Below are 72,089 nucleotides of genomic sequence, written 5' to 3' on the forward strand. Positions count from 1 at the left end.
CGTTAAGCAGCCATAGTGTGTTTTCTAAACGTGTTACCCTGCTCTGATTTGTAATTCAGTTCAAGGGTAGCGGTTTTTATATTCCCTCTATAAGTGATATCTTATGATAAGTATCTTTTTCTGTGTGACTTATTTCACTTAGAATCGTCCTACCTAAATCCACTCATCTTGCTGCTACTAGCCTTATGACGTTGATTTCATGGCTGAGTGATATTCCATTGTACATAAGGACCACAACTTCTTTATCCATTTTTCTCTTTCCTGGGATATTTAAGGTGTAACGAAGTGGAGGTTCTTGTCAACAGAGCAGCCCTAAACTTTGGGGTGCCTGTGTCTTGCTGATTTTTAGTTTTCCCAATTTATACGCCCATGAGTGGAAGTGCCCTATGCTCCCTAAGCTGATTTTTTTCGATGTTTCAGGACACACCGTGCACTTCTCCAGAGTGGCTGTTGGCAATTTACATCCCGCCCATCAGCGTAGCCAGGCTCCCGTTTCTCCATGGCCTGTTTTGCATTTCTGGTTTTGACACTTTATTCAGCATGGCCCTTTTGACCGATGGGAAGCGAGACTTCTTTGTAGCGCTGATTTGCCTTTCCAGGTTGCTTGGTTGGCCAAAAAGGGCGTATGCGTTTTTTCCTGAATATATTCAGGAAAAAACGCATACGTCCTTTTTGGCCAAGGTCATCATTGTCGAGGTTTTTGCCACTTTTGCTGTGCTTTAAAGGCGATTCGAATCTCCCTCCTGAAATCTGTTTCCTGCAATTCTGCCTTGCTTTCAAATCCTCTTCGTTGCCTTCCCTCAATATATTTGTGGACGAGAGTCATCATTTATAAGTCTGCAGGTTTGTGAATTGCAGTGCCCCTGAGCTCCATTTTTCAACTCGCTTTCTTGGGAGCTGGCCGCAAAAGCGCAGGATTGCTTCAGGCCCTATTCTGGTCCCGGGCGGCCGGCTGAGCCTGTGGTTAATACTTCTTCCTGATGGGAAAATAGAGTGACCTGTGCCTGTCCCAACACCTAGACCTAGTCTCTCATTGGTTCTCCCTCTTCCCGTTCATCCTCAGGACAAATTGCAACCTGTACGGAACAGGACGTTAAAGGTGCTGATTCTCCAAGGAGGGAAATTGCTAGTAAAGCGGCTGGAATAGCGAACCCGAGCACAAGGAGATGAGAAATGAGGTGCGTTTTAGAAACCTTTCCCGATCACACGGTGTACCATCTTCTGGATTTCTCATGCATGTTTTCGATGTAGGAAGATGCCCTTGAACCTGGAGATTTGGGACCCATGGGATGGGTACCACGCAGTATTACTTCAAAGGGTCTGCGTTTGCTCACCCAACCTCACCAAACCTCTCAGCCCCAAGAGTGTCCACCCTTATGTCTCAATCAGCTGTGGGTCTAGATATGGTCAATCCACGTGGCATCACAGCCCCTGAACGAATTTTGTAAGAATTTCTCTCTCTTTCACTGTCTTTGTTTCACGGGTTTTTAAAAGTAATTGATTTTTATAATGGGGTTTACCTGCTTTTCACTGCTGTGTTTTTGCCGCTTTACACCCACTTGACTCACTTACAGAGAGATATCAATGCATAGGTTTTAAGATTCTTACTAGTCAGATATATTCTTGGGCGGTGAATAGGGGGTGTTGAGTCCAATTCACTGAGCAAGGAGTAGGTCTTGTCTATTACCTATTGGGTTTATGGAACGGTATCTGAGCTAATTTGAAACCCTTGTTTTATGCATCACCCCACCTCACCTTTCCCTTTAAGCAGCCATAGTGTGTTTTCTAAACGTGTGACCCTGCTCTGATTTGTAATTCAGTTCAAGGGTAGCGGTTTTTATATTCCCTCTATAAGTGATATCTTATGATAAGTATCTTTTTCTGTGTGACTTATTTCACTTAGAATCGTCCTACCTAAATCCACTCATCTTGCTGCTACTAGCCTTATGACGTTGATTTCATGGCTGAGTGATATTCCATTGTACATAAGGACCACAACTTCTTTATCCATTTTTCTCTTTCCTGGGATATTTAAGGTGTAACGAAGTGGAGGTTCTTGTCAACAGAGCAGCCCTAAACTTTGGGGTGCCTCTGTCTTGCTGATTTTTAGTTTTCCCAATTTATACGCCCATGAGTGGAAGTGCCCTATGCTCCCTAAGCTGAGTTTTTTCGATGTTTCAGGACACACCGTGCACTTCTCCAGAGTGGCTGTTGGCAATTTACATGCCGCCCATCAGCGTAGCCAGGCTCCCGTTTCTCCATGGCCTGTCTTGCATTTCTGGTTTTGACCCTTTATTCAGCATGGCCCTTTTGACCGATGGGAAGCGAGACTTCTTTGTAGCGCTGATTTGCCTTTCCAGGTTGCTTGGTTGGCCAAAAAGGGCGTATGCGTTTTTTCCTGAATATATTCAGCAAAAAACGCATACGCCCTTTTTGGCCAAGGGCATCATTGTCGAGGTTTTGCCGCTTTTCCTGTGCTTTAAGGCGATTCGAATCTCCCTCCTGAAATCAGTTTCCTGCAATTCTGCCTTGCTTTCAAATCCTCTTCGTTGCCTTCCCTCAACATATTTGTGGACGAGAGTCATCATTTATAAATCTGCAGGTTTTTGAATTGCAGTGCCCCTGAGCTCCATTTTTCAACTCGCTTTCTTGGGAGCTGGCCGCAAAAGCGCAGGATTGCTTCAGGCCCTATTCTGGTCCCGGGCGGCAGGCTGAGCCTGTGGTTAATTCTTCTTCCTGATGGGAAAATAGAGTGACCTGTGCCTGTCCCAACACCTAGAGCTAGTCTCTCATTGGTTCCCCCTCTTCCCGTTCATCCTCAGGACAAATTGCAACCTGTACGGAACAGGAGGTTAAAGGTGCTGATTCTCCAAGGAGGGAGATTGCTAGTAAAGCGGCTGGAATGGCAAACACGAGCACAAGGAGATGAGAAATGAGGTGCGTTTTGAAAACCTTTCCGGATCACACGGTGTACCATCTTCTGGGTTTCTCATGCATGCTTTCGATGTAGGAAGATTCCCTTGAACCTGGAGATTTGGGACCCATGGGATGGGTACCACGCAGTATTACTTTAAAGGGTCTGCGTTTGCTCACCCAACCTCACCAAACCTCTCAGCCCCAAGAGTGTCCACCCTTATGTCTCAATCAGCTGTGGGTCTAGATATGGTCAATCCACGTGGCATCACAGCCCCTGAACGAATTTTGTAAGAATTTCTCTCTCTTTCACTGTCTTTGTTTCACGGGTTTTTAAAAGTAATTGATTTTTATAATGGGGTTTACCTGCTTTTCACTGCTGTGTTTTTGCCGCTTTACACCCACTTGACTCACTTACAGAGAGATATCAATGCATAGGTTTTAAGATTCTTACTAGTCAGATATATTCTTGGGTGGTGAATAGGGGGTGTTGAGTCCAATTCACTGAGCAAGGAGTAGGTCTTCTCTATTACCCATTGGGTTTATGGAACGGTATCTGAGCTAATTTGAAACCCTTGTTTTATGCATCACCCCACCTCACCTTTCCCGTTAAGCAGCCATAGTGTGTTTTCTAAACGTGTTACCCTGCTCTGATTTGTAATTCAGTTCAAGGGTAGCGGTTTTTATATTCCCTCTATAAGTGATATCTTATGATAAGTATCTTTTTCTGTGTGACTTATTTCACTTAGAATCGTCCTACCTAAATCCACTCATCTTGCTGCTACTAGCCTTATGACGTTGATTTCATGGCTGAGTGATATTCCATTGTACATAAGGACCACAACTTCTTTATCCATTTTTCTCTTTCCTGGGATATTTAAGGTGTAACGAAGTGGAGGTTCTTGTCAACAGAGCAGCCCTAAACTTTGGGGTGCCTGTGTCTTGCTGATTTTTAGTTTTCCCAATTTATACGCCCATGAGTGGAAGTGCCCTATGCTCCCTAAGCTGAGTTTTTTCGATGTTTCAGGACACACCGTGCACTTCTCCAGAGTGGCTGTTGGCAATTTACATGCCGCCCATCAGCGTAGCCAGGCTCCCGTTTCTCCATGGCCTGTTTTGCATTTCTGGTTTTGACACTTTATTCAGCATGGCCCTTTTGACCGATGGGAAGTGAGACTTCTTTGTAGCGCTGATTTGCCTTTCCAGGTTGCTTGGTTGGCCAAAAAGGGCGTATGCGTTTTTTCCTGAATATATTCAGGAAAAAACGCATACGCCCTTTTTGGCCAAGGGCATCATTGTCGAGGTTTTGCCGCTTTTCCTGTGCTTTAAAGGCGATTCGAATCTCCCTCCTGAAATCTGTTTCCTGCAATTCTGCCTTGCTTTCCAATCCTCTTCGTTGCCTTCCCTCAATATATTTGTGGACGAGAGTCATCATTTATAAGTCTGCAGGTTTGTGAATTGCAGTGCCCCTGAGCTCCATTTTTCAACTCGCTTTCTTGGGAGCTGGCCGCAAAAGCGCAGGATTGCTTCAGGCCCTATTCTGGTCCCGGGCGGCAGGCTGAGCCTGTGGTTAATTCTTCTTCCTGATGGGAAAATAGAGTGACCTGTGCCTGTCCCAACACCTAGAGCTAGTCTCTCATTGGTTCCCCCTCTTCCCGTTCATCCTCAGGACAAATTGCAACCTGTACGGAACAGGAGGTTAAAGGTGCTGATTCTCCAAGAAGGGAGATTGCTAGTAAAGCAGCTGGAATGGCGAACTCGAGCACAAGGAGATGAGAAATGAGGTGCGTTTTGGAAACCTTTCCCGATCACACGGTGTACCATCTTCTGGGTTTCTCATGCATGTTTTCGATGGAGGAAGATGCCCTTGAACCTGGAGATTTGGGACAAATGGGATGGGTACACGCAGTATTACTTTAAAGGGTCTGCGTTTGCTCACCCAACCTCACCAAACCTCTCAGCCCCAAGAGTATCCACCCTTATGACTCAATCAGCTGTGGGTCTAGATATCGTAAATCCAGGTGGCATCACAGCCCCTGAACGAATTTTGTAAGAATTTCTCTCTCTTTCACTGTCTTTGTTTCACGGGTTTTTAAAAGTAATTGATTTTTATAATGGGGTTTAGCAGCTTTTCACTGCTGTGTTTCTGCCGCTTTACACCCACTTGACTCACTTACAGAGAGTTATCAATACATAGGTTTTAAGATTCTTACTAGTCAGATATATTCTTGGGCGGTGAATAGGGGGTGTTGAGTCCAATTCATTGAACAAGGAGTAGGTCTTGTCTATTACCTATTGGGTTTATGGAACGGTATCTGAGCTAATTTTAATCCCTTGTTTTAGCATCACCCCGCCTCACCTTTCCCGTTAAGCAGCCATAGTGTGTTTTCTAAACGTGTGATTCTATTCTGTTTTGTAATTCAGTTCAAGGGTAGCGGTTTTTACATTCCCTCTGTAAGTGATATCTTATGATAAGTATCTTTTTCTGTGTGACTTATTTCACTTAGAATCGTCCTACCTAAATCCACTCATCTTGCTGCTACTAGCCTTATGACGTTGATTTCATGGCTGAGTGATATTCCATTGTACATAAGGACCACAACTTCTTTATCCATTTTTCTCTTTCCTGGGATATTTAAGGTGTAACGAAGTGGAGGGTCTTGTCAACAGAGCAGCCCTAAACTTTGGGGTGCCTGTGTCTTGCTGATTTTTAGTTTTCCCAATTTATACGCCCATGAGTGGAAGTGCCCTATGCTCCCTAAGCTGAGTTTTTTAGATGTTTCAGGACACACCGTGGACTTCTCCAGAGTGGCTGTTGGCAATTTACATCCAGCCCATCAGCGTATCCAGGCTCCCGTTTCTCCATGGGCTGTCTTGCATTTCTGGTTTTGACACTTTATTCAGCATGGCCCTTTTGACCGATGGGAAGCGAGACTTCTTTGTAGCGCTGATTTGCCTTTCCAGGTTGCTTGGTTGGCCAAAAAGGGCGTATGCGTTTTTTCCTGAATATATTCAGGAAAAAACGCATACGTCCTTTTTGGCCAAGGTCATCATTGTCGAGGTTTTTGCCACTTTTGCTGTGCTTTAAAGGCGATTCGAATCTCCCTCCTGAAATCTGTTTCCTGCAATTCTGCCTTGCTTTCAAATCCTCTTCGTTGCCTTCCCTCAATATATTTGTGGACGAGAGTCATCATTTATAAGTCTGCAGGTTTGTGAATTGCAGTGCCCCTGAGCTCCATTTTTCAACTCGCTTTCTTGGGAGCTGGCCGCAAAAGCGCAGGATTGCTTCAGGCCCTATTCTGGTCCCGGGCGGCCGGCTGAGCCTGTGGTTAATACTTCTTCCTGATGGGAAAATAGAGTGACCTGTGCCTGTCCCAACACCTAGACCTAGTCTCTCATTGGTTCTCCCTCTTCCCGTTCATCCTCAGGACAAATTGCAACCTGTACGGAACAGGAGGTTAAAGGTGCTGATTCTCCAAGGAGGGAAATTGCTAGTAAAGCGGCTGGAATAGCGAACCCGAGCACAAGGAGATGAGAAATGAGGTGCGTTTTAGAAACCTTTCCCGATCACACGGTGTACCATCTTCTGGATTTCTCATGCATGTTTTCGATGTAGGAAGATGCCCTTGAACCTGGAGATTTGGGACCCATGGGATGGGTACCACGCAGTATTACTTCAAAGGGTCTGCGTTTGCTCACCCAACCTCACCAAACCTCTCAGCCCCAAGAGTGTCCACCCTTATGTCTCAATCATCTGTGGGTCTAGATATGGTCAATCCACGTGGCATCACAGCCCCTGAACGAATTTTGTAAGAATTTCTCTCTCTTTCACTGTCTTTGTTTCACGGGTTTTTAAAAGTAATTGATTTTTATAATGGGGTTTACCTGCTTTTCACTGCTGTGTTTTTGCCGCTTTACACCCACTGGACTCACTTACAGAGAGATATCAATGCATAGGTTTTAAGATTCTTACTTGTCAGATATATTCTTGGGCGGTGAATAGGGTGTGTTGAGTCCAATTCACTGAGCAAGGAGTAGGTCTTGTCTATTACCTATTGGGTTTATGGAACGGTATCTGAGCTAATTTGAAACCCTTGTTTTATGCATCACCCCACCTCACCTTTCCCGTTAAGCAGCCATAGTGTGTTTTCTAAACGTGTGACCCTGCTCTGATTTGTAATTCAGTTCAAGGGTAGCGGTTTTTATATTCCCTCTATAAGTGATATCTTATGATAAGTATCTTTTTCTGTGTGACTTATTTCACTTAGAATCGTCCTACCTAAATCCACTCATCTTGCTGCTACTAGCCTTATGACGTTGATTTCATGGCTGAGTGATATTCCATTGTACATAAGGACCACAACTTCTTTATCCATTTTTCTCTTTCCTGGGATATTTAAGGTGTAACGAAGTGGAGGTTCTTGTCAACAGAGCAGCCCTAAACTTTGGGGTGCCTGTGTCTTGCTGATTTTTAGTTTTCCCAATTTATACGCCCATGAGTGGAAGTGCCCTATGCTCCCTAAGCTGATTTTTTTCGATGTTTCAGGACACACCGTGCACTTCTCCAGAGTGGCTGTTGGCAATTTACATCCCGCCCATCAGCGTAGCCAGGCTCCCGTTTCTCCATGGTCTGTCTTGCATTTCTGGTTTTGACACTTTATTCAGCATGGCCCTTTTGACCGATGGGAAGCGAGACTTCTTTGTAGCGCTGATTTGCCTTTCCAGGTTGCTTGGTTGGCCAAAAAGGGCGTATGCGTTTTTTCCTGAATATATTCAGGAAAAAACGCATACGCCCCTTTTGGCCAAGGGCATCATTGTCGAGGTTTTGCCGCTTTTCCTGTGCTTTAAGGCGATTCGAATCTCCCTCCTGAAATCAGTTTCCTGCAATTCTGCCTTGCTTTCAAATCCTCTTCGTTGCCTTCCCTCAACATATTTGTGGACGAGAGTCATCATTTATAAATCTGCAGGTTTTGAATTGCAGTGCCCCTGAGCTCCATTTTTCAACTCGCTTTCTTGGGAGCTGGCCGCAAAAGCGCAGGATTGCTTCAGGCCCTATTCTGGTCCCGGGCGGCAGGCTGAGCCTGTGGTTAATTCTTCTTCCTGATGGGAAAATAGAGTGACCTGTGCCTGTCCCAACACCTAGAGCTAGTCTCTCATTGGTTCCCCCTCTTCCCGTTCATCCTCAGGACAAATTGCAACCTGTACGGAACAGGAGGTTAAAGGTGCTGATTCTCCAAGGAGGGAGATTGCTAGTAAAGCGGCTGGAATGGCAAACACGAGCACAAGGAGATGAGAAATGAGGTGCGTTTTGAAAACCTTTCCGGATCACACGGTGTACCATCTTCTGGGTTTCTCATGCATGCTTTCGATGTAGGAAGATTCCCTTGAACCTGGAGATTTGGGACCCATGGGATGGGTACCACGCAGTATTACTTTAAAGGGTCTGCGTTTGCTCACCCAACCTCACCAAACCTCTCAGCCCCAAGAGTGTCCACCCTTATGTCTCAATCAGCTGTGGGTCTAGATATGGTCAATCCACGTGGCATCACAGCCCCTGAACGAATTTTGTAAGAATTTCTCTCTCTTTCACTGTCTTTGTTTCACGGGTTTTTAAAAGTAATTGATTTTTATAATGGGGTTTACCTGCTTTTCACTGCTGTGTTTTTGCCGCTTTACACCCACTGGACTCACTTACAGAGAGATATCAATGCATAGGTTTTAAGATTCTTACTAGTCAGATATATTCTTGGGCGGTGAATAGGGTGTGTTGAGTCCAATTCACTGAGCAAGGAGTAGGTCTTGTCTATTACCTATTGGGTTTATGGAACGGTATCTGAGCTAATTTGAAACCCTTGTTTTATGCATCACCCCACCTCACCTTTCCCTTTAAGCAGCCATAGTGTGTTTTCTAAACGTGTGACCCTGCTCTGATTTGTAATTCAGTTCAAGGGTAGCGGTTTTTATATTCCCTCTATAAGTGATATCTTATGATAAGTATCTTTTTCTGTGTGACTTATTTCACTTAGAATCGTCCTACCTAAATCCACTCATCTTGCTGCTACTAGCCTTATGACGTTGATTTCATGGCTGAGTGATATTCCATTGTACATAAGGACCACAACTTCTTTATCCATTTTTCTCTTTCCTGGGATATTTAAGGTGTAACGAAGTGGAGGTTCTTGTCAACAGAGCAGCCCTAAACTTTGGGGTGCCTGTGTCTTGCTGATTTTTAGTTTTCCCAATTTATACGCCCATGAGTGGAAGTGCCCTATGCTCCCTAAGCTGAGTTTTTTCGATGTTTCAGGACACACCGTGCACTTCTCCAGAGTGGCTGTTGGCAATTTACATCCCGCCCATCAGCGTAGCCAGGCTCCCGTTTCTCCATGGGCTGTCTTGCATTTCTGGTTTTGACACTTTATTCAGCATGGCCCTTTTGACCGATGGGAAGCGAGACTTCTTTGTAGCGCTGATTTGCCTTTCCAGGTTGCTTGGTTGGCCAAAAAGGACGTATGCGTTTTTTCCTGAATATATTCAGGAAAAAACGCATACGTCCTTTTTGGCCAAGGTCATCATTGTCGAGGTTTTTGCCACTTTTGCTGTGCTTTAAAGGCGATTCGAATCTCCCTCCTGAAATCTGTTTCCTGCAATTCTGCCTTGCTTTCAAATCCTCTTCGTTGCCTTCCCTCAATATATTTGTGGACGAGAGTCATCATTTATAAGTCTGCAGGTTTGTGAATTGCAGTGCCCCTGAGCTCCATTTTTCAACTCGCTTTCTTGGGAGCTGGCCGCAAAAGCGCAGGATTGCTTCAGGCCCTATTCTGGTCCCGGGCGGCCGGCTGAGCCTGTGGTTAATACTTCTTCCTGATGGGAAAATAGAGTGACCTGTGCCTGTCCCAACACCTAGACCTAGTCTCTCATTGGTTCTCCCTCTTCCCGTTCATCCTCAGGACAAATTGCAACCTGTACGGAACAGGAGGTTAAAGGTGCTGATTCTCCAAGGAGGGAAATTGCTAGTAAAGCGGCTGGAATAGCGAACCCGAGCACAAGGAGATGAGAAATGAGGTGCGTTTTAGAAACCTTTCCCGATCACACGGTGTACCATCTTCTGGATTTCTCATGCATGTTTTCGATGTAGGAAGATGCCCTTGAACCTGGAGATTTGGGACCCATGGGATGGGTACCACGCAGTATTACTTCAAAGGGTCTGCGTTTGCTCACCCAACCTCACCAAACCTCTCAGCCCCAAGAGTGTCCACCCTTATGTCTCAATCAGCTGTGGGTCTAGATATGGTCAATCCACGTGGCATCACAGCCCCTGAACGAATTTTGTAAGAATTTCTCTCTCTTTCACTGTCTTTGTTTCACGGGTTTTTAAAAGTAATTGATTTTTATAATGGGGTTTACCTGCTTTTCACTGCTGTGTTTTTGCCGCTTTACACCCACTTGACTCACTTACAGAGAGATATCAATGCATAGGTTTTAAGATTCTTACTAGTCAGATATATTCTTGGGCGGTGAATAGGGTGTGTTGAGTCCAATTCACTGAGCAAGGAGTAGGTCTTGTCTATTACCTATTGGGTTTATGGAACGGTATCTGAGCTAATTTGAAACCCTTGTTTTATGCATCACCCCACCTCACCTTTCCCTTTAAGCAGCCATAGTGTGTTTTCTAAACGTGTGACCCTGCTCTGATTTGTAATTCAGTTCAAGGGTAGCGGTTTTTATATTCCCTCTATAAGTGATATCTTATGATAAGTATCTTTTTCTGTGTGACTTATTTCACTTAGAATCGTCCTACCTAAATCCACTCATCTTGCTGCTACTAGCCTTATGACGTTGATTTCATGGCTGAGTGATATTCCATTGTACATAAGGACCACAACTTCTTTATCCATTTTTCTCTTTCCTGGGATATTTAAGGTGTAACGAAGTGGAGGTTCTTGTCAACAGAGCAGCCCTAAACTTTGGGGTGCCTGTGTGTTGCTGATTTTTAGTTTTCCCAATTTATACGCCCATGAGTGGAAGTGCCCTATGCTCCCTAAGCTGATTTTTTTCGATGTTTCAGGACACACCGTGCACTTCTCCAGAGTGGCTGTTGGCAATTTACCTCCCGCCCATCAGCGTAGCCAGGCTCCCGTTTCTCCATGGTCTGTCTTGCATTTCTGGTTTCGACACTTCATTCAGCATGGCCCTTTTGACCGATGGGAAGCGAGACTTCTTTGTAGCGCTGATTTGCCTTTCCAGGTTGCTTGGTTGGCCAAAAAGGGCGTATGCGTTTTTTCCTGAATATATTCAGGAAAAAACGCATACGCCCTTTTTGGCCAAGGGCATCATTGTCGAGGTTTTGCCGCTTTTCCTGTGCTTTAAGGCGATTCGAATCTCCCTCCTGAAATCAGTTTCCTGCAATTCTGCCTTGCTTTCAAATCCTCTTCGTTGCCTTCCCTCAACATATTTGTGGACGAGAGTCATCATTTATAAATCTGCAGGTTTTTGAATTGCAGTGCCCCTGAGCTCCATTTTTCAACTCGCTTTCTTGGGAGCTGGCCGCAAAAGCGCAGGATTGCTTCAGGCCCTATTCTGGTCCCGGGCGGCAGGCTGAGCCTGTGGTTAATTCTTCTTCCTGATGGGAAAATAGAGTGACCTGTGCCTGTCCCAACACCTAGAGCTAGTCTCTCATTGGTTCCCCCTCTTCCCGTTCATCCTCAGGACAAATTGCAACCTGTACGGAACAGGAGGTTAAAGGTGCTGATTCTCCAAGGAGGGAGATTGCTAGTAAAGCGGCTGGAATGGCAAACACGAGCACAAGGAGATGAGAAATGAGGTGCGTTTTGAAAACCTTTCCGGATCACACGGTGTACCATCTTCTGGGTTTCTCATGCATGCTTTCGATGTAGGAAGATTCCCTTGAACCTGGAGATTTGGGACCCATGGGATGGGAACCACGCAGTATTACTTTAAAGGGTCTGCGTTTGCTCACCCAACCTCACCAAACCTCTCAGCCCCAAGAGTGTCCACCCTTATGTCTCAATCAGCTGTGGGTCTAGATACGGTCAATCCACGTGGCATCACAGCCCCTGAACGAATTTTGTAAGAATTTCTCTCTCTTTCACTGTCTTTGTTTCACGGGTTTTTAAAAGTAATTGATTTTTATAATGGGGTTTACCTGCTTTTCACTGCTGTGTTTTTGCCGCTTTACACCCACTTGACTCACTTACAGAGAGATATCAATGCATAGGTTTTAAGATTCTTACTAGTCAGATATATTCTTGGGTGGTGAATAGGGGGTGTTGAGTCCAATTCATTGAACAAGGAGTAGGTCTTGTCTATTACATATTGGGTTTATGGAACGGTATCTGAGCTAATTTTAATCCCTTGTTTTAGCATCACCCCGCCTCACCTTTCCCGTTAAGCAGCCATAGTGTGTTTTCTAAACGTGTGATTCTCTTCTGTTTTGTAATTCAGTTCAAGGGTAGCGGTTTTTACATTCCCTCTATAAGTGATATCTTATGATAAGTATCTTTTTCTGTGTGACTTATTTCACTTAGAATCGTCCTACCTAAATCCACTCATCTTGCTGCTACTAGCCTTATGACGTTGATTTCATGGCTGAGTGATATTCCATTGTACATAAGGACCACAACTTCTTTATCCATTTTTCTCTTTCCTGGGATATTTAAGGTGTAACGAAGTGGAGGGTCTTGTCAACAGAGCAGCCCTAAACTTTGGGGTGCCTGTGTCTTGCTGATTTTTAGTTTTCCCAATTTATACGCCCATGAGTGGAAGTGCCCTATGCTCCCTAAGCTGAGTTTTTTAGATGTTTCAGGACACACCGTGGACTTCTCCAGAGTGGCTGTTGGCAATTTACATCCCGCCCATCAGCGTATCCAGGCTCTCGTTTCTCCATGGGCTGTCTTGCATTTCTGGTTTTCACACTTTATTCAGCATGGCCCTTTTGACCGATGGGAAGCGAGACTTCTTTGTAGCGCTGATTTGCCTTTCCAGGTTGCTTGGTTGGCCAAAAAGGGCGTATGCGTTTTTTCCTGAATATATTCAGGAAAAAACGCATACGTCCTTTTTGGCCAAGGTCATCATTGTCGAGGTTTTTGCCACTTTTGCTGTGCTTTAAAGGCGATTCGAATCTCCCTCCTGAAATCTGTTTCCTGCAATTCTGCCTTGCTTTCAAATCCTCTTCGTTGCCTTCCCTCAATATATTTGTGGACGAGAGTCATCATTTATAAGTCTGCAGGTTTGTGAATTGCAGTGCCCCTGAGCTCCATTTTTCAACTCGCTTTCTTGGGAGCTGGCCGCAAAAGCGCAGGATTGCTTCAGGCCCTATTCTGGTCCCGGGCGGCCGGCTGAGCCTGTGGTTAATACTTCTTCCTGATGGGAAAATAGAGTGACCTGTGCCTGTCCCAACACCTAGAGCTAGTCTCTCATTGGTTCTCCCTCTTCCCGTTCATCCTCAGGACAAATTGCAACCTGTACGGAACAGGAGGTTAAAGGTGCTGATTCTCCAAGGAGGGAAATTGCTAGTAAAGCGGCTGGAATAGCGAACCCGAGCACAAGGAGATGAGAAATGAGGTGCGTTTTAGAAATCTTTCCCGATCACACGGTGTACCATCTTCTGGATTTCTCATGCATGTTTTCGATGTAGGAAGATGCCCTTGAACCTGGAGATTTGGGACCCATGGGATGGGTACCACGCAGTATTACTTCAAAGGGTCTGCGTTTGCTCACCCAACCTCACCAAACCTCTCAGTCCCAAGAGTGTCCACCCTTATGTCTCAATCAGCTTTGGGTCTAGATATGGTCAATCCAGGTGGCATCAGAGCCCATGAAAGAATTTTGTAAGAATTTCTCTCTCTTTCACTGTCTTTGTTTCACGGGTTTTTAAAAGTAATTGATTTTTATAATGGGGTTTACCTGCTTTTCACTGCTGTGTTTTTGCCGCTTTACACCCACTTGACTCACTTACAGAGAGATATCAATGCATAGGTTTTAAGATTCTTACTAGTCAGATATATTCTTGGGCGGTGAATAGGGGGTGTTGAGTCCAATTCACTGAGCAAGGAGTAGGTCTTGTCTATTACCTATTGGGTTTATGGAACGATATCTGAGCTAATTTGAAACCCTTGTTTTATGCATCACCCCACCGCACCTTTCCCGTTAAGCAGCCATACTGTGTTTTCTAAACGTGTGACCCTGCTCTGATTTGTAATTCAGTTCAAGTGTAGCGGTTTTTATATTCCCTCTATAAGTGATATCTTATGATAAGTATCTTTTTCTGTGTGACTTATTTCACTTAGAATCGTCCTGCCTAAATCCACTCATCTTGCTGCTACTAGCCTTATGACGTTGATTTCATGGCTGAGTGATATTCCATTGTACATAAGGACCACAACTTCTTTATCCATTTTTCTCTTTTCTGGGACATTTAAGGTGTAACGAAGTGGAGGTTCTTGTCAACAGAGCAGCCCTAAATTTTGGGGTGCCTGTGTCTTGCTGATTTTTAGTTTTCCCAATTTATACGCCCATGAGTGGAAGTGCCCTATGCTCCCTAAGCTGATTTTTTTAGATGTTTCAGGACACACCGTGTACTTCTCCAGAGTGGCTGTTGGCAATTTACATCCCGCCCATCAGCGTATCCAGGCTCTCGTTTCTCCATGGGCTGTCTTGCATTTCTGGTTTTGACACTTTATTCAGCATGGCCCTTTTGACCGATGGGAAGCGAGACTTCTTTGTAGCGCTGATTTGCCTTTCCAGGTTGCTTGGTTGGCCAAAAAGTGTGTATGCGTTTTTTCCTGAATATATTCAGGAAAAAACGCATACGCCCATTTTGGCCAAGGGCATCATTGTCGAGGTTTTGCCGCTTTTCCTGTGCTTTAAAGGCGATTCGAATCTCCCTCCTGAAATCTGTTTCCTGCAATTCTGCCTTGCTTTCAAATCCTCTTCGTTGCCTTCCCTCAATATATTTGTGGACGAGAGTCATCATTTATAAGTCTGCAGGTTTGTGAATTGCAGTGCCCCTGAGCTCCATTTTTCAACTCGCTTTCTTGGGAGCTGGCCGCAAAAGCGCAGGATTGCTTCAGGCCCTATTCTTGTCCCGGGCGGCAGGCTGAGCCTGTGGTTAATTCTTCTTCCTGATGGGAAAATAGAGTGACCTGTGCCTGTCCCAACACCTAGAGCTAGTCTCTCATTGGTTCCCCCTCTTCCCGTTCATCCTCAGGACAAATTGCAACCTGTACGGAACAGGAGGTTAAAGGTGCTGATTCCTCAAGGAGGGAGATTGCTAGTAAAGCATCTGGAATGGCGAAACCGAGCACAAGGAGATGAGAAATGAGGTGCGTTTTGGAAACCTTTCCCGATCACACGGTGTACCATCTTCTGGGTTTCTCATGCATGTTTTCGATGGAGGAAGATGCCCTTGAACCTGGAGATTTGGGACCCATGGGATGGGTACCACGCAGTATTACTTTAAAGGGTCTGCGTTTGCTCACCCAACCTCACCAAACCTCTCAGCCCCAAGAGTATCCACCCTTATGTCTCAATCAGCTGTGGGTCTAGATATCGTCAATCCAGGTGGCATCACAGCCCCTGAGCGAACTTTGTAAGAATTTCTCTCTCTTTCACTGTCTTTGTTTCACGGGTTTTTAAAAGTAATTGATTTTTATAATGGGGTTTACCTGCTTTTCACTGCTGTGTTTTTGCCGCTTTACACCCACTTGACTCACTTAGAGAGAGATATCAATGTATAGGTTTTAGGATTCTTACTAGTCAGATATATTCTTGGGCGGTGAATAGGGTGTGTTGAGTCCAATTCACTGAGCAAGGAGTAGGTCTTGTCTATTACCTATTGGGTTTATGGAACGGTATCTGAGCTAATTTGAAACCCTTGTTTTATGCATCACCCCACCTCACCTTTCCCTTTAAGCAGCCATAGTGTGTTTTCTAAACGTGTGACCCTGCTCTGATTTGTAATTCAGTTCAAGGGTAGCGGTTTTTATATTCCCTCTATAAGTGATATCTTATGATAAGTATCTTTTTCTGTGTGACTTATTTCACTTAGAATCGTCCTACCTAAATCCACTCATCTTGCTGCTACTAGCCTTATGACGTTGATTTCATGGCTGAGTGATATTCCATTGTACATAAGGACCACAACTTCTTTATCCATTTTTCTCTTTCCTGGGATATTTAAGGTGTAACGAAGTGGAGGTTCTTGTCAACAGAGCAGCCCTAAACTTTGGGGTGCCTGTGTCTTGCTGATTTTTAGTTTTCCCAATTTATACGCCCATGAGTGGAAGTGCCCTATGCTCCCTAAGCTGAGTTTTTTAGATGTTTCAGGACACACCGTGCACTTCTCCAGAGTGGCTGTTGGCAATTTACATCCCGCCCATCAGCGTAGCCAGGCTCCCGTTTCTCCATGGCCTGTCTTGCATTTCTGGTTTTGACACTTTATTCAGCATGGCCCTTTTGACCGATGGGAAGTGAGACTTCTTTGTAGCGCTGATTTGCCTTTCCAGGTTGCTTGGTTGGCCAAAAAGGGCGTATGCGTTTTTTCCTGAATATATTCAGGAAAAAACGCATACGCCCTTTTTGGCCAAGGGCATCATTGTCGAGGTTTTGCCGCTTTTCCTGTGCTTTAAGGCGATTCGAATCTCCCTCCTGAAATCAGTTTCCTGCAATTCTGCCTTGCTTTCAAATCCTCTTCGTTGCCTTCCCTCAACATATTTGTGGACGAGAGTCATCATTTATAAATCTGCAGGTTTTTGAATTGCAGTGCCCCTGAGCTCCATTTTTCAACTCGCTTTCTTGGGAGCTGGCCGCAAAAGCGCAGGATTGCTTCAGGCCCTATTCTGGTCCCGGGCGGCAGGCTGAGCCTGTGGTTAATTCTTCTTCCTGATGGGAAAATAGAGTGACCTGTGCCTGTCCCAACACCTAGAGCTAGTCTCTCATTGGTTCCCCCTCTTCCCGTTCATCCTCAGGACAAATTGCAACCTGTACGGAACAGGAGGTTAAAGGTGCTGATTCTCCAAGGAGGGAGATTGCTAGTAAAGCGGCTGGAATGGCAAACACGAGCACAAGGAGATGAGAAATGAGGTGCGTTTTGAAAACCTTTCCGGATCACACGGTGTACCATCTTCTGGGTTTCTCATGCATGCTTTCGATGTAGGAAGATTCCCTTGAACCTGGAGATTTGGGACCCATGGGATGGGTACCACGCAGTATTACTTTAAAGGGTCTGCGTTTGCTCACCCAACCTCACCAAACCTCTCAGCCCCAAGAGTGTCCACCCTTATGTCTCAATCAGCTGTGGGTCTAGATATGGTCAATCCACGTGGCATCACAGCCCCTGAACGAATTTTGTAAGAATTTCTGTCTCTTTCACTGTCTTTGTTTCACGGGTTTTTAAAAGTAATTGATTTTTATAATGGGGTTTACCTGCTTTTCACTGCTGTGTTTTTGCCGCTTTACACCCACTTGACTCACTTACAGAGAGATATCAATGCATAGGTTTTAAGATTCTTACTAGTCAGATATATTCTTGGGTGGTGAATAGGGGGTGTTGAGTCCAATTCACTGAGCAAGGAGTAGGTCTTGTCTATTACCCATTGGGTTTATGGAACGGTATCTGAGCTAATTTGAAACCCTTGTTTTATGCATCACCCCACCTCACCTTTCCCGTTAAGCAGCCATAGTGTGTTTTCTAAACGTGTGACCCAGCTGTGATTTGTAATTCAGTTCAAGGGTAGCGGTTTTTATATTCCCTCTATAAGTGATATCTTATGATAAGTATCTTTTTCTGTGTGACTTATTTCACTTAGAATCGTCCTACCTAAATCCACTCATCTTGCTGCTACTAGCCTTATGACGTTGATTTCATGGCTGAGTGATATTCCATTGTACATAAGGACCACAACTTCTTTATCCATTTTTCTCTTTTCTGGGACATTTAAGGTGTAACGAAGTGGAGGTTCTTGTCAACAGAGCAGCCCTAAACTTTGGGGTGCCTGTGTCTTGCTGATTTTTAGTTTTCCCAATTTATACGCCCATGAGTGGAAGTGCCCTATGCTCCCTAAGCTGAGTTTTTTAGATGTTTCAGGACACACCGTGCACTTCTCCAGAGTGGCTGTTGGCAATTTACATGCCGCCCATCAGCGTAGCCAGGCTCCCGTTTCTCCATGGCCTGTCTTGCATTTCTGGATTTGACACTTTATTCAGCATGGCCCTTTTGACCGATGGGAAGCGAGACTTCTTTGTAGCGCTGATTTGCCTTTCCAGGTTGCTTGGTTGGCCAAAAAGGGCGTATGCGTTTTTTCCTGAATATATTCAGGAAAAAACGCATACGCGCTTTTTGGCCAAGGGCATCATAGTCAAGATTTTGCCGCTTTGCCTGTGCGTTAAAGGCGATTCGCATCTCCCTCCTGAAATCTGTTTCCTGCAATTCTGCCTTGCTTTCAAATCCTCTTCGTTGCCTTCCCTCAATATACTTGTGGACGAGAGTTATCATTTATAAGTCTGCAGGTTTGTGAATTGCAGTGCCCCTGAGCTCCATTTTTCAACTCGCTTTCTTGGGAGCTGGCCGCAAAAGCGCAGGAATGCTTCAGGCCCTATTCTGGTTCTGGGCGGCAGGCTGAGCCTGTGGTTAATTCTTCTTACTGATGGGAAAATAGAGTGACCTGTGCCTGTCCCAACACCTAGAGCTAGTCTCTCATTGGTTCCCCCTCTTCCCGTTCATCCTCAGGACAAATTGCAACCTGTACGGAACAGGAGGTTAAAGGTGCTGATTCTCCAAGGAGGGAGATTGCTAGTAAAGCGGCTGGAATGGCGAACCCGAGCACAAGGAGAAGAGAAATGAGTTGCGTTTTAGAAACCTTTCCCGATCACACGGTGTTCCATCTTCTGGGTTTCTCATGCATGTTTTCGATGTAGGAAGATGCCCTTGAACCTGGAGATTTGGGACCCGTGGGATGGGTACCACGCAGTATTACTTTAAAGGGTCTGCGTCTGCTCACCCAACCTCACCAATCCTCTCTGCCCCAAGAGTGTCCAGCCTTATGTGTAACCCAGCCGTGGGTCTAGATATGGTCAATCCAGGTTGCTTCACTGCTCCTGAACGAAATTTTTACTAATTTCTCTCTATTTCATTTTATTTGTTGGGGTTTTTTTTGTAATTTATTTTTAGATTGGGGTTTAGCTGATTTTCACTGCTGTGTTTATGCTGCTTTACACCCACTTGACTCACTTAGAGAGAGATATCAATACATAGGTTTTAAGATTCTTACTAGTCAGATATATTTTTGTGCCGTGAATAGGGAGTGTTGAGTCCAGTTCTCTGAGCAAGGGGTAGGTCTTGTCTATTACATATTGGGTATATGGAACCGTGTCTGAGCTAATTTGAAACCCTTGTTTTATGCATCACCCCACCTCACCTTTCCCGTTAAGCAGCCATAGTGTGTTTTCTAAACATGTGACTCTGTTCTGTTTTGTAATTCAGTTCAAGTGTAGCTGTTTTTACATTCCCTGTATAAGTGATATCTTATGATAAGTATCTTTTTCTGTGTGACTTATTTCACTTAGAAACATTGTACTTGAATCCACTCATCATGCTGCTATTAGCCATATGACATTGATTTCATGGCTGAGTGGTATTCCATTGTACATATTAGCACAACTTCTTTATCCATTTTTCTCTATCCTGGCATATTAATGGTGTACTGAAGTGGAGGTTCTTGAAAACAGAGCAGCCCTAAACTTTGGGGTACCTGTGTCTTTTTGATTTTTATTTTTCCCAGTTTATACGCCCATGAGTGGAAGTGCCCTATGCTCTCTAGCTGTGTTTTTTAGATGTTTTAGGAAACACCATACACTTCTCCAGAGTGGCCGTTGGCAAATTACATCCCGCCCATCAGCCTAACAAGGCTCCCTTTTCTCCCTGGCCTTTCCTGCATTTCTGGGTTTTACACTCTTTTAGAATGGCCCTTTTGACCCCTGGGAAATGAGACTTCTTTGTAGTGCTCATTTGCATTTCTGGCTTGCTTGGTTGGTGAAAAAAGGCGTATGCCTTTTTTCCTGAATATATTCAGGAAAAAAGGTGTTCGCCCTCTTTGGCCAAGGGCATCATTGTCGACGTTTTACCGCTTTTCATGTGCTTTAAAGGCGATTCGAATCTACCTCCTGAAATTTGTTTCCTGCAATTCTGCCTTGCTTTCAAATCGTCTTTGTTGCCTTCCCTCAATATATTTTTGGACGAGAGTGATCATTTATAATTCTGCATGTTTGTGAATTGCAGTGCCCCTGAGCTCCATTTTTAAACTCGCTTTTTTGTGAGCTGGCTGCAAAACCGCAGGATTCCTTTAGGCCTTATACTGGTTCCGTGGGGCAGGCTGAGCCTGTGGTTAATTCTTCTTTTTGATTTGAAATTAGAGTGACCTGTGCCTGTCTGAACATCTAGGGCTTGTCTCTCATTGTTTCTCCTCCTTCCCCTTCATCCTCTGGACAAATTCCAAAGTCTGTGCAACAGGATGTTGAAGGTGCTGACATCCTCAAGTGTGGAGAATGTTAGGAAAGAGGCTGGAGGGGTTAACCCGACAACCAGGGGATTAGGAGATGAGGTGCCTTTTCCAAAATCTTCCTGATCCAACCGTGTACCATCTTCTGGGTGTCACAGTCATGTTTTAGCTGTAGGAAAGCTCCCATGTATGTAAGGAGAACACCAGGGATTTTTTCAAATCAGTGTCTCCCCGAACCCCAATCTTGGGAATTTTTAAGCTACTGGTACATGTATGTTCATTAAGGGACTGGGCTGTAGGCAGAGTCCGAACTTTAGAGGATTGAAGTCTTCATGGTCAGAAACGCTCACCATCGGCCTCCTTTAGTTTCCATTTTATCTGTAGTTGATAGATGATGTCGATATAGATATCTATTGTTTTTCAGATTATTTCCCCTTAGGGGTTATTACAAAATATTGAGTATAGTACCCTGTGCTATACAGCAGTTCCTTGTTGATGATATATTTTATACATAGCAGTGTGTATATGTTAATCCGAAACTGTTAATTTATCCCTCCTCCCACCTTTCCCCTTTGGTAATAAAAAAATACAAGATTTTATACTTCTCAGAAATCTAGGAGCTGAAAGAGAGGTATCATTTTCAATGGAAAATCATTCAAAACAAGATTGAAACTTCAGCCAAGATTAGTAGATCCACATCCTTGGAAAGAAATCACTGCATTTCTCTAATGTTGACCTGACAAATACGACAAACCCCTCCACTGAACTTGCTTATAATAAAGTGATGGAAATATCAAATGGAAGTGTTAGAAATACCTTATTTTACACGAGCCTTATACACTGCTCTATGTTAACTACAGTTTGGCTCACACATCTGTTCATTGAAGTTACAATATTTGGCTCACACATATGTTCATTGAAGTTACAGTATTTGGCTCACACATCTGTTCATTGAAGTTACAATGTTCTCAAATTCTGTTACTGATCCTGCAGAGTCGGCCCCAACAAGGGTCCCCCTGCCCAGTGTCATTGGAGCCAACAGATCGAGACTGAGTTTGGTTCAGAAGCAAAGGAAAACTTTATATTTTGATCAGAGAATGGAGAGGTGAGAGCGTGCGCTCCCCCGCGGGCTGTGGGCCGGGCTGCTGTGTAGGGATCCCGTCAGCGTCAGCAGGAGGGATGGGGCGGAGCTCTCGAGGTCTGGGTTGGCTGGAGCTCAGGCTCTATGTGGCGGAGTCTGCACAGGGCCCCGAGAGCTGAGGTGTCGGCCCAGCCATTTTGCACTAGGAAATCGGGTCAGAAGTGCCAGGTGTGGGACCTCTGCCTGTGGAAACCTAGGAACAAGTGAAATTAGAAAAAGCACAAAGGAAAAAAAGGTTAGACTTTATTTTATTGCCCAGATTCTATTTTTATCTCCCAGGAATTTTTAATGGGCTTTGCCGGTGACAAACCCCTCCTCTGCCTCTTGTCCCATTCCACATTCTTGGGGCGCTGAGGGTGCAGACACCTCTTCTGTAAATGCTTCGTGCTGAGTTGGGTATCCTCATACCCGGGGGGAGGGTCAGGACTTCTCCCCAGCAGCCTCCAGGTGAGGTTGATTGTCCCGAGGCCTCCTCCCTCACTGCTCGTCTGCCTGAGCACCAGCGTTGGAAGTTTTATAGATTCTAATGACCTTTAAGGGTCCAGGAAAGAGATGCACAGGGACGCTGGGGGGGCCGGTTTTACCCTGCTCCACATTGGTTCGGCCCCCTTAGGCTGACGGTTTCTGCCAGCCTAGATGCTCTGACCAGTAGTCTGTGCTTTCTTCAGTTAGGCCACTGAATTAACGTACAAACAGCACCAGGTTTCAGAGCCCTGCCTGCTCAACTCCCAGACAGTCCAGGGCCGGTGGTAATCCAGGACCATGATGGCCACTCAGTCACCGCCCTTTTGAAGTAACCAGGAGTACATCTGGTCTCATTGGCCGCCGTCACCGTGGTGTCTGTAGGCTTTTCTATGGTGGCAGCGTTATTTACGGGTCCCCTGCCAGGTTTATTAGCTCCGCTCTGGGTGCAGTAAGTCCTGCAAGCAATAGTCTGTTCCTTTGGGGCACACTCTTGTGGTTTTCTGAGAGAAGCTCCAGGTCAAGTGATGGTCACATGAGTCGTCATGGGGGCCTTTTGTCCCAGGTTGTCTCTCTGGAGGTTGGAGTTGGAGGGCCTCCTCACTCGAGGTCATTGTGCCCACGGAGCGATCCCTGCAACTTCAGGGCATGGTGGGTGTTTAGGATCACCAAGTGGCGTCCTTTACCCTTAGGAGGGAGCTGGCCTTGCGGGCTGCTCATTTCCAGGTTTTTAGATACCCCCAGTATCCTGGTCGGATGGGGTGGCTGGCCAATGCCTGGAGGGCATTCTTGCGTTGTTCCATTTCAAGTGGTCCCAGTTTTGACACTAAAACTCCAAGGGCGATTCGCCTTCGACCAGGAATGTAAAGGTCAAAGGGTTTAGCTAAATTAGGGAGGTCCAGGGCAAGGGTCTGAATTGACTGCTCTTTCCATTTTTGAAAGGCCGCTTCTGGATTCTATTCAAAAGGATCATCATCTTTTCCTTTCAGTGTTTCATATAGAGACCCAGGTATTAGACTGTAGTTAGGGATCCAGATGCAGCAAACCCCAGTCTCCCCAGGAACCCCTAAGCTGTCTTCTAGTTTTAGGAAGGGTGAGGCTGCAAATGGCTTCTTCCCTTTCCTGGGATGGGCTTCTCCGATCTTCTGTGAGAATGAAGCCCAGGCAGGTCACCTTAGTCTGTGATATTTGAGCCTTTTTCTTGGACACCTTCTATCTTTTATTGGCTAGGTAGTCCAGAGGCCTCCTTAGTAGGGCTGGCGATCAGAATGTCGTCTGCATATTTTTTTAAAAGTTATTTATTTATTATTTATGGCTGTGTTGTGTCTTCGTTTCTGTGCGAGGGCTTTCTCTAGTTGCGGCAAGCGGGGGCCACTCTTCATCGCGGTGCGCGGGCCTCTCACTATCGCAGCCTCTCTTATTGTGGAGCACAGGCTCCAGAAGCGCAGGCTCAGTAATTGTGGCTCATGGGCCTAGTTGCTCCGCGGCATATGGGATCTTCTCAGACCAGGGCTCGAACCTGTGTCCCCTGCATTGGCAGGCAGATTCTCAACCACTGCGCCACCAGGGAAGCCCAGAATGTCGTCTGCATATTGAAGGGGGGTTCACTTCTCCAGAGGTAGATCTTTTAGGGTTTTAGCTAACGTTCCCCCAAAGATGGTGTGGGAATTTTTGAACCCCTGGGGCAGGACGGCCAAGCAGTATTGTTTTTGTTGTATGTTGAGTCCTGCCACTCACAGCCAAAATTTCTTGTGACTCTGGGACTAATGGAATACAGAAAAAGGCATCATTGAAGTCTAATACAGAATACCATGTCCTGGTGGATGGTAGAATGGCCAGCAGGGTGTAGGAATTAGGAACTACTGGATGTATATCCTCTGTGGCTTCACTGACTGTCCTGGCGTCCTTTACCAGGTCCCCAGCAGCCCACGGGGCTCTCATGGTCAGGCCCCTCCCAGGATATGGAGCTCACCTGTGCAGGTAGCCAGCAGCCCACGGGGCTCTCGTGGTTAGGCCCCTCCCAGGATATGGAGCTCACCTGTGCAGGTACCCAGCAGCCCATGGGGCTCTCATTGTCAGGCCCCTCCCAGGATATGGAGCTCACCTGGGCAGGTACCCAGCAGCCCACGGGGCTCTCGTGGTTAGGCCCCTCCCAGGATATGGAGCTCACCTGTGCAGGTACCCAGCAGCCCATGGGGCTCTCATTGTCAGGCCCCTCCCAGGATATGGAGCTCACCTGGGCAGGTACCCAGCAGCTCACGGGGCTCTCGTGGGCAGGCCCCTACCAGGATATGGAGCTCCCTTGGACAGGTACCCCGGCAGAGCTGGGCACACAGGAACCGTGCACATAGCCCTCATTGCAGAGCACCGCCAGCACACCTGTCGCTCAGAGCTGACACAGAGCACCTCAGAGCAGGGCTTGAACTAACAAACAGCAGCTCCGACATGTCTGTGACCCTAGGCTTCACTCTGTGCAGCCTCCCTCCACCTGGTCTTCCAGGGGCTTCCACTGCAGCCGGGGCACCAGGCATCTGTCTCCACCCACCAACCCTCCTCTCCCTGACTCCTGGGTGCCTCTCATTAGGAGAGGGTCTTCTTGAAGTTGTCTTCCACTCATGGACCAGATAAAATGATTAGAAAACAAGCCAGGGCTGCCACCCCTTGTCTATCCTGACTCTCGGGACCCTACACCTGTTCCTTGGATCTGGCCGGTGCAGCAAGGCCCATTATCTGCAACTCTGAGCCCCTGAGGGGCGAGGATTGGCTGACCTGGGCAGCCTGACCTGGCCGGCCAGCCCTTCCCAGGTGTGCCTGGGTTGAGGTCAATATAAACACCCCTCCAGGCAGCAAAAGCCTCTGCAGCTGTGCCTGACGCCATATTATCTGCCCCGTCAGCAGTCTCGGGGTTGTGCTGGTGGGAGGGAGTAGGGCCCAGGGCTCTATGAGTGGCCCCGTGTGAGTGGGGCTCTGCTGGACTTTCTGCAGGAGTTGCCGGGCTGCCACCTGCTAAAGAAGACGATGTGTCACCCATACCTGCTGCTGGAATTTCTCCCCGGGCAGAGGTGAGGAAGGAAAAAAGCAGTGGGGACCGGGACAGGAGGGGTACCTCAGTCAGGGAAATGGAAATCTTCCAGAAGAGCGCCCGGGGCCAGGACCATCCTGGCTGGCCTGCAGGCACCAAGTCGGCCTGCGTGCTGTCGCTGGTGTGACTCCAAGCCCTTTCCTCTAGGCTTTAAAGTCTTTGCACACATTCAGGTGTTTTACCTGGGAAGGGTGGGAAAAGTTCAGCAGCAGCTGCCCTGAGGCTCAGCTCAGGTTTACTCAGAGACGCCTCCTCACGGTCCCCCAGCTTTGCAATGAGGACGCTCCTTGCGGGGGAGCTGCTGGCTGCATGGGAGACGATTCCCCACCTCTGACCAACTTCAGAATTGTTTACCACTGGAGCAAGTGCCCTGATAGGGTTTTCCTCTGTATGACCAGTGGGTTCTGTTTTTTTTTTTCTTTTTTGGTTCAAGGTAGGTTTTATTCCTCTTTTTGTATTTATAGATATAAGCATGGGAATAATTCATTCATATAAATACGTCTATGGGAAGGACAGAACTTTTTTTTGTGTTTTATGTTTTTAAATATTATTTTTTAACTTTTAAATTTTATTTTATTCATTTTTTTATACAGCAGGCTCTTATTGGTTATCTATTTTATACATATAAGTGTATATATGTCAATCCCAGGCTCGCAATTCATCCCACCACCTCCACCCTGCCACTTTCCCCCCTTGGTGACCATACATTTGTTCTCTACATCTGTGTCTCTATTTCTGCCTTGCAAACCGGTTCATCTGTACCATTTTTCTAGGTTCCACATGTATGCGTTAATATACGATATTTGTTTTTCTTTTTCTGACTTACTTCACTCTGTATGACAGTCTCTAGATCTATCCATGTCTTTACAAGTGACCCAATTTCATTCCTTTTTATGACTGAGTAATATTCCATTTTATATATGTACCACATATTTTCCATTTGTCTATCTATGGGCATTTAGGTTGCTTCCATTACCTGGCTATTGTAAATAGTACTGCAATGAACATTGTGGTGAATGTGTCTTTTTGAATTATGGTTTTCTCTGGGTATATGCCCAGTAGTGGGATTGCTGAGTCATATGGTAATTCTATTTTTAGTTTTTTAAGGAACCTCCATACTGTTCTCCATAGTGACTGTATCAATTTACATTCCCACAAATAGTGTAAGAGGGTTCCCTTTTCTCCACACCCTCTCCAGCATTTGTTGTTTGTAGATTTTCTGATGATGCCCATTCTAACTTGTGTGAGGTGATACCTCATTGTAGTTTTGGTTTATATTTCTCTAATAATTAGTGATGTTGAGCAGCTTTTCATGGGCTTCTTGGCCATCTGTATGTCTTCTCGGGACAAATGTCTATTTACCTCATTTGCCCATTTTTGGATTGGGTTGTTTGTTTTTTTACTGTTGAGCTGCATGTGCTGTTTATATATATTGGAGATTAATCCTTTGTCCATTGATTCGTTTGCAAATATTTTCTCCCATTCTGAGGTTGTCTTTTCGTCTTGTTTGTAGTTTCCTTTGCTTTGCAAAAGCTTTTAGGTTTCATTTGCTCCCATTTGTTTATTTTTGTTTTTTATTCCATTACTCTAGTAGGTGGATCAAAAAAGATCTTGTTGTGATTTTTGTCAAAGAGTATTCTTCCTATGTTTTCCTCTAAGAGTTTTATAGTGTCCGGTCTTACATTTTGGTCTCTAATCCATTTTGAGTTTATTTTTTGTGTATGGTGTTAGGGAGTGTTCTAATTTCATTCTTTTACATGTAGTTGTCCATTTTTCCCAGCACCACTTATGGAAGAGACTGTCTTTTCTCCATTGTATATCCTTGCCTCCTTTGTCATAGATTAGTGGACCATAGGTGTGTAGGTTTATCTCTGGGCTTTCTTTTTTTTTTCCTTTTACATCTTTATTGGAGTATCATTACTTTACAATTGTGTGTTAGTTTCTGCTGTATAAAAAAGTGAATCAGCTATATGTATACATATAACAACATATCCACTCCCTCTTGCACCTCCCTCTCACTCCCTTATCCCACCCCTTTAGGTGGTCACAAAGCACCGAGCTGATCTCCCTGTGCTATGTGGCTGCTTCCCAGTAGCTATCAATTTTACATTTGGTAGTGTATATATGTCCATACCACTCTCTCACTTTGTCCCAGCTTACACTTCCCCCTCCCCGTGTCCTCAAGTCCTTTCTCTACGTCGGTGTCCTTAATCCTTTCCTGCCCCTAGGTTTTTCATAAACTTTTTTTCTTTTAGATTCCATATATATGTGTTAGCATACGGTATTTGTTTTTCTCTTTCTGACTTACTTCACTCTGTAGGACAGACTCTAGATCCATCCACCTCACTACAAATAACTCAGTTTTGTTTCTTTTTATGGCTGAATAATGTTCCATTGTATATATGTGCCACATCTTCTTTATCCAGTTATCTGTTGATGGACACTTAGGTTGCTTCCATGTCCTGGCTATTGTAAATAGAGCTACAATGAACATTGTGGTACATGACTCTTTTTGAATTATGGTTTTCTCAGGGTAAATGTCCAGTAGTGGGATTGCTGGGTTGTACGGTTGTTCTATTTTTAGTTTTCAAGGAACCCCCATACCGTTCTCCCTAGTGGCTATATCAATTTACATTCCCACCAACAGTGCAAGAGGGTTCCCTTTTCTCCAATAAATGCCTCTCCAGCATTTATTGTTTGTAGATTTTTTGATGATGGCCATTCTGACTGGTGTGAGGTGATACCTCATTGTAGTTTTGATTTGCATTTCTCTAATAATTAGTGATGTTCAACATCCTTTCATGTGTTTGTTGGCAACCTGTATATCTTCTTTGGAGAAATGTCTATTTAGGTCTTCTGCCCATTTTTGGATTGGGTTGTTTGGTTTTGTGATATTGAGCTACAGGAGCTGCTTTTTGGAGGTTAATCCTTTGCCATTTGCTTCATTTGAAAATATTTTCTCCCATTCTGATGGTTGTCTTTTCATCTTGCTTTTGTTTTCCTTTGCTGTGCAAAAGATTTTAAATTTCATTAAGTCCCATTTTTTTTATTTCTGTTTATATTTCCATTTCTCTAGGAGGTGGGTCAAAAAGGATCTTGCTGTGATTTATGTCATAGACTGTTCTGCTTATGTTTTCCTCTAAGAGTTTTATAGTGGCTGGTCTTACATTTAGGTCTCTAATCCATTTTGAGTTTATTTTTGTCTATGGTGTTAGGGAGTGTTCTAATTTCATTCTTTTACATGTAGTTGTCCAGTTTTCCCAGCACCACTTACTGAAGACACTGTCTTTTCTCCATTGTATACCCTTGCCTCCTTTGTCATAGATTAGTGGACCATAGGTACGTGGGTTTATCTCTGTGCTTTCTATCCTGTTCTATTGATCTATATTTCTGTTTTTGTGCCACTACCATATTATCTTGATTACTGTAGCTTTGTAATATAGTCTGAAGTCTGGAAGTCTGATTCCTCCAGCTCTTTTTTTTTCCCCTCAAGACTGCTTTGGCTATCCGGGGTCTTTTGTGTCTCCCTACAAATTTTAAGATTTTTTTTTCTAGTTCTGTAGAAAATACCATTGGTAATTTGATAGGGATTGCATTGAATCTGTAGATTGCTTTGGGTAGTATAGTCATTTTCACAATATTGATTCTTCTAATCCAAGAACATGGTATATGTCTCCATCTGTTTATATCAACTTTGATTTCTTTCATCAGTGTCTTATAGTTTTCTGAGTACAGGTCTTTTACTTCCTTAAGTAGGTTTATTCCTAGGTGTTTTATTTTTGTTGCAGTGGTAATGGGATTGTTTCCTTAATTTCTCTTTCTGTTCTTTCATTGTTAGTGTATAGGAATGCAAGCAATTTCTGTGCATTAATTTTGTATCCTGCAACTTTACCAAATTCATTGATTAGCTCCAGTGGTTTTCTGGTGGCATCTTTAGGATTCTCTATCTATGATATGATGTCATTTGCAAACAATGACAATTTTACTTCTTCTTTTCCTTTTTGTATTTCTTTTATTTCTTTTTCTTCTCTGATTGCCATGGCTAGGACTTCCAAAACTATGTTGAATAGTAGTGGTGAGAGTGGACATGCTCGTCTTGTTCCTGATCTGAGAGGAAACGTTTTCAGTTTTTCACCGTTGAGAATGATGTTTGCTGTGGGTTTGTCATATATGGCCTTTATTATGTTGAGGTAGTTTCCCTCTATGCCCACAATCTGCAGAGTTTTTATCGTAAATGGGTGTTGAATTTTCTCAAAATCTTTTCCTGCATCTATTGAGATGATCATATGGTTTTATTCTACAATTTGTTAATATGGTGTATCACATTGATTTGTGTATATTGAAGAATCCTTGCATCCCTGGGATAAAACCCACTTGATCATGGTGTTTGATCCTTTTAATGTGTTGTTCGATTCTGTTTGCTAGTATTTTGTTGAGGATTTTTACAACTATATTCATCAGTGATATTGGTGTATAATTTTCTTTCCTTGTAGTATCTTTGTCTGGTTTTGGTATCAGGGTGACGGTGGTCTCATAGAATGAGTTTGGGAGTGTTCCTTCCCCTGCAATTGTTTTGAAGAATTTGAGAAGGTTGGGTGTTAGCTCTTCTCTAAATGTTTGACAGAATTCACCTGTGATGCCATCTGGTTCTGGACTTTTGTTTGTTGGAAGATTTTTAATCACAGTTTCAATTTCATTGCTTGTGATAGGTTTGTTCATATTTTCTATTTCTTCCTGGTTCAGTCTTGGAAGGTTATCCCTTTCTAAGAATTTGCCCATTTCTTCCAGGTTGTCCATTTTATTGGCATAGAGTTGCTTGTAGTAGTCTCTTAGGATGCTTTGTATTCCTGTGGTGTCTGTTGTAACTTCTCCTTTTTCACTTCTAATTTTGTTGATTTGATTCCTCTCCCTCTTTTTCTTGAGTCTGGCTAAAGGTTTATCATTTTTGTTTATCTTCTCAAAGAACCGGCTTTTAGTTTTATTGATCTTTGCTTTCATTTTCATTGCTTCTATTTCATTTATTTCTGCTTTGATCTTTATGATTTCTTTCATTCTACTAACTTTTGGTTTTGTTCTTCTTTCTCTAGTTCCTCTAGGTGTAAGGTTAGATTGTTTATTTGAGATTTTTCCTGTTTCTTGAGGTAGGTTCGTATTGCTATAAACTTCCCTCTTAGAACTGCTTTTGCTGCATCCCATAGGTTTTGGATCATCGTGTGTTTCTTGTCATTTGTCTCTAGGTAGTTTTTGATTTCCTCTTTTATTTCTTCAGTGATCTCTTGGTTATTTAGTAACGTATTGTTTAGCCTCCATGTGTTTGTGTTGTTTACGGTTTTGTCCCTGTTATTGATTTCTAATCTCATAGCATTGTGGTCGGAACAGCTGCTTGATATGATTTCAGTTTTCTTAAATTTACTGAGGCTTTATTTGTGACCCAAGATGTGATCTATCCTGGAGAATGTTCCATGTGCAGTTGAGAAGAACGTGTAATCTGCTGTTTCTGGATGGAATGTCCTATAAATATCAATTAACTATATCTGGTCTATTGTGTCATTTAAAGCTTGTGTTTCCTTATTAATTTTCTGTCTGGATGATCTCCACTGGTGTAAGTGAGCTGTTAAAGTCCCCTGCTATTATTGTGTTACTGTTGATTTCCTCTTTTATAGCTGTTAGCAGTTGCCTTATGTATTGAGGTGCTCCTATGTTGGGCACATATATATTTATAATTGTTATATCTTCTTCTTGGATTGATGCCTTGACCATTATGTAGTGTCTTTCCTTGTCTCTTGTAACATTCTTTATTTTAAAGTCTATTTTATCTGCTATGAGTATTGCTACTCCAGCTTTCTTTTGATTTTCATTTGCATAGAATATATTTTTCCATCGCCTCACTTTCAGTCTGTATGTGTCCCTAGGTCTGAAATGGGTCTCTTGTAGACAGCATATATATGGGTCTTCTTTTTGGATCCATTCAGGGAGCCTGTGTCTTTTGGTTGGAACATTTAGTCCATTCACGTTTAAGGTAATTATTGATATGTATGTTCCTATTACTATTTTCTTAATTGTTATGGGTTTGTCTTGGTGGGTCCTTTTCTTCTCTTGTGTTTCCCACTTAGAGAAGTTCCTTTAGCATTTGGTGTAGAGCTGGTTTCATGGTGCTGAATTCTCTTAGCTTTTGCTTGTCTGTAGGGCTTATGATTTCTCTGTCAAATCTGAATGAGATCCTTGCTGGTTGGAGTACTCTTGGTTGTAGGTTCTTCCTTTCATCACTTTAAATTTATGCCACTCCCTTCTGGCTTGTAGATTTTCTGCTGAGAAATCAGCTGTTATCCTTAAGGGATTTCCCTTGTATGTTATTTGTCATTTTTCCCTTGTTGTTTTCAATAATTTTTCTTTGTCTTCAATTTTTGTCAATTTGGTTACTATGTGTCTTGGCATTTTTCTCCTTTGATTTATCCTGACTGGGACTCTCTGCACTTCCTGGACTTGGGTGGCTATTTCTTTTCCCATGCTAGGGAAGTTTTCGACTATAATCTCTTCAAATGTATTCTTGGGTCCTTTCTCTCTCTCTTCTCCTTCTGGGACCCCTATGATGTGAATGTTGTTGCGTTTAATGTTGTCCCAGAGGACTCTTAGGGTGTCTTCATTTATTTTCATTTTTTTTCTTTATTCTGTTCCATGGCAGTGATTTCCACCTTTCTGTCTTCCAGGTCACTTATCCGTTCTTCTGCCACAGTTATTCTGCTACTGATTCCTTCTGGTGTATTTTTCATTTCAGTTATTATATGGTTCACCTCTGTTTGTTTGTTCTTTAATTCTTCTAGGTGTTTGCTCCTTAATTCTTCTAGGTCTTTGTTAAGCATTTCTTGCATCTTCTCGATCTTTGCCTCCATTCTTTTGCCAAGGTCTTGGATCATGTTCACTATCATTATTCTGAATTCTTTTTCTGGAAGGTTCCGTATCTCCACCTCATTTCGTTTTTTTTTTTCCTAGGGTTTTATCTTGTTCCTTAATCTGGTATAAAGTCCTCTGCCTTTTCATTTTGTCTATCTTTCTGTGAATGTGGTTTTCCTTCCACAGGCTGCAGAATTGTAATTCTTCTTGCTTCTGCTGTCTGCTCTCCAGTGGATGAGTCTATCTTAGAGGCTTGTGCAAGCTTCCTGATGGGAGAGACTGGTGGTTGGTAGAGCTGGGTGTTGCTTTGGTGGGCAAAGCTTTAATCTGCTTGTCTGCAGATTAAATAAAACTTTAATAAAAAGTTTAATCCACTTATCTGCTGATGCATGGGGCTGGGTTCCCTCCCTGTTGGTAGTTTCACCTGAGGTGACCCAGCACTGGAGCCTACCTTGCTCTTGGTGGGGTTAATGGCGGACTCTGGGAGGGCTCACACCAAGGAGTATTTCCCAGAACTTCTGCTGCCAGTGTCATTGTCCTCACGGTGAGCCACAGCCACAGCTACCACCTGCCTCTGCAGGAGACCCTCTAAAACTATCAGGTAGTTCTGGTCATTCTCCTATGGGGTCACTGCTCCTTCCCCTGGGTTCTGATGTGCTCACTACTTTGTGTGTGCCCTCCAAGAGTGGAGTATCTAAGTGAAGTTGAGACTCTGAGACTCTGCGTGGAGTCGCACAGACTCTGGGTCCTGTGAAGCTTCGATGCTTTGTGGTTCTAGAAATCCTATAGGAGACGGTCCACAGCAGGTGAAGCTATTGCTGTCAGTTGAGGTGGTGAAGCCAAAGATCTGCAGTTCCGACTAGAGGTGCCGATGTACATACAGGACAAAATCATCTCGTGTGAATGTAGTTCAGGCATGTTTAAGATGAATGGAGCCATGTTAATGCCTACCATATTCTATCTTGAGCCTCTCCTCAGGGACCCCCTCCTCAGTTCCTGAGGCTCCTGTAAGTCATGTACAGGGGACTGGAGAGTGGGCTCTGTCCAATCTGAGCCCTGAGTTACCCTGTGTGTATCTTAGGATACTTTGTATTTCTGTGGGGTCTGTTGTAACATCATCTCTTTCATTTCAGATTTATTTGGGCCCTCTCTTTTTAAAAAAACATACTACTGTTGTCTTTTATTCTTTACAGAAGTTTAATAAGTGTTTGATCTACCTTGACTTACTCTATGTATACTTTTTGCAGTGAGATTTTTACTTTTCTTTGTTTTCTTGTTACTATCAATAATTAGTGAGACTTCTTTTAAGCTACCTTCAACATTGATTATAAAGCTGCTTTATTAGTGATGACAGAGCCTTAATGGAAGTCATGTTCTGGTTGTAAATTAGAATGCAATGTGCCAGCAAAAAGCCCCTTAAGTTTATTTCTCATTACTTCTTGTTCTTTTTTTAATTTAATTTTTATTTTTTATCAGAGCAAATTTGATTACAATGTTTTGTTTGTTCTAGGTGTGCAAGATGTGGTTCTTTCACACATATACATATATCTATTCTTCTTTGGATCATTTTCCCAAGTAGGTTATGATACAATGTTGAGTAATCTTCTTTCGGTATTACGTAGGTCTTTGGTGATTACACATTTCACATTTGTTTCTATATCTATGTTAACCCCAATATCCTAATGTATCCAATCCTCACACCTTTCCATTTGGTGAACCATAAGTTAGTTTAGTGAATCTGTGATTGCATTTCTCTGTGGAAATATCTTCATTGGTATCAATTTTTAGCTAAGATCTATAAGTGATATTATAGGATATGTGTCTTTTGCTTTCTGACTTAGTACAATTTGCCTGATTGCCTCAAGAATCATACATGGTGCTGCAAATGGCATTGTTTTATTTTTTTCCCTGGCTAATATTCCATCTGTACGTGTGCCAGTTCCTCTTTGGCCATGCAACTCTTGATGGACTTTTTGGTTGTCTCCATGTCTTGGCTATTGTAATACTGCTGCAATACACATTTGCTTGCCTGTGTCTTTCCAGTTCTATCTTCTTATGTTATAGTCCAAGGAGTGGGCTTGCTGTATCATATGGTAAGTCAGTGTGTACGTTTTAAAGGCACCACCATTCAGTTCTCATTAGTGGCTCTTTCCAGGTTACGTCCAACTTAAAGTTGAGGGTATGCATTTCTCCAAAACACCTTCAGTATTTATTGTTTGTACTTTTCTTGCTGAGGGTTATTCTGATAGGTGTGAGCTGATACCCTTTGTGGTTGAATTTGCATGTATCCCATAAGCTGTTGAAATTGAGCTTGAAAGCATGTCCTTTTTATTTATCAAACAGTGATTACAGCTTAGTTCTTCAAGGTGTTTTCTTAAAGTATGTGTCACATTTTGAAAATTTTTGGCCATTACCTCCCTCGAGACATTTTGAGGGCAGTTTTCATTTACAGCCCTGCATTACTTGTTCATATGAAGTGACCATTAGCACAGGCTTTAAAGCTGCTTTTGCACGTAACGGCCAGAGGGCGGCAGCCTTTCTACGTTCCCCACTCTTGTAACTAGGGAAACAGACCTTCCGGCCTGTGGTGTTCCTCGGTTATAAATTAGAGTGCAATGTGCCCGGATAAACCCACAAATGCTGATGTCTCCTTACTTTTGTTTGTTTTTTTTTTAAATTTAATTTATATTTAGTATTGGAGTAATATTCCATTGTGTACATGGACCACTTCTTCTTGGTGCATTCCTCGGTTGATGGACATTTTCATTGCTTCCAAGTGTTGGCTATGGTAAATATTGCTGGAGTGAAGGATTGCCAGCCTGTGACTTTTTGATTCTCATTTTCTCAGGTGATAGGTCCAGCAGTGGTTTTGATTGATTGACTGGTAGCTCAATGTTTCCCTTTTCAAAGCACCTACATTGTGTTTTCATTAGTGACTCTTTACATGCCCCCCCTTACAACCGAGCGTACGCATTTCTCCACATTCCCTTCAGCATTTATTTTTTGCAGCATTTTTGCTAATGGCCATTCAGACTGCTGTGAGCTGATAGGTATTTGTAATATGGGTATGCATGTCGTTAAATATTCTAAAATTTATCATTTTTCCACGCCTTTTTCTTTTCTGTTAAAAGAAAAAAGAAAAAAAAAAGTGTGAGTACAATATTCGTCTTGAAAGTGTCTTCCTGGAACGTTGCCCTCTTTTGAATTTTTTGGTCAATTTTCAACCCCAGGATTGTTTTGAAATGTAGGTGTCATTTACAGGCCTGCAATGAGTGTGAATATTTAGGGACCATTAGCACTAGGTTTAACCTGCTGTTGTTCGAAACGGCCACAAAGCAGCAGCATTTCTCCATTACCAAATCTGGTTACTAGGGCAGCAGAGCCGTTCTGGAAGTCGTTTTCCTAGGTTGTAAATTTCAATGGAATGGGCTGGAAAACGCCCCATAAGTTTATGTCTGATTACTTCTTTTTCATTGTTTTAATTTTTGAAATCAGGGTAATCGTTAGAATGTTGTTTGTCCAAGGTGTACACACTCTGGTTCATTTACAGATTATTTATATCTATTTATGTAGAGATCCTCTTCCCATGTAAATTATTACGGAGTGTTCTGTAGACCTCCCTTGTTATATGGTCGGTCTTTTTGTAATATGTATATAATATGTATTTGGATCATATACATATCATATAGTAACACGAATCTTCATTTATCCATTCCCCCCACCTTTCCCTTTAGATGAGCAAAGTTGGTTTTCTAAGTTTGTGAGTGTATTTCTCTGTGAATTGTGTTCATTTGTGTCAGTTATTAGATAACGCCTATAAGTGATATCATAGGATATAAGTCTTTTGCTTTCCGACTTACCTCATGATTTGTGATTATCTCCAGCCTCATTTGTGGTGCCTCAAAGAGCAGGGTTTCATTCTTTTCCATGGCTAATATTCCATTGTGTACCTGGACCACTTATTCTATATCCATTCACTTGTTGATGGACATTTTTATCGCTTCACTGCCTTGGCTATTGTGAATAATGCTGCACTGCAGCTTTTGCAACCTGTGTCTTCTCGATACTTGTCTTCTCAGGTGAGAGGTCCAATGGTGCACCTGCTGGATTGAATGGTACCTAAATTTTTACTTTTAAACGCAGCTCTTTTCTGTTCTCATTACTGGCTGTTAACCACTTTGCATCTCACCAGCAGCTAGAGGATACACAATTCTCTACAACCGCATCAGCATTTATGGTTTGTAGACTTTTTGCTGATGGTCAGTCAACTGGTGTGATTGGAAACCCTTTTGTTGATTAGATTGCATGAGTCTAATAATTCCTGAGGTTGAGCCTTAATCCTTTCTCCTTTTTTTTAAAGACAGTGAGTAATACTTACCTCTTCGTAGTATTTTATTGAAAAATTTGCCTGTATTAAATTTTTTTGTCCGTTCCCTACCTCAGCACAATTTTTGACGGCAGGTGTCCTTTACAGCCCTGAGTCCTTGTGAATTTTAAGTGACCATTAGCTGTGGGTTTCTCTTGCGGGAAACGGCCACAAGGCAGCAGCATTTCTCCTTTACCAAATCTGGTTACTATGGCAACAGAGCCTTACTGGAAGTGGTGGTCTAGGTTGCAAATTAGAATGGAATGTGCGAGGAAAAAGCCCTTTAAGTTTATGTCTCATTACTTCTTGTTCGTATTTTTAAGTTAATTTTTATTTTTTGTCACAGCAAACTTGATTACAATGTTTTGTTTGTTCTAGGTGTGCAAGATGTGGTTCTTTCACACATATACATATATCTATTCTTCTTCGGATCCTTTTCCCATGTAGGTTATGACACAATGTAGAGTAGTCTTCTCTTGGTATTCTGTAGGTCTTTGGTGATTATATATTTCACATGTGTTTGTATGTCTCTGTTAACCTCAATATGGTAATGTATCCAATCCTCACACCTTTCCATCTGGTGAACCATAAGTTTTTTAATGAATCTGTGATTGCCTTTCTCTGTGGAAATATCTTCGTTTGTATCAATTTTTAGGTAACACCTATATCTGATATGATAGGATATGTATCTTTCACTTTCTCACTTACTACAAGTTGTGTGATTACCTCTAGACTCATCTATGGTGCTGCAAATGGCATTGTTTCATTTTTTCACTAGCTCATATTCCATCTGTACATGTAGCAGTTCTTCTTTGTCCACCCATTTGTCAGTGGACTTTTTGGTTACTTCCATATCTTGGCTATTGTAATAGTATGCATTGCAGATTTGCCTGCCTGTGTCCTTCCAATTCTGTCTTCGTCGGTTATAGGTCCAGGAATAGGTCTGCTAGGTCATATGGTAGCTCAGTGTTTACCTTTTAAAGGTACCTCCATTCTGTTATCATTAGTGGCTCTTTCCAGGTTACGTCCCACTTAAAGTTGAGGGTATGCATTTCTCCACAGCACCTTCAGCATTTATTATTTGTAGTTTTTGCTGATGATTATTCTGACGGGTGTGAGCTGACACCTCTTTACGGTTGAATTTGCATGTGTCTCATATTCCGTTGCAATTGAGCTTTAAGGCAAGTCATTTTTATTTTTCAAGCTGTAATTACAGCTTAGTTCTTCAAAGTGGTTTCTTAAAGTATGTGTCAAATTTTGAAATGTTTTGGCCATTACCTGCCTCAAGACATTTTGAGGGCAGGTTTCATTTTCAGCCCTACAGTACTTGTTCATATGAAGTGATCATTAGCACAGGCTTTAAACTGCTTTTGCAGGTAACGGCCACAGGGCTGCTACCTTTCTACATTCCCCACGCTGATACTAGGCAAACAGACTTTACGGCCAGTGGTGTTCCTCGGTTGTAAATTAGAGTAGAATGTGCCCAGATAAACACACAAAAGCTGATGTCTCCTTACTTTTGTTGGATTTTTAAATTTAATTTATATTTATTATTGGAGTTAATATTCTATTTTGTACATGGACCACTTCTTGGTGCATTCCTCGGTTGATGGACATTTTCATTGCTTCCAAGTGTTGCCTATGGTGAATATTGCTGGAGTGCAGGATTGCCAGCCTGTGACTTTTTGATTCTCATTTTCTCTGGTGATAGGCCCAGCAGTGGGTGTGATTGATGGACTGGTCACTCAGTGTTTACTTTTTCAAAGCACCTCCAATGTGTTTTTATTAGTGGCTTTTACAACGTCCCCCTTAGAACCGAGGGTACGCATTTCTCCAAAATCGCTTCAGCATTTATTGTTTGCACCATGTTTGCTGATGGCCATTCTGACTGCTGTGATCTGATAGGTATTTGTAATTTGGGTTTGCATATCTTTCAAAATTCCTAAGATTCATCATTTTTCCACATATTTTTCTTTTATCAAAAGAAAAATCTGTGAGCACAATATACCTCTTGAAATTATCTTCTTCTAAGTTTGCCCTCTTTTGAATTTTTTGTTCGATTTTTGACCCCAGAATTTTTTTGGAGGGCAGGTGTCATTTACAGAACTGCCAGTTGGTGAATATTTAGTGACCGTTTGCAATGGGTTTAAAGCTGCTGTTGTGGGAAACGGCCAAAAGGAGGCAGCCATTCCCCTATCTAGGTACTAGGGCAGCAGAGCCTTTCTGGAAGTCGTTGTCTTAGGTTGTAAATTAGAATGGAGTTTGCCAGGTGAAATCCCCATAAGTTTATGTCTCATTAGTTCTTATTCGTTTTTTTTTTCCAAACACACACACTGTATTTTATTTTTATAAGAGATAAATAGACTGACATCAAGCATTGTACATGGATGATCACAACAAAAGCAACAATGATTGCAATTTCGAAACATGAAACACACTCAGACTATGTCAAAATATTGACATTCAGTCCAGTAATCCTTCACTGTAGCAGCTGCTTTACTTTGCAGTGAAAATTGATTTGTATATTCTTTGCCTCTGAGTTCTTGTGGGATTTTTTTTTAATTCACACAGAAAGTAACAAAAATTATACTTATCGTCATCAGTTCACTCAGTCCCATGTAATTAATTTTTTTTTTCATCTTGATCTTTTGTTAGCACTTTTATGAGTTCATTAGTTTTATCGTTAGAGTTCTGAAAATGCTTATTTATTCAGTTCAGCAGTACAGTAGAGTTACCAGAAACCTGTACTTGTCAGAGTCTTTTCCATGAATTTCATGAAGATGAAACCCTTTTATAGGAACATATTTGCAAAAGCATCAGAGTACACCCAGAACTGTCTGTAAATGACAAGACTTAAAAATGACCATGGTTAAAGATTTGATGAAAGTTTATAATAATGCAGTTGACAAGAAAATTAGTTATTTCTGAGATATACATTTTAAAGTAATAACTAGGATTATGAATTATAACATTATACCAGAACATATAAGATTTTTAGAAATTTCATGTAATGTCTGAAACATTTATATTAACATATTTCCATACAAAAAAACGAATGAAAGTTTAGTATTAGTTGTTTTGTTTGTTTTTGTATACTGCAGGTTCTTATCAGTCATCAATTTTATACACATCAGTGTATACATGTCAATCCCAATCGCCCAATTCAGGACGACACCATCCCCACCCCACCACATTTTGCCCCCCGTGGTGTCCATGTGTCTGCGCTCTACATCTGTGTCTCAACTTCTGCCTTGCAAACTGGCTCATCTGTACCAGTTTTCTAGGTTCCACGTACCTGCGTTAATAAACGATATTTGTTTTTCTCTTTCTGACTTACTTCACTCTGTATGACAGTCTCTAGATCCATCCACGTCACAACAAATGACTCAATTTGGTTCCTTTTTGTGGCTGAGAAATATTCCATTCTATATATGTACCACAACTTCTTTATCCATTCGTCTGTTGATGGGCATTTAGGTTGCTTCCATAACCAGGCTATTGTAAAGAGTGCTGTAATAAACATTCGGGTGCATGTGTATTTTTGAATTATGGTTTTCTGTGGGTGTATAACCAGTAGTGGGATTGCTGGGTCATATGGTAGCTCAATGTTCACATTTTTAAGGCACCTCCATTCTGTTCTCTTTAGTGGCTCTTTCCAAGTTACATCCCACTTAAAGTTCAGGGTATGGATTCCTCCACAACACCTTCAGCATTTAATGTTTGTAGTTTTCTTGCTGACGGTTATTTTGACAAGTGTGAGCTGCTACCTCTTTGTGGTTGAATTCACATGTGCCTCATAATCCGTTGAAATTGAGCGTTAAGGCATGTCCTTTTTATTTTTCAAGCTGTGATTACCCCTTAGTTCTTCAAAGTGTTCTCTTAAAGTATGTGTCACATTTTGAAATGTTTTGGCCATTACCTCCCTCAAGACATTTTGAGGGCAGGTTTCATTTACAGTCCTGCAGTACTTGTTCCTAGGAAATGACCATTAGCACAGGCTTTAAAGGTGCTTTTACAGGTAACTGCCAGAGGGTGGCAGCCTTTCTATGTTCCCCACCCTGGTACTTATGGAAAAACCCTTGCGTCCTGTGGTGTTTCTTGGTTATAAATTAGAGTGGAGTGTGCCCGGACAAACACACACAAGCTGATGTCTCCTTACTTTTGTTGCTTTTTTAAATTTAATTTTTATTTTTTATTGGAGTAATTTTCCACTGTGTACGTGGACCACTTCTACTTTGTGCATTCCTCGGTTGATGGACATTTTCATTGCTTCCAAGTGTTGGCTGTGGTAAATATTGTTGGAGTGCAGGATTGCCAGCCTGTGGCTTTTTGATTCTCATTTTCTCAGGTGATAGGCCCAGCAGTGGGTGTGATTCATTGACTGGTAGCACCGTGTTTCCCTTTTCAAAGCACCTTCTTTGTGTTTTCATTAGTGGCTCTTACCACGTCCCCCTTAGAATCCAGGGTGCGCATTTCTCCACAATCGCTTCAGCATTTATTGTTTGCAGCATTTATGCTAATGGCCCTTCTGGCTGCTGTGAGCTGATAGGTTGTCGTAATTTGGGTTTGCATGTCTTTGAAAATTCATAAAACTCATCATTTTTCTCCACCGTTTTCTTTTCTGTTAAAAAGAAGGAAACAATTGGGAGTACAATATAACTCTTAAAATTGTGTTCTTGGAAGGATGCCCTCTTTTGAAATTTTTGGTCGATTTTCCACCCCAGAATTTTTTTAGAAAGCAGGTGTCTTTTACCGAACTGCAAGTTTGGTGAATATTTAGTGACCTTTAGCAATGGGTTTAAAGCTGCTGTTGTGGGAATTGGCCTCAGGCAGGCAACATATCTCCATTCCCATATCTGGGTACTAGGGCAGCAGAGCCTTTTTGGAAGTCGTGTTTCTAGTTTGTAAATTACATTGGAATGTGCATGGAGAAACCCCCATAAGTGTATGTCTCATTATTTCTTCTTGGTTTTAAATTTTTTTTTAATTAGGGTAAAGCTTAGAATATTGTTTGTCCGAGGTGTACACAATCTGGTTCATTTGTACATTATATTTGTCTACTCAAGTACAGATGCTCTTCCCATGTAAAATGTTACTGAGGGTTCTGCAGACCTCCCTTGCTATATGGTTGGTGTTTTTGAGATATGTATATAATATGTGTTTGTATACATATAGTAACACTAATCTTAATTTATCCATTCCCCCCACCTTTCCTTTTAGATGAGCATAGTTTGTTTTCTAAGTGCGTGAGTGTCTTTCTCTGTGGAAATATGTTCATTTGTGTCAGTTATTAGATAATGCCTATAAGTGATATCATAGAATGTAGGTCTTTTGCTTTCCGACTTAACTCATGTTTCGTGATTATCTCCAGACTCATTTGTGGTGCCACAGAGAGCAATGGTTCATTGTTTTCCATGGCTATTATTTCATTGTGTACATGGACCACTTCTTCTTTATCCATTCACCTCTTGTTGGACATTTTGATTCCTTCACTGTCTTGGCTATTGTGAATAAGGCTGTACTGCAGCTTTTGCAGCTTGTGTCTTCTCGATACTAATCTTCTCAGGTGAGAGGTCCAATGGTGCGCCTGCTAGATTGAATGGTACCTCCATTTTTACTTTTAAACAAAGATCCTTTCTGTTCTCATTATTGGCTTTTACCTCTTTACGTCTCACCAGCAGGTAGAGGGTACACAGTTCTCTAAAACCCCGTCAGCATTTATTGTTTGTAGACTTTTTGCTGATGGTCAGTCGACTGGTGTAAGTTGAAACTTTTTGTAGATTAGATTTCATGGGTCTAACACTCCCTTAGGTTGAGCTTTTATCCATTTTCCTTTTTGTTTAAAAGTGTGTGAGTAAAACTTAACTCTTTATACTCTCTTCTTGAAACATTTGCCTGTTTTGAATTTTTTTGTCCATTCCCTACTTCAGCTCAGTTTTTTAGGGCAGGTGTCCTTTACAGCCCTGAGTCCTTGTGAAAGTTAAGTTACCATTAGCTGTGAGTTTAAAGCTGCTCTTGCAGGAAATGGCCACAAGGTGGCATCATTTCTCCTTTACCAAATTTGGTAACAGGGGAAACAGAGCCTTAATGGAAGTGGTGTTCTAGGTTGTAAATTAGAATGGAATGTGCCATGAAAAATCCCTTTATATTTATGTCTCAGTACTTGTTGTTCATATTTATAATTTACTTTTTATTTTTTATCCAAGCAAATTTGATTACAATGGTTTGTTTGTTCTAGGTATGCAAATGTGGTTCTTTCACACATATACGTGTATCTATTCTTCCTCGCATCCTTTTCCCATGTAGGTTATGACACAAAGTTAAGTAGTCTTCTCCTGGTCTTCCGTACGTCTTTGGTGATTATATATTTCACATGGTTTGTATATCTCTGTTAACCCCAATATGGTAATGTATCCAATCCTCATCCCTTTCTATTTGGTGAACCATAAGTTTTTTAATGAATCTGTGATTGCCTTTCTCTGTGGAAATATCTTCATTGGTATCAATTTTTAAGTAACTCCTAAAAGTGATATGATAGGATATGTGTCTTTTACTTTCTCACTTACTACAGGTGGTGTGATTACGTCTAGACTCATCTATGGTGCTGCAAATGGCATTGTTTCATTTTTTTCACTAGCGAATATTCCATCTATACATGGAGGAGTTCTTCTTTGTCCACCCATCTGTTGGTGGACTTTTTGGTTACCTCCATATCTTGGCTATTGTAATACTGTGCAATGCAGATTGGCCTGCCTGTGTCTTTCCAATTCTCTCTTCTTAGATTATTGGTCGAGGAGTGGGCCTGCTGGATCATATGGTAGCTCAATGTTTACCTTTTCAAGGCACCTCCATTCTGTTCTCATTCGTGGCCCTTTCCAAGTTATGTCCCCCTTGAAGTTGAGGGTATGCATTTCTCCACAACAGCTTCAGCATTTATTGTTTGTAGTTTTCTTGCTGATGGTTTTTCTGACAAGTGTGAGCTGATACCCCTTTGTGGTTGAATTCGCATGTGCCTCATAATCCTTTGAAACTGAGCTTTAAGGCATATCCTTTTTATTTTTCAAGCTGTGATTACCCCTTAGTTCTTCAAAGTGTTCTCTTAAAGTATGTGTCACATTTTGAAATGTTTTGGCCATTACCTCCCTCAAGACATATTGAGGGCATGTTTCATTTACAGTCCTGCATTACTTCTTCCTATGAAATGACCATTAGCACAGGCCTTAAAGCTGTTTTTGCAGGTAACTGCCAGAGGGTGGCAGCCTTTCTATGTTCCCCACCCTGGTAACTAGGGAAATGCCCTTGCGGCCTGTGGTGTTTCTCGGTTATAAATTAGAGTGGAGTGTGCCCGGACAAACCCACACCAGCTGATGTCTCTTTACTTTTGTTGGATTTTTAAATTTAATTTTTATTTTTTATTGGAGTAATTTTCCACTGTGTACGTGGACCACTTCTACTTTGTGCATTCCTCGGTTGATGGACATTTTCATTGCCTCCAAGTGTTCGCTATCGTTAATATTGTTGGAGTGCAGGATTTTCATCCTGTGACTTTTTGATTCTGATTTTCTCAGGTGATAGTCCTAGCAGTGGGTGTGATTGATTGACTGGTAGCACCGTGTTACCCTTTTCAAATCACCTTCTTTGTGTTTTCCTTAGTGGTTCCTACCACGTCCCGCTTAGAATCAAAGGTACGCATTTCTCCACAATCCCTCCAGCATTTATTCTTTGCAGCATTTATGCTAATGGCCCTTCTGGCTGGTGTGAGCTGATAGGTTTTTGTAATTTGGGTTTCCATGTCTTTGAAAATTCATAAAACTCATCATTTTTTCCGCCGTTTTCTTTTCTGTTAAAAAAAGGATACAATTGGGAATACAATATAACTCTTGAAATTGTCTTCTTGGAAGGTTGCCCTCTGTTTAATTTTTTGGTCGATTTTCCAGCCCAGAATTTTTTTAGAGAGCAGGTGTCATTTACCGAACTGCAAGTTTGGTGAATATTTAGTGACCTTTAGCAATGGGTTTAAAGCTGCTCTTGTGGGAAGTGGCCTCAAGCAGGCAGCATTTCTCCATTCCCCAATCTGTGTACTAGGGCAGCAGAGCCTTTCTGGAAGTCGTGTCCCTAGGTTGTAAATTACATTGGAATGTGCATGGAGAAACCCCCATAAGTTTATGTCTCATTATTTCTTCTTGGTTTTAATTTTTTTTTTTAATTGGGGTAAAGCTTAGAATATTGTTCATCCTAGGTGTACACAGTCTGGTTCATTTGTACATTATATATGTCTATTCAAGTACAGATCCTCTTCCAATGTAAAATGTTACAGAGGGTTCCGCACACATCCCTTGCTATATGGTCGGTCTTTTTGAGTTATGTATATAATATGTGTTTGTATACATATAGTAACACTAATCTTAATTTATCCATTCCCCACACCTTTCCTTTTAGATGAGCATAATTTGTTTTCTAAGTCAGTGAGTGTCTTTCTCTGTGGAAATATGTTCATTTGTGTCCGTTATTAGATAACGCCTCTAAGTGATATCATAGAATATAGGTCTTTTGCTTTCGGACTTATCTCATATTTCGTGACTACCTCCAAACTCATTTGTGGGGCCTCAAAGAGCAATGGTTCATTGTTTTCCATGGCTAATATTCCATTGTGTACATGGACCACTTCTTCTTTATCCATTCACCTGTTGTTGGAAATTTTGATTGCTTCACTGTCTTGGCTATTGTGAATAAGGCTGTACTGCAGCTTTTGCGGCCTGTGTCTTCTCGATTCTTCTCTTCTCCGGTGAGAGGTCCAATGGTGCGCCTGCTGGATTGAATGGTACCTCCATTTTTACTTTTAAACACAGATCCTTTCTGTTCTCATTATTGGCTGTTACCCCTTTACGTCTCACCAGCAGGTACAGGGTACAGAGTTCTCTAAAACCCCTTCAGCATTTATTGTTTGTAGACATTTTGCTGATGGTTAGTCGAATGGTGTAAGTTGAAACTTTTTGTAGATTAGATTGCATGGGTCTAAAACTCCCTGAGGTTGAGCCTTTATCCATTTTCCATTTTTTTAAAGAGCGTGAGTAAAACGTAACTATTCTTACTATCTTCTTGAAACATTTGCCTGTTTTGAATTTTTTTGTCCATTCCCTCCTTCAGCACAATTATTTAGGGCAGGTGTCCTTTACAGCCCTGAGTCCTTGTGAATGTTAAGTGACCATTAGCTGTGAGTTTAAATCTGCTCTTGCAGGAAATGGGCACAAGGTGACATCATTTCTCCTTTACTATATTTGGTAACTGGGGAAACAGATCCTTAATGGAAGTGGTGTTCTAGGTTGTAAATTAAAATGGAATGTGCCAGGAAAAAGCCCTTTATGTTCATGTCTCATTACTTCCTGTTCATATTTATAATTTACTTTTTATTTTTTATCCAAGCAAATTTGATTACAATGGTTTGTTTGTTCTAGGTGTGCAAATGTGGTTCTTTCACACATATACGTGTATCTGTTATTCCTCGCATCTTTTTCCCATGTAGGTTATGACACAATGTTGAGTAGTCTTCTCCTGGTCTTCCATACGTCTTTGCTGATTATATATTTCACATGGTTTGTATATCTCTGTTAACCCCAAAATGGTAATGTATCCAATTCTAATCCCTTTCTATTTGGTGAACCATAAGTTTTTTAATGAATCTGTGATTGCCTTTATCTGTGGAAATATCTTCATTGGTATCAATTTTTAAGTAACTCCTAAAAGTGATATGATAAGATATGTGTCTTTTGCTTTCTCACTTACTACAGGTGGCGTGATTACGTATAGACCCATCTATGGTGCTGCAAATGGCATTGTTTCATTGGTTTCACTAGCGAATATTCCTTCTGTACATGGAGGAGTTCTTCTTTGTCCACCCATCTGTTGGTGGACTTTTTGTTTACTTCCATATCTTGGCTATTGTAATACTGGGCCATGCAGATTTGCCTGCCTGTGTCTTTCCAATTTTCTCTTCTTATATTATAGGTCGAGGAGTGGGCCTCCTGGATCATATGGTAGCTCAATGTTTACCTTTTAAAGGCACCTCCATTCTGTTCTTATTCGTGGCCCTTTCCAAGTTATGTCCCACTTGAAGATGAAGGTATTCAATTCTCCAAAACACCTTCAGCATTTATTGTTTGTAGTTTTCTTGCTGATGGTTATTCTGACAAGTGTGAGCTGATACCTCTTGGTGGTTGAATTCGCATGTGCCTCATAGTCCGTTGAAATTGAGCTTTAAGGCATGTCCTCTTTATTTTTCAAGCTGAGATTACCTCTTAGTTCTTCAAAGTGTTCTCTTAAAGTATGTGTCACATTTTGAAATGTTTTGGCCATTACCTCTCTCAAGACATTTTCAGGGCAGGTTTCATTTACAGTCCTGCATTACTTCTTCCTATGAAATGACCATTAGCACAGGCTTTAAAGCTGCTTTTGCAGGTAAAAGCCAGAGGGTGGCAGCCTTTCTATGTTCCCCACCCTGGTAACTAGGGAAAAGCCCTTGCGGCCTGTGGTGTTTCTCGGTTATAAATTAGAGTGGAGTGTGCCCGGACAAACCCACAGAAGCTGATGTCTCTTTACTTTTGTTGGATTTTTAAATTAAATTTATATTTTTTATTGGAGTAATTTTCCAGTGTGTACGTGGACCACTTCTACATTGTGCATTCCATGGTTGATGGACATTTTCTTTGCTTCCAAGTGTTGGCTATGGTAAATATTGTTGGAGTGCAGCATTGCCATCCTGTGGCTTTTTGATTCTCATTTTCTCACGTGATAGGCCCAGCAGTGGGTGTGATTGATTGACTGATAGCACCGTGTTACCCTTTTCAAAGCACCTTCTTTGTGTTTTCATTAGTGGCTCTTACCACGTCCCTCTTATCATCGAGGGTACGCATTTCTCCACAATCGCTTCAGCATTTATTGTTTGCAGCATTTATGCTAATGGCCCTTCTGGCTGGTGTGAGCTGATAGGTTTTTTTACGTTGGGTTTGCATGTCTTTGAAAATTCATAAAACTCATCATTTTTCTCCGCCGTTTTCTTTTCTGTTACAAAAATGAAACAATTGGGAGTACAATATAACTCTTGAAATTGTCTTCTTGGAAGCTTGCCCTCTGTTTAATTTTTGGTCGATTTTCCACCCCAGAATTTTTTTAGAGAGCAGGTGTCATTTACCGAACTGCAAGTGTGGTGCATATTTAGTGACTTTTAGCAATGGGTTTAAAGATGCTGTTGTGGGAAGTGGCCTCAAGCAGGCAGCATTTCTGCATTCCCAAACCTGGGTACTAGGGCAGCAGAGCCTTTCTGGAAGTCGTGTTCCTAGGTTGTAAATTACATTGGAATGTGCATGGAGAAACCCCCATAAGTTTATGTCTCATTATTTCTTCTTGGTTTTAAATTTTTTTTTTAATTGGGGTAAAGCTTAGAATATTGTTCGTCCTAGGTGTACACAATCTGGTTCATTTGTACATTATATATGTCTATTCAAGTACAGACCCTCTTCCCATGTAAAATGTTACAGAGGGTTCCGCACACCTCCCTTGCTATATGGTCGGTCTTTTTGAGGTATGTATATAATATGTGTTTGTATACATATAGTAACACTAATCTTAATTTATCCATTCCCCACACCTTTCCTTTTAGATGAGCATACTTTGTTTTGTAAGTCAGTGAGTGTCTTTCTCTGTGGAAATATGTTCTTTTGTGTCAGTTATTAGATAACGCCTATAAGTGATATCATAGAATATAGGTCTTTTGCTTTCGGACTTACCTCATGTTTCGTGATTATCTCCAGACTCATTTGTGGTGCCTCAGAGAGCAATGGTTCATTGTTTTCCATGGCTAATATTCCATTGTATACATGGACCACTTCGTCTTTATCCATTTATCTGTTGTTGGACATTTTGATTCCATCACTGTCTTGGCTATTGCGAATTAGGCTGCACTGCAGGTTTTGCATCCTGTGTCTTCTCGATTCTTGTCTTCTCCGGTGAGAGGTCCAATGGTGCGCCTGCTGGATTGAATGGTACCTCCATTTTTACTTTTAAACACAGCTCCTTTCTGTTCTCATTATTGGCCGTTACCCCTTTACTTCTCACCAGAAGGTAGAGGGTACACAGTTCTCTAATACCCCTTCAGCATTTATTGTTTGTAGACTTTTTGCTGATGTTCAGTCGACTGGTGTAAATTGAAACTTTTTGTAGATTAGATTGCATGGGTCTAACACTCCGTGAGGTTGAGCTTTTATCCATTTTCCTTTTTTTTAAAAGAGCGTGAGTTAAACGTTAATATTCACACTCTCTTCTTGAAACATTTGCCTGTTTTGAATTTTTTGTCCATTCCCTACTTCAGCACAATTTTTTAGGGCAGGTGTCCTTTACAGCCCTGAGTCCTTGAGAATGTTAACTGACCATTAGATGTGAGTTTAAAGCTGCTCTTGCAGGAAACGGCCAAAAGGTGGCATCATTTCTCCTTTACCAAATTTTGTAACTGGGGAAACGAAGCCTTAATGGAAGTGGTGTTCTAGGTTGTAAATTAGAATGGAATGTGCCAGGAAAATGTCCTTTATGTTTATGTCTCATTACATCTTGTTCATATTTATAATTTACTTTTTATTTTTTATCCAAGCAAATTTGATTACAATGGTTTGTTTGTTCTAGGTGTGCAAATGTGGTTGTTTCACACATATACGTGTATCTATTCTTCCTCGCATCCTTTTCCCATGTAGTTTATGACACAATGTTGAGTAGTCTTCTCCTGGTCTTCCGTACGTCTTTGGTGATTATATATTTCACATGGTTTGTATATCTCTGTTAACCCCAATATGGTAAATTATCCAATCCTCATCCCTTTCTATTTGGTGAACCATAAGGATTTTAATGAATCTGTGATTGCCTTTCTCTGTGGAAATATCTTCATTGGTATCAATTTTTAAGTAACTCCTAAAAGTGATATGATAGTATATGTGTCTTTTACTTTCTCACTTACTACAGGTGGTGTGCTTACGTCTAGACTCATCTATGGTGCTGCAAATGGCATTGTTTCATTTTTTTCACTAGCGAATATTCCATCTATACATGGAGGAGTTCTTCTTTCTCCACCCATCTGTTGGTGGACTTTTTGGTTACCTCCATATCTTGGCTATTGTAATACTGTGCAATGCAGATTTGCCTGCCTGTGTCTTTCCAATTCTCTCTTCTTAGATTATAGGTCGAGGAGTGGGCCTGCTGGATCATATGGTAGCTCAATGTTTACCTTTTTAAGGCACCTCCATTCTGTTCTCATTCGTGGCCCTTTCCAAGTTACGTCCCCCTTGAAGTTGAGGGTATGCATTTCTCCACAACAGCTTCAGCATTTATTGTTTGTAGTTTTCTTGCTGATGGTTTTTCTGACTAGTGTGAGCTGACAACACTTTTTAGTTGAATTCACATGTGCCTCATAATCCGTTGTAATTGAGCTTTAAGGCATATCCTTTTTATTTTTCAAGCTGTGATTACCCCTTAGTTCTTCAAAGTGTTCTCTTAAAGTATGTGTCACATTTTGAAATGTTTTGGCCATTACCTCCCTCAAGACATTTTGAGGGCAGGTTTCATTTACGGTCCTGCATTACTTCTTCCTATGAAATGATCATTAGCACAGGCCTTAAAGCTGCTTTTGCAGGTAACTGCCAGAGGGAGGCAGCCTTTCTATGTTCCCCACCCTGGTAACTAGGGAAATGCCCTTGCGGCCTGTGGTGTTTCTCGGTTATAAATTAGAGTGGAGTGTGCCCGGACAAACCCACACAAGCTGATGTCTCTTTACTTTTGTTGGATTTTTAAATTTAATTTTTATTTTTTATTGGAGTAATTTTCCACTGTGTACGTGGACCACTTCTACTTTGTGCATTCCTCAGTTGATGGACATTTTCATTGCTTCCAAGTGTTGGCTATGGTAAATATTGTTGGAGTGCAGGATTGCCAGCCTGTGACTTTTTTTTTTTTAATATTTATTTATTTATTTATTTATTTATTTATTTATTTATTTATTTATTTATTTATTTATTTATTTATTTTTGGCTGTGTTGGATCTTCGTTTGTGCGTGAGGGATTTCTGTAGTTGCGGCGAGCGGGTGCCACTCTTCATTGCGGTGCGTGGGTCTCTCACTATCGCGGCCTCTCTTGTTGCGGAGCACAGGCTCCATGCGCGCAGGCTCAGTGGTTGTGGCTCACGGGCCCAGTTGCTCCGCGGCATGTGGGATCTTCCCAGACCGGGGCTCGAACCCGTGTGCCCTGCATTGGCAGGCAGACTCTCAACCACTGCACCACCAGGGAAGCCCCAAGCCTGTGACTTTTTGATTCTCATTTTCTCAGGTTATAGGCCCAGCAGTGGGTGTGATTGATTGACTGGTAGCACCGTGTTACCCTTTTCAAAGCACCTTCTTTGTGTTTTCATTAGTGGCTCTTACCACGTCCCCCTTAGAATCGAGGGTACGCATTTCTCCACAATCGCTTCAGCATTTATTGTTTGCAGCATTTATGCTAATGGCCCTTCTGGCTGGTGTGAGCTGATAGGTTTTTGTCCTTTGGGTTTGCTTGTCTTTGAAAATTCATAAAACTCATCATTTTTCTCCGCCGTTTTCTTTTCTGCTAAAAAAAGGAAACAGTTGGGAGTACAATATAACTCTTGAAATTGTCTTCTTGGAAGCTTGCCCTCTGTTAAATTTTTTGGTCGATGTTCCAGCCCAGAATTTTTTTAGAGAGCAGGTCTCATTTCCCGAACTGCAAGTGTGGTGCATATTTAGTGACCTTTAGCAATGGGTTAAAAGCTGCTGTTGTGGGAAGTGGCCTCAAGCAGGCAGCATTCCTTCATTCCCAAATCTGGGTACTAGGGCAGCAGAGCCTTTCTGGAAGTCGTGTTCCTAGGTTGTAAATTATATTGGAATGTGCATGGGGAAACCCCCATAAGTTTATGTCTCATTATTTCTTCTTGGTTTTAAAAATTTTTTTAATTGGGGTAAAGCTTAGAATATTGTTTGTCCGAGGTGTACACAATCTGGTTCATTTGTACATTATATATGTCTATTCAAGTACACATCCCCTTCCCATGTAAAATGTTACAGAGGGTTCCGCACACCTCCCTTCTATATGGTAGGTCTTTTTGAGATATGTATATAATATGTGTTTGTATACATATAGTAACACTAACCTTAATTTATCCACTCCCCCCACCTTTCCTTTTAGATGAGCATAGTTTGTTTTCTAAATCTGTGAGTGTCTTTCTCTGTGGAAATATGTTCATTTGTGTCAGTTATTAGATAACGTCTATAAGTGATATCATAGAATATAGGTCTTTTTCTTTCGGACTTACCTCATGTTTCGTGATTATCTCCAGACTCATTTGTGGTGCCTCAAAGAACAATGGTTCATTGTTTTCCATGGCTAATATTCCATTGTGTACATGGACCACTTCTTCTTTATCTATTCACCTGTTGTTGGACATTTTGATTCCTTCACTGTCTTGGCTATTGTGAATAAGGCTGCACTGAAGCTTTTGCGGCCTGTGTCTTCTCGATTCTTGTCTTTTCCGGTGAGAGGTCCAATGGTGCGCCCGCTGGATTGAATGGTACCTCCATTTTTACTTTTAAACACAGTTCCTTTCTGTTCTCATTATTGGCCGTTACCCCTTTACGTCTCACCAGCAGGTAGAGGGTACACAGTTCTCTAAAACCCCGTCAGCATTTATTGTTTGTAGACTTTTTGCTGATGGTCAGTCGACTGGTGTAAGTTGAAACTTTTTGTAGATTAGATTTCATGGGTCTAACACTCCCTGAGGTTGAGCTTTTATCCATTTTCCTTTTTTTTTAAAGAGCGTGAGTAAAACGTTAATATTCATACTCTCTTCTGGAAACATTTGCCTGTTTTGAAATTTTTGTCCATTCCCTACTTCAGCACAATTTTTTAGGGCAGGTGTCCTTTACAGCCCTGAGTCCTTGTGAATGTTAAGTGACCATTAGCTGTGAGTTTAAAGCTGCTCTTGCAGGAAACGGCCACAAGGTGGCATCATTTCTCCTTTACCAAATTTGGTAAGTGGGGAAACAGAGCCTTAATGGAAGTGGTGTTCTAGCTTGTAAATTAGAATGGAATGTGCCAGGAAAAAGCCCTTTATGTTTATGTCTCATTACTTGTTGTTCATATTTATAATTTATTTTTATTTTTTATCCAAGCAAATTTGATTACAATGGTTTGTTTGTTCTAGGTGGGCAAATGTGGTTCTTTCACACATATACGTGTATCTATTCTTCCTCGCATCCTTTTCCCATATAGGTTATGACACAATGTTGAGGAGTCTTCTCCTGGTCTTCCGTACGTCTTTGGTGATTATATATTTCACATGGTTTGTATATCTCTGTTAACCCCAATATGGTAAATTATCCAATCCTCATCCCTTTCTATTTGATGAACCATAAGTTTTTTAATGAATCTGTGATTGCCTTTCTCTGTGGAAATATCTTCATTAGTATCAATTTTTATGTAACTCCTAAAAGTGATATGATAGGATATGTGTCTTTTTCTTTCTCACTTACTACAGGTGGTGTGATTACGTCTAGACTCATCTATGGTGCTGCAAATGGCATTGTTTCATTTTTTTCACTAGCGAATATTCCATCTATACATGGAGGAGTTCTTCTTTGTCCACCCATCTGTTGGTGGACTTTTTGGTTACCTCCATATCTTGGCTATTGTAATACTGTGCAATGCAGATTTGCCTGCCTGTGTCTTTCCAATTCTCTCTTCTTAGATTATAGGTCGAGGAGTGGGCCTGCTGGATCATATGGTAGCTCAATGTTTACCTTTTTAAGGCACTTCCATTCTGTTCTCATTTGTGGCCCTTTCCAAGTTACGTCCCCCTTGAAGTTGAGGGTATGCATTTCTCCACAACAGCTTCAGCATTTATTGTTTGTAGTTTTCTTGCTGATGGTTTTTCTGACAAGTGTGAGCTGATACCTGTTTTTGGTTGAATTCGCATGTGCCTCATAATCCATTGAAACTGAGCTTTAAGGCATATCCTTTTTATTTTTCAAGCTGTGATTACCCCTTAGTTCTTCAAAGTGTTCTCTTAAAGTATGTGTCACATTTTGAAATGTTTTGGCCATTACCTCCCTCAAGACATATTGAGGGCATGTTTCATTTACAGTCCTGCATTACTTCTTCCTATGAAATGACCATTAGCACAGGCCTTAAAGCTGTTTTTGCAGGTAACTGCCAGAGGGTGTCAGCCTTTCTATGTTCCCCACCCTGGTAACTAGGGAAATGCCCTTGCGGCCTGTGGTGTTTCTCGGTTATAAATTAGAGTGGAGTGTGCCCGGACAAACCCACACAAGCTGATGTCTCTTTACTTTTGTTGGATTTTTAAATTTAATTTTTATTTTTTACTGGAGTAATCTTCCACTGTGTACGTGGACCACTTCTACTTTGTGCATTCCTCGGTTGATGGACATTTTCATTGCTTCCAAGTGTTGGCTATGGTAAATATTGTTGGAGTGCAGGATTGCCAGCCTGTGACTTTTTTTTTTTTAATATTTATTTATTTATTTATTTATTTATTTATTTATTTATTTATTTATTTTTGGCTGTGTTGGATCTTCGTTTGTGCGTGAAGGATTTCTGTAGTTGCGGCGAGCGGGTGCCACTCTTCATTGCGGTGCGTGGGTCTCTCACTATCGCGGCCTCTCTTGTTGCGGAGCACAGGCTCCATGCGCGCAGGCTCAGTGGTTGTGGCTCACGGGCCCAGTTGCTCCGCGGCATGTGGGATCTTCCCAGACCGGGGCTCGAACCCGTGTGCCCTGCATTGGCAGGCAGACTCTCAACCACTGCACCACCAGGGAAGCCCCAAGCCTGTGACTTTTTGATTCTCATTTTCTCAGGTTATAGGCCCAGCAGTGGGTGTGATTGATTGACTGGTAGCACCGTGTTACCCTTTTCAAAGCACCTTCTTTGTGTTTTCATTAGTGGCTCTTACCACGTCCCCCTTAGAATCGAGGGTACGCATTTCTCCACAATCGCTTCAGCATTTATTGTTTGCAGCATTTATGCTAATGGCCCTTCTGGCTGGTGTGAGCTGATAGGTTTTTGTCCTTTGGGTTTGCATGTCTTTGAAAATTCATAAAACTCATCATTTTTCTCCGCCGTTTTCTTTTCTGCTAAAAAAAGGAAACAGTTGGGAGTACAATATAACTCTTGAAATTGTCTTCTTGGAAGCTTGCCCTCTGTTAAATTTTTTGGTCGATGTTCCAGCCCAGAATTTTTTTAGAGAGCAGGTCTCATTTCCCGAACTGCAAGTGTGGTGCATATTTAGTGACCTTTAGCAATGGGTTAAAAGCTGCTGTTGTGGGAAGTGGCCTCAAGCAGGCAGCATTCCTTCATTCCCAAATCTGGGTACTAGGGCAGCAGAGCCTTTCTGGAAGTCGTGTTCCTAGGTTGTAAATTATATTGGAATGTGCATGGGGAAACCCCCATAAGTTTATGTCTCATTATTTCTTCTTGGTTTTAAAAATTTTTTTAATTGGGGTAAAGCTTAGAATATTGTTTGTCCGAGGTGTACACAATCTGGTTCATTTGTACATTATATATGTCTATTCAAGTACACATCCCCTTCCCATGTAAAATGTTACAGAGGGTTCCGCACACCTCCCTTCTATATGGTAGGTCTTTTTGAGATATGTATATAATATGTGTTTGTATACATATAGTAACACTAACCTTAATTTATCCACTCCCCCCACCTTTCCTTTTAGATGAGCATAGTTTGTTTTCTAAATCTGTGAGTGTCTTTCTCTGTGGAAATATGTTCATTTGTGTCAGTTATTAGATAACGTCTATAAGTGATATCATAGAATATAGGTCTTTTGCTTTCGGACTTACCTCATGTTTCGTGATTATCTCCAGACTCATTTGTGGTGCCTCAAAGAACAATGGTTCATTGTTTTCCATGGCTAATATTCCATTGTGTACATGGACCACTTCTTCTTTATCTATTCACCTGTTGTTGGACATTTTGATTCCTTCACTGTCTTGGCTATTGTGAAGAAGGCTGCACTGAAGCTTTTGTGGCCTGTGTCTTCTCGATTCTTGTCTTCTCCGGTGAGAGGTCCAATGGTGCGCCCGCTGGATTGAATGGTACCTCCATTTTTACTTTTAAACACAGTTCCTTTCTGTTCTCATTATTGGCCGTTACCCCTTTACGTCTCACCAGCAGGTAGAGGGTACACAGTTCTCTAAAACCCCGTCAGCATTTATTGTTTGTAGACTTTTTGCTGATGGTCAGTCGACTGGTGTAAGTTGAAACTTTTTGTAGATTAGATTTCATGGGTCTAACATTCCCTGAGGTTGAGCTTTTATCCATTTTCCTTTTTTTTAAAAGAGCGTGAGTAAAACGTTAATATTCATACTCTCTTCTGGAAACATTTGCCTGTTTTGAAATTTTTGTCCATTCCCTACTTCAGCACAATTTTTTAGGGCAGGTGTCCTTTACAGCCCTGAGTCCTTGTGAATGTTAAGTGACCATTAGCTGTGAGTTTAAAGCTGCTCTTGCAGGAAACGGCCACAAGGTGGCATCATTTCTCCTTTACCAAATTTGGTAACTGGGGAAACAGAGCCTTAATGGAAGTGGTGTTCTAGGTTGTAAATTAGAATGGAATGTGCCAGGAAAAAGCCCTTTATGTTTATGTCTCATTACTTGTTGTTCATATTTATAATTTACTTTTTATTTTTTATCCAAGCAAATTTGATTACAATGGTTTGTTTGTTCTAGGTGTGCAAATGTGGTTCTTTCACACATATACGTGTATCTATTCTTCCTCGCATCCTTTTCCCATATAGGTTATGACACAATGTTGAGGAGTCTTCTCCTGGTCTTCCGTACGTCTTTGGTGATTATATATTTCACATGGTTTGTATATCTCTGTTAACCCCAATATGGTAAATTATCCAATCCTCATCCCTTTCTATTTGATGAACCATAAGTGTTTTAATGAATCTGTGATTGCCTTTCTCTGTGGAAATATCTTCATTAGTATCAATTTTTATGTAACTCCTAAAAGTGATATGATAGGATATGTGTCTTTTACTTTCTCACTTACTACAGGTGGTGTGATTACGTCTAGACTCATCTATGGTGCTGCAAATTGCATTGTTTCATTTTTTTCACTAGCGAATATTCCATCTATACATGGAGGAGTTCTTCTTTGTCCACCCATCTGTTGGTGGACTTTTTGGTTACCTCCATATCTTGGCTATTGTAATACTGTGCAATGCAGATTTGCCTGCCTGTGTTTTTCCAATTCTCTCTTCTTAGATTATAGGTCGAGGAGTGGGCCGGCTGGATCATATGGTAGCTCAATGTTTACCTTTTTAAGGCACCTCCATTCTGTTCTCATTTGTGGCCCTTTCCAAGTTACGTCCCCCTTGAAGTTGAGGGTATGCATTTCTCCACAACAGCTTCAGCATTTATTGTTTGTAGTTTTCTTGCTGATGGTTTTTCTGACAAGTGTGAGCTGATACCTCTTTTTGGTTGAATTCGCATGTGCCTCATAATCCGTTGAAACTGAGCTTTAAGGCATATCCTTTTTATTTTTCAAGCTGTGATTACCCCTTAGTTCTTCAAAGTGTTCTCTTAAAGTATGTGTCACATTTTGAAATGTTTTGGCCATTACCTCCCTCAAGACATATTGAGGGCATGTTTCATTTACAGTCCTGCATTACTTCTTCCTATGAAATGACCATTAGCACAGGCCTTAAAGCTGTTTTTGCAGGTAACTGCCAGAGGGTGGCAGCCTTTCTATGTTCCCCACCCTGGTAACTAGGGAAATGCCCTTGCGGCCTGTGGTGTTTCTCAGTTATAAATTAGAGTGGAGTGTGCCCGGACAAACCCACACAAGCTGATGTCTCTTTACTTTTGTTCAATTTTTAAATTTAATTTTTATTTTTTATTGGAGTAATTTTCCACTGTGTACTTGGACGACTTCTACTTTGTGCATTCCTCAGTTGATGGACATTTTCATTGCTTCCAAGTGTTGGCTATGGTAAATATTGTTGGAGTGCAGGATTGCCAGCCTGTGACTTTTTTTTTTTAATATTTATTTATTTATTTATTTATTTATTTATTTATTTATTTATTTTTGGCTGTGTTGGATCTTCGTTTGTGCGCGAGGGCTTTCTGTAGTTGCGGCGAGCGGGGGCCACTCTTCATCGCGGTGCGTGGGTCTCTCACTATCGCGGCCTCTCTTGTTGCGGAGCACAGGCTCCATGCGCGCAGGCTCAGTGGTTGTGGCTCACGGGCCCAGTTGCTCCGCGGCATGTGGGATCTTCCCAGACCGGGGCTCGAACCCGTGTGCCCTGCATTGGCAGGCAGACTCTCAACCACTGCACCACCAGGGAAGCCCCAAGCCTGTGACTTTTTGATTCTCATTTTCTCAGGTGATAGGCCCAGCAGTGGGTGTGATTGATTGACTGGTAGCACCGTGTTACCCTTATCAAAGCACCTTCTTTGTGTTTTCATTAGTGGCTCTTACCACGTCCCCCTCAGAATCGAGGGTACGCATTTCTCCACAATCGCTTCAGCATTTATTGTTTTCAGCATTTATGCTAATGGCCCTTCTGGCTGGTGTGAGCTGATAGGTTTTTGTACTTTGGGTTTTCATGTCTTTGAAAATTCATAAAACTCATCATTTTTCTCTGCCGTTTTCTTTTCTGCTAAAAAAAGGAAACAGTTGGGAGTACAATATAATTCTTGAAATTGTCTTCTTGGAAGCTTGCCCTCTGTTAAATTTTTTGGTCGATTTTCCAGCCCAGAATTTTTTTAGAGAGCAGGTCTCATTTCCCGAACTGCAAGTGTGGTGCATATTTACTGACCTTTAGTAATGGGTTAAAAGCTGCTGTTGTGGGAAGTGGCCTCAAGCAGGCAGCATTCCTCCATTCCCAAATCTGGGTACTAGGGCAGCAGAGCCTTTCTGGAAGTCGTGCTCCTAGGTTGTAAATTATATTGGAATGTGCATGTAGAAACACCCATAAGTTTATGTCTCATTATTTCTTCTTGGTTTTAAAGATTTTTTTAATTGGAGTAAAGCTTAGAATATTGTTTGTCCGAGGTGTACACAATCTGGTTCATTTGTACATTATATATGTCTATTCAAGTACAGATCCCCTTCCCATGTAAAATGTTACAGAGGGTTCCGCACACCTCCCTTCTATATTGTAGGTCTTTTTGAGATATGTATATAATATGTGTTTGTATACATATAGTAACACTAACCTTAATTTATCCACTCCCCCCACCTTTCCTTTTAGATGAGCATAGTTTGTTTTCTAAATCTGTGAGTGTCTTTCTCTTTGGAAATATGTTCATTTGTGTCAGTTATTAGATAACGCCTGTAAGTGATATCATAGAATATAGGTCTTTTGCTTTCGGACTTACCTCATGTTTCGTGATTATCTCCAGACTCATTTGTGGTGCCTCAAAGAACAATGGTTCATTGTTTTCCATGGCTAATATTCCATTGTGTACATGGACCACTTCTTCTTTATCTAGTCACCTGTTGTTGGACATTTTGATTCCTTCACTGTCTTGGCTATTGTGAAGAAGGCTGCACTGAAGCTTTTGCGGCCTGTGTCTTCTCGATTCTTGTCTTCTCCGGTGAGAGGTCCAATGGTGCGCCTGCTGGATTGAATGGTACCTCCATTTTTACTTTTAAACACAGCTCCTTTCTGTTCTCATTATTGGCCGTTACCCCTTTACGTCTCACCAGCAGGTAGAGGGTACACAGTTCTCTAAAACCCCGTCAGCATTTATTGTTTGTAGACTTTTTGCTGATGGTCAGTCGACTGGTGTAAGTTGAAACTTTTTGTAGATTAGATTTCATGGGTCTAACACTCCCTGAGGTTGAGCTTTTATCCGTTTTCCTTTTTTTTTAAAAGAGCGTGAGTAAAACGTTAATATTCATACTCTCTTCTGGAAACATTTGCCTGTTTTGAAATTTTTGTCCATTCCCTACTTCAGCACAATTTTTTAGGGCAGGTGTCCTTTACAGCCCTGAGTCCTTGTGAATGTTAAGTGACCATTAGCTGTGAGTTTAAAGCTGCTCTTGCAGGAAACGGCCACAAGGTGGCATCATTTCTCCTTTACCAAATTTGGTAACTGGGGAAACAGAGCCTTAATGGAAGTGGTGTTCTAGGTTGTAAATTAGAATGGAATGTGCCAGGAAAAAGCCCTTTATGTTTATGTCTCATTACTTGTTGTTCATATTTATAATTTACTTTTTATTTTTTATCCAAGCAAATTTGATTACAATGGTTTGTTTGTTCTAGGTGGGCAAATGTGGTTCTTTCACACATATACGTGTATCTATTCTTCCTCGCATCCTTTTCCCATATAGGTTATGACACAATGTTGAGTAGTCTTCTCCTGGTCTTCCGTACGTCTTGGTGATTATATATTTCACATGGTTTGTATATCTCTGTTAACCCCAATATGGTAAATTATCCAATCCTCATCCCTTTCTATTTGATGAACCATAAGTTTTTTAATGAATCTGTGATTGCCTTTCTCTGTGGAAATATCTTCATTAGTATCAATTTTTATGTAACTCCTAAAAGGGATATGATAGGATATGTGTCTTTTACTTTCTCACTTACTACAAGTGGTGTGATTACGTCTAGACTCATCTATGGTGCTGCAAATGGCATTGTTTCATTTTTTTCACTAGCGAATATTCCATCTATACATGGAGGAGTTCTTCTTTGTCCACCCATCTGTTGGTGGACTTTTTGGTTACCTCCATATCTTGGCTATTGTAATACTGTGCAATGCAGATTTGCCTGCCTGTGTTTTTCCAATTCTCTCTTCTTAGATTATAGGTCGAGGAGTGGGCCGGCTGGATCATATGGTAGCTCAATGTTTACCTTTTTAGGCACCTCCATTCTGTTCTCATTTGTGGCCCTTTCCAAGTTACGTCCCCCTTGAAGTTGAGGGTATGCATTTCTCCACAACAGCTTCAGCATTTATTGTTTGTAGTTTTCTTGCTGATGGTTTTTCTGACAAGTGTGAGCTGATACCTCTTTTTGGTTGAATTCGCATGTGCCTCATAATCCGTTGAAACTGAGCTTTAAGGCATATCCTTTTTATTTTTCAAGCTGTGATTACCCCTTAGTTCTTCAAAGTGTTCTCTTAAAGTATGTGTCACATTTTGAAATGTTTTGGCCATTACCTCCCTCAAGACATATTGAGGGCATGTTTCATTTACAGTCCTGCATTACTTCTTCCTATGAAATGACCATTAGCACAGGCCTTAAAGCTGTTTTTGCAGGTAACTGCCAGAGGGTGGCAGCCTTTCTATGTTCCCCACCCTGGTAACTAGGGAAATGCCCTTGCGGCCTGTGGTGTTTCTCAGTTATAAATTAGAGTGGAGTGTGCCCGGACAAACCCACACAAGCTGATGTCTCTTTACTTTTGTTCAATTTTTAAATTTAATTTTTATTTTTTATTGGAGTAATTTTCCACTGTGTACTTGGACGACTTCTACTTTGTGCATTCCTCAGTTGATGGACATTTTCATTGCTTCCAAGTGTTGGCTATGGTAAATATTGTTGGAGTGCAGGATTGCCAGCCTGTGACTTTTTTTTTTAATATTTATTTATTTATTTATTTATTTATTTATTTATTTATTTATTTTTGGCTGTGTTGGATCTTCGTTTGTGCGCGAGGGCTTTCTGTAGTTGCGGCGAGCGGGGGCCACTCTTCAGCGCGGTGCGTGGGTCTCTCACTATCGCGGCCTCTCTTGTTGCGGAGCACAGGCTCCATGCGCGCAGGCTCAGTGGTTGTCGCTCACAGGCCCAGTTGCTCCGCGGCATGTGGGATCTTCCCAGACCGGGGCTCGAACCCGTGTGCCCTGCATTGGCAGGCAGACTCTCAACCACTGCACCACCAGGGAAACCCCAAGCCTGTGACTTTTTGATTCTCATTTTCTCAGGTGATAGGCCCAGCAGTGGGTGTGATTGATTGACTGGTAGCACCGTGTTACCCTTATCAAAGCACCTTCTTTGTGTTTTCATTAGTGGCTCTTACCACGTCCCCCTCAGAATCGAGGGTACGCATTTCTCCACAATCGCTTCAGCATTTATTGTTTTCAGCATTTATGCTAATGGCCCTTCTGGCTGGTGTGAGCTGATAGGTTTTTGTACTTTGGGTTTTCATGTCTTTGAAAATTCATAAAACTCATCATTTTTCTCTGCCGTTTTCTTTTCTGCTAAAAAAAGGAAACAGTTGGGAGTACAATATAATTCTTGAAATTGTCTTCTTGGAAGCTTGCCCTCTGTTAAATTTTTTGGTCGATTTTCCAGCCCAGAATTTTTTTAGAGAGCAGGTCTCATTTCCCGAACTGCAAGTGTGGTGCATATTTAGTGACCTTTAGTAATGGGTTAAAAGCTGCTGTTGTGGAAAGTGGCCTCAAGCAGGCAGCATTCCTCCATTCCCAAATCTGGGTACTAGGGCAGCAGAGCCTTTCTGGAAGTCGTGCTCCTAGGTTGTAAATTATATTGGAATGTGCATGGAGAAACCCCCATAAGTTTATGTCTCATTATTTCTTCTTGGTTTTAAAAATTTTTTTAATTGCAGTAAAGCTTAGAATATTGTTTGTCCGAGGTGTACACAATCTGGTTCATTTGTACATTATATATGTCTATTCAAGTACAGATCCCCTTCCCATGTAAAATGTTACAGAGGGTTCCGCACACCTCCCTTCTATATGGTAGGTCTTTTTGAGATATGTATATAATATGTGTTTGTATACATATAGTAACACTAACCTTAATTTATCCACTCCCCCCACCTTTCCTTTTAGATGAGCATAGTTTGTTTTCTAAATCTGTGAGTGTCTTTCTCTTTGGAAATATGTTCATTTGTGTCAGTTATTAGATAACGCCTGTAAGTGATATCATAGAATATAGGTCTTTTGCTTTCGGACTTACCTCATGTTTCGTGATTATCTCCAGACTCATTTGTGGTGCCTCAAAGAACAATGGTTCATTGTTTTCCATGGCTAATATTCCATTGTGTACATGGACCACTTCTTCTTTATCTAGTCACCTGTTGTTGGACATTTTGATTCCTTCACTGTCTTGGCTATTGTGAAGAAGGCTGCACTGAAGCTTTTGCGGCCTGTGTCTTCTCGATTCTTGTCTTCTCCGGTGAGAGGTCCAATGGTGCGCCTGCTGGATTGAATGGTACCTCCATTTTTACTTTTAAACACAGCTCCTTTCTGTTCTCATTATTGGCCGTTACCCCTTTACGTCTCACCAGCAGGTAGAGGGTACACAGTTCTCTAAAACCCCGTCAGCATTTATTGTTTGTAGACTTTTTGCTGATGGTCAGTCGACTGGTATAAGTTGAAACTTTTTGTAGATTAGATTTCATGGGTCTAACACTCCCTGAGGTTGAGCTTTTATCCATTTTCCTTTTTTTTTAAAAGAGCGTGAGTAAAACGTTAATATTCATACTCTCTTCTGGAGACATTTGCCTGTTTTGAAATTTTTGTCCATTCCCTACTTCAGCACAATTTTTTAGGGCAGGTGTCCTTTACAGCCCTGAGTCCTTGTGAATGATAAGTGACCATTAGCTGTGAGTTTAAAGCTGCTCTTGCAGGAAACGGCCACAAGGTGGCATCATTTCTCCTTTACCAAATTTGGTAACTGGGGAAACAGAGCCTTAATGGAAGTGGTGTTCTAGGTTGTAAATTAGAATGGAATGTGCCAGGAAAAAGCCCTTTATGTTTATGTCTCATTACTTGTTGTTCATATTTATAATTTACTTTTTATTTTTTATCCAAGCAAATTTGATTACAATGGTTTGTTTGTTCTAGGTGGGCAAATGTGGTTCTTTCACACATATACGTGTATCTATTCTTCCTCGCATCCTTTTCCCATATAGGTTATGACACAATGTTGAGTAGTCTTCTCCTGGTCTTCCGTACGTCTTTGGTGATTATATATTTCACATGGTTTGTATATCTCTGTTAACCCCAATATGGTAAATTATCCAATCCTCATCCCTTTCTATTCGATGAACCATAAGTTTTTTAATGAATCTGTGATTGCCTTTCTCTGTGGAAATATCTTCATTAGTATCAATTTTTATGTAACTCCTAAAAGTGATATGATAGGATATGTGTCTTTTACTTTCTCACTTACTACAGGTGGTGTGATTACGTCTAGACTCCTCTACGGTGCTGCAAATGGCATTGTTTCATTTTTTTCACTAGCGAATATTCCATCTATACATGGAGGAGTTCTTCTTTGTCCACCCATCTGTTGGTGGACTTTTTGGTTACCTCCATATCTTGGCTATTGTAATACTGTGCAATGCAGATTTGCCTGCCTGTGTTTTTCCAATTCTCTCTTCTTAGATTATAGGTCGAGGAGTGGGCCTGCTGGATCATATGGTAGCTCAATGTTTACCTTTTTAAGGCACCTCCATTCTGTTCTCATTTGTGGCCCTTTCCAAGTTACGTCCCCCTTGAAGTTGAGGGTATGCATTTCTCCACAACAGCTTCAGCATTTATTGTTTGTAGTTTTCTTGCTGATGGTTTTTCTGACAAGTGTGAGCTGATACCTCTTTTTGGTTGAATTCGCATGTGCCTCATAATCCGTTGAAACTGAGCTTTAAGGCATATCCTTTTTATTTTTCAAGCTGTGATTACCCCTTAGTTCTTCAAAGTGTTCTCTTAAAGTATGTGTCACATTTTGAAATGTTTTGGCCATTACCTCCCTCAAGACATATTGAGGGCATGTTTCATTTACAGTCCTGCATTACTTCTTCCTATGAAATGACCATTAGCACAGGCCTTAAAGCTGTTTTTGCAGGTAACTGCCAGAGGGTGGCAGCCTTTCTATGTTCCCCACCCTGGTAACTAGGGAAATGCCCTTGCGGCCTGTGGTGTTTCTCAGTTATAAATTAGAGTGGAGTGTGCCCGGACAAACCCACACAAGCTGATGTCTCTTTACTTTTGTTCAATTTTTAAATTTAATTTTTATTTTTTATTGGAGTAATTTTCCACTGTGTACTTGGACGACTTCTACTTTGTGCATTCCTCAGTTGATGGACATTTTCATTGCTTCCAAGTGTTGGCTATGGTAAATATTGTTGGAGTGCAGGATTGCCAGCCTGTGACTTTTTTTTTTAATATTTATTTATTTATTTATTTATTTATTTATTTATTTATTTATTTTTGGCTGTGTTGGATCTTCGTTTGTGCGCGAGGGCTTTCTGTAGTTGCGGCGAGCGGGGGCCACTCTTCAGCGCGGTGCGTGGGTCTCTCACTATCGCGGCCTCTCTTGTTGCGGAGCACAGGCTCCATGCGCGCAGGCTCAGTGGTTGTGGCTCACGGGCCCAGTTGCTCCGCGGCATGTGGGATCTTCCCAGACCGGGGCTCGAACCCGTGTGCCCTGCATTGGCAGGCAGACTCTCAACCACTGCACCACCAGGGAAACCCCAAGCCTGTGACTTTTTGATTCTCATTTTCTCAGGTGATAGGCCCAGCAGTGGGTGTGATTGATTGACTGGTAGCACCGTGTTACCCTTATCAAAGCACCTTCTTTGTGTTTTCATTAGTGGCTCTTACCACGTCCCCCTCAGAATCGAGGGTACGCATTTCTCCACAATCGCTTCAGCATTTATTGTTTTCAGCATTTATGCTAATGGCCCTTCTGGCTGGTGTGAGCTGATAGGTTTTTGTACTTTGGGTTTTCATGTCTTTGAAAATTCATAAAACTCATCATTTTTCTCTGCCGTTTTCTTTTCTGCTAAAAAAAGGAAACAGTTGGGAGTACAATATAATTCTTGAAATTGTCTTCTTGGAAGCTTGCCCTCTGTTAAATTTTTTGGTCGATTTTCCAGCCCAGAATTTTTTTAGAGAGCAGGTCTCATTTCCCGAACTGCAAGTGTGGTGCATATTTAGTGACCTTTAGTAATGGGTTAAAAGCTGCTGTTGTGGGAAGTGGCCTCAAGCAGGCAGCATTCCTCCATTCCCAAATCTGGGTACTAGGGCAGCAGAGCCTTTCTGGAAGTCGTGTTCCTAGGTTGTAAATTATATTGGAATGTGCATGGAGAAACCCCCATAAGTTTATGTCTCATTATTTCTTCTTGGTTTTAAAAATTTTTTTAATTGCAGTAAAGCTTAGAATATTGTTTGTCCGAGGTGTACACAATCTGGTTCATTTGTACATTATATATGTCTATTCAAGTACAGATCCCCTTCCCATGTAAAATGTTACAGAGGGTTCCGCACACCTCCCTTCTATATGGTAGGTCTTTTTGAGATATGTATATAATATGTGTTTGTATACATATAGTAACACTAACCTTAATTTATCCACTCCCCCCACCTTTCCTTTTAGATGAGCATAGTTTGTTTTCTAAATCTGTGAGTGTCTTTCTCTTTGGAAATATGTTCATTTGTGTCAGTTATTAGATAACGCCTGTAAGTGATATCATAGAATATAGGTCTTTTGCTTTCGGACTTACCTCATGTTTCGTGATTATCTCCAGACTCATTTGTGGTGCCTCAAAGAACAATGGTTCATTGTTTTCCATGGCTAATATTCCATTGTGTACATGGACCACTTCTTCTTTATCTAGTCACCTGTTGTTGGACATTTTGATTCCTTCACTGTCTTGGCTATTGTGAAGAAGGCTGCACTGAAGCTTTTGCGGCCTGTGTCTTCTCGATTCTTGTCTTCTCCGGTGAGAGGTCCAATGGTGCGCCTGCTGGATTGAATGGTACCTCCATTTTTACTTTTAAACACAGCTCCTTTCTGTTCTCATTATTGGCCGTTACCCCTTTACGTCTCACCAGCAGGTAGAGGGTACACAGTTCTCTAAAACCCCGTCAGCATTTATTGTTTGTAGACTTTTTTCTGATGGTCAGTCGACTGGTGTAAGTTGAAACTTTTTGTAGATTAGATTTCATGGGTCTAACACTCCCTGAGGTTGAGCTTTTATCCATTTTCCTTTTTTTTTAAAAGAGCGTGAGTAAAACGTTAATATTCATACTCTCTTCTGGAGACATTTGCCTGTTTTGAAATTTTTGTCCATTCCCTACTTCAGCACAATTTTTTAGGGCAGGTGTCCTTTACAGCCCTGAGTCCTTGTGAATGTTAAGTGACCATTAGCTGTGAGTTTAAAGCTGCTCTTGCAGGAAACGGCCACAAGGTGGCATCATTTCTCCTTTACCAAATTTGGTAACTGGGGAAACAGAGCCTTAATGGAAGTGGTGTTCTAGGTTGTAAATTAGAATGGAATGTGCCAGGAAAAAGCCCTTTATGTTTATGTCTCATTACTTGTTGTTCATATTTATAATTTACTTTTTATTTTTTATCCAAGCAAATTTGATTACAATGGTTTGTTTGTTCTAGGTGTGCAAATGTGGTTCTTTCACACATATACGTGTATCTATTCTTCCTCGCATCCTTTTCCCATATAGGTTATGACACAATGTTGAGTAGTCTTCTCCTGGTCTTCGGTACGTCTTTGGTGATTATATATTTCACATGGTTTGTATATCTCTGTTAACCCCAATATGGTAAATTATCCAATCCTCATCCCTTTCTATTCGATGAACCATAAGTTTTTTAATGAATCTGTGATTGCCTTTCTCTGTGGAAATATCTTCATTAGTATCAATTTTTATGTAACTCCTAAAAGTGATATGATAGGATATGTGTCTTTTACTTTCTCACTTACTACAGGTGGTGTGATTACGTCTAGACTCATCTATGGTGCTGCAAATGGCATTGTTTCATTTTTTTCACTAGCGAATATTCCATCTATACATGGAGGAGTTCTTCTTTGTCCACCCATCTGTTGGTGGACTTTTTGGTTACCTCCATATCTTGGCTATTGTAATACTGTGCAATGCAGATTTGCCTGCCTGTGTTTTTCCAATTCTCTCTTCTTAGATTATAGGTCGAGGAGTGGGCCTGCTGGATCATATGGTAGCTCAATGTTTACCTTTTTAAGGCACCTCCATTCTGTTCTCATTTGTGGCCCTTTCCAAGTTACGTCCCCCTTGAAGTTGAGGGTATGCATTTCTCCACAACAGCTTCAGCATTTATTGTTTGTAGTTTTCTTGCTGATGGTTTTTCTGACAAGTGTGAGCTGATACCTCTTTTTGGTTGAATTCGCATGTGCCTCATAATCCGTTGAAACTGAGCTTTAAGGCATATCCTTTTTATTTTTCAAGCTGTGATTACCCCTTAGTTCTTCAAAGTGTTCTCTTAAAGTATGTTTCACATTTTGAAATGTTTTGGCCATTACCTCCCTCAAGACATATTGAGGGCATGTTTCATTTACAGTCCTGCATTACTTCTTCCTATGAAATGACCATTAGCACAGGCCTTAAAGCTGTTTTTGCAGGTAACTGCCAGAGGGTGGCAGCCTTTCTATGTTCCCCACCCTGGTAACTAGGGAAATGCCCTTGCGGCCTGTGGTGTTTCTCAGTTATAAATTAGAGTGGAGTGTGCCCGGACAAACCCACACAAGCTGATGTCTCTTTACTTTTGTTCAATTTTTAAATTTAATTTTTATTTTTTATTGGAGTAATTTTCCACTGTGTACTTGGACGACTTCTACTTTGTGCATTCCTCAGTTGATGGACATTTTCATTGCTTCCAAGTGTTGGCTATGGTAAATATTGTTGGAGTGCAGGATTGCCAGCCTGTGACTTTTTTTTTTTAATATTTATTTATTTATTTATTTATTTATTTATTTATTTATTTATTTATTTATTTATTTATTTATTTTTGGCTGTGTTGGATCTTCGTTTGTGCGCGAGGGCTTTCTGTAGTTGCGGCGAGCGGGGGCCACTCTTCATCGCGGTGCGTGGGTCTCTCACTATCGCGGCCTCTCTTGTTGCGGAGCACAGGCTCCATGCGCGCAGGCTCAGTGGTTGTGGCTCACGGGCCCAGTTGCTCCGCGGCATGTGGGATCTTCCCAGACCGGGGCTCGAACCCGTGTGCCCTGCATTGGCAGGCAGACTCTCAACCACTGCACCACCAGGGAAGCCCCAAGCCTGTGACTTTTTGATTCTCATTTTCTCAGGTGATAGGCCCAGCAGTGGGTGTGATTGATTGACTGGTAGCACCGTGTTACCCTTATCAAAGCACCTTCTTTGTGTTTTCATTAGTGGCTCTTACCACGTCCCCCTCAGAATCGAGGGTACGCATTTCTCCACAATCGCTTCAGCATTTATTGTTTTCAGCATTTATGCTAATGGCCCTTCTGGCTGGTGTGAGCTGATAGGTTTTTGTACTTTGGGTTTTCATGTCTTTGAAAATTCATAAAACTCATCATTTTTCTCTGCCGTTTTCTTTTCTGCTAAAAAAAGGAAACAGTTGGGAGTACAATATAATTCTTGAAATTGTCTTCTTGGAAGCTTGCCCTCTGTTAAATTTTTTGGTCGATTTTATAGCCCAGAATTTTTTTAGAGAGCAGGTCTCATTTCCCGAACTGCAAGTGTGGTGCATATTTAGTGACCTTTAGTAATGGGTTAAAAGCTGCTGTTGTGGGAAGTGGCCTCAAGCAGGCAGCATTCCTCCATTCCCAAATCTGGGTACTAGGGCAGCAGAGCCTTTCTGGAAGTCGTGTTCCTAGGTTGTAAATTATATTGGAATGTGCATGGAGAAACCCCCATAAGTTTATGTCTCATTATTTCTTCTTGGTTTTAAAAATTTTTTTAATTGCAGTAAAGCTTAGAATATTGTTTGTCCGAGGTGTACACAATCTGGTTCATTTGTACATTATATATGTCTATTCAAGTACAGATCCCCTTCCCATGTAAAATGTTACAGAGGGTTCCGCACACCTCCCTTCTATATGGTAGGTCTTTTTGAGATATGTATATAATATGTGTTTGTATACATATAGTAACACTAACTTTAATTTATCCACTCCCCCCACCTTTCCTTTTAGATGAGCATAGATTGTTTTCTAAATCTGTGAGTGTCTTTCTCTTTGGAAATATGTTCATTTGTGTCAGTTATTAGATAACGCCTGTAAGTGATATCATAGAATATAGGTCTTTTGCTTTCGGACTTACCTCATGTTTCGTGATTATCTCCAGACTCATTTGTGGTGCCTCAAAGAACAATGGTTCATTGTTTTCCATGGCTAATATTCCATTGTGTACATGGACCACTTCTTTATCTAGTCACCTGTTGTTGGACATTTTGATTCCTTCACTGTCTTGGCTATTGTGAAGAAGGCTGCACTGAAGCTTTTGCGGCCTGTGTCTTCTCGATTCTTGTCTTCTCCGGTGAGAGGTCCAATGGTGCGCCTGCTGGATTGAATGGTACCTCCATTTTTACTTTTAAACACAGCTCCTTTCTGTTCTCATTATTGGCCGTTACCCCTTTACGTCTCACCAGCAGGTAGAGGGTACACAGTTCTCTAAAACCCCGTCAGCATTTATTGTTTGTAGACTTTTTGCTGATGGTCAGTCGACTGGTGTAAGTTGAAACTTTTTGTAGATTAGATTTCATGGGTCTAACACTCCCTGAGGTTGAGCTTTTATCCATTTTCCTTTTTTTTTAAAAGAGCGTGAGTAAAACGTTAATATTCATACTCTCTTCTGGAGATATTTGCCTGTTTTGAAATTTTTGTCCATTCCCTACTTCAGCACAATTTTTTAGGGCAGGTGTCCTTTACAGCCCTGAGTCCTTGTGAATGTTAAGTGACCATTAGCTGTGAGTTTAAAGCTGCTCTTGCAGGAAACGGCCACAAGGTGGCATCATTTCTCCTTTGCCAAATTTGGTAACTGGGGAAACAGAGCCTTAATGGAAGTGGTGTTCTAGGTTGTAAATTAGAATGGAATGTGCCAGGAAAAAGCCCTTTATGTTTATGTCTCATTACTTGTTGTTCATATTTATAATTTACTTTTTATTTTTTATCCAAGCAAATTTGATTACAATGGTTTGTTTGTTCTAGGTGGGCAAATGTGGTTCTTTCACACATATACGTGTATCTATTCTTCCTCGCATCCTTTTCCCATATAGGTTATGACACAATGTTGAGTAGTCTTCTCCTGGTCTTCCGTACGTCTTTGGTGATTATATATTTCACATGGTTTGTATATCTCTGTTAACCCCAATATGGTAAATTATCCAATCCTCATCCCTTTCTATTCGATGAACCATAAGTTTTTTAATGAATCTGTGATTGCCTTTCTCTGTGGAAATATCTTCATTAGTATCAATTTTTATGTAACTCCTAAAAGTGATATGATAGGATATGTGTCTTTTACTTTCTCACTTACTACAGGTGGTGTGATTACGTCTAGACTCATCTATGGTGCTGCAAATGGCATTGTTTCATTTTTTTCACTAGCGAATATTCCATCTATACATGGAGGAGTGCTTCTTTGTCCACCCATCTGTTGGTGGACTTTTTGGTTACCTCCATATCTTGGCTATTGTAATACTGTGCAATGCAGATTTGCCTGCCTGTGTTTTTCCAATTCTCTCTTCTTAGATTATAGGTCGAGGAGTGGGCCGGCTGGATCATATGGTAGCTCAATGTTTACCTTTTTAAGGCACCTCCATTCTGTTCTCATTTGTTGCCCTTTCCAAGTTACGTCCCCCTTGAAGTTGAGGGTATGCATTTCTCCACAACAGCTTCAGCATTTATTGTTTGTAGTTTTCTTGCTGATGGTTTTTCTGACAAGTGTGAGCTGATACCTCTTTTTGGTTGAATTCGCATGTGCCTCATAATCCGTTGAAACTGAGCTTTAAGGCATATCCTTTTTATTTTTCAAGCTGTGATTACCCCTTGGTTCTTCAAAGTGTTCTCTTAAAGTATGTGTCACATTTTGAAATGTTTTGGCCATTACCTCCCTCAAGACATATTGAGGGCATGTTTCATTTACAGTCCTGCATTACTTCTTCCTATGAAATGACCATTAGCACAGGCCTTAAAGCTGTTTTTGCAGGTAACTGCCAGAGGGTGGCAGCCTTTCTATGTTCCCCACCCTGGTAACTAGGGAAATGCCCTTGCGGCCTGTGGTGTTTCTCAGTTATAAATTAGAGTGGAGTGTGCCCGGACAAACCCACACAAGCTGATGTCTCTTTACTTTTGTTCAATTTTTAAATTTAATTTTTATTTTTTATTGGAGTAATTTTCCACTGTGTACTTGGACGACTTCTACTTTGTGCATTCCTCAGTTGATGGACATTTTCATTGCTTCCAAGTGTTGGCTATGGTAAATATTGTTGGAGTGCAGGATTGCCAGCCTGTGACTTTTTTTTTTAATATTTATTTATTTATTTATTTATTTATTTATTTATTTATTTATTTATTTTTGGCTGTGTTGGATCTTCGTTTGTGCGCGAGGGCTTTCTGTAGTTGCGGCGAGCGGGGGCCACTCTTCATCGCGGTGCGTGGGTCTCTCACTATCGCGGCCTCTCTTGTTGCGGAGCACAGGCTCCATGCGCGCAGGCTCAGTGGTTGTGGCTCACGGGCCCAGTTGCTCCGCGGCATGTGGGATCTTCCCAGACCGGGGCTCGAACCCGTGTGCCCTGCATTGGCAGGCAGACTCTCAACCACTGCACCACCAGGGAAGCCCCAAGCCTGTGACTTTTTGATTCTCATTTTCTCAGGTGATAGGCCCAGCAGTGGGTGTGATTGATTGACTG

The sequence above is a fragment of the Balaenoptera physalus genome, assembly GCF_965194825.1.
Source record: "Balaenoptera physalus genome assembly, chromosome: 14".
Classification (NCBI taxonomy): Eukaryota; Metazoa; Chordata; class Mammalia; order Artiodactyla; family Balaenopteridae; genus Balaenoptera; species Balaenoptera physalus.